Source organism: Hypanus sabinus (genome assembly GCF_030144855.1).
Source record: "Hypanus sabinus isolate sHypSab1 chromosome X1 unlocalized genomic scaffold, sHypSab1.hap1 SUPER_X1_unloc_6, whole genome shotgun sequence".
Taxonomy (NCBI): Eukaryota; Metazoa; Chordata; class Chondrichthyes; order Myliobatiformes; family Dasyatidae; genus Hypanus; species Hypanus sabinus.
Window position 1 is genome coordinate 872,788 of NW_026778975.1, and position 67,248 is coordinate 940,035.

General features: G+C 57.3%; 1 protein-coding gene across 2 annotated transcripts; it reads left to right on the plus strand.

Moving 5' to 3' along the window:
• Positions 1-23,529: 23,529 nt before the first annotated feature.
• cfap126 (cilia and flagella associated protein 126) lies at positions 23,530-49,701 on the plus strand. Of its 2 annotated transcripts, XM_059957840.1 has the most exons (5): positions 23,536-23,709; positions 23,819-23,890; positions 24,174-24,254; positions 48,966-49,139; positions 49,371-49,697. In XM_059957840.1, the coding sequence occupies exons 1-5, from the start codon at positions 23,683-23,685 to the stop codon at positions 49,650-49,652; spliced, it is 636 nt and encodes a 211-aa protein (XP_059813823.1). In that variant the 5' UTR covers positions 23,536-23,682; the 3' UTR covers positions 49,653-49,697. The 2 variants fall into 2 exon arrangements, with proteins under 2 accessions (XP_059813824.1, XP_059813823.1); XM_059957841.1 differs by lacking the exon at positions 24,174-24,254 and having other exon boundaries at positions 23,530-23,709; positions 49,371-49,701.
• The last annotated feature ends 17,547 nt before the right edge of the window (positions 49,702-67,248 follow it).

The following is a 67,248-nucleotide window of genomic DNA, read 5'->3' on the forward strand; positions in this document are numbered from 1 at the left end:
TCAAACAGTCCTTGGGTCAGACACCCAGAGAATCCCCCTCTGTAACATCCATCACACACTCCCTGGGTTAGCCACAGAGAGAATCTCTGTCGATCGTCTCCATCACACAGTATTGGCGTCAGACACAGAGAGAATCTCCTCTATAACGTCCGTCACACAGTCCTGGGGTCAGACACAGAGAGAATCTCCGTCTATAGTCTCCATCACAGAGTGCTGTTGAAAGACTCAGAGAGAATCTCCGTGTATAGTCTACATCACACAGTCCTGGGGTTAGACTCAAAGAGAATCCCCCTCTGTAACATCCATCACACACTCCCTGGGTTAGCCACAGAGAGAATCTCTGTCGATGATCTCCATCACACAGTCCTAGGGTCAGACACAGAGAGATTCTCCCTCTATAGACTCCATTACGCAGTCCTGGGATCAGACACAGAGAGAATCTCTGTCTGTAACGTTTGTCACACAGTCCTGGGGTCAGACACAGAGAGGATATCCGTCTATAGTCTCCATCGCACAGTCCTGGGGTCAGATACAAAGATATTCCTCATGTGGATTGTAAATCACACAGTCCTGGTGTCAGACTCAGAGGGAATCTCCCTCTGTAACGTCCATCACACAGTCCTGGGGTCTGACACAGATATAATCCCCCTCTGTACCGTCTGTCAAACAGTCCTTGGGTCAGACACGCAGAGAATCCCCCTCTATAACGTCCATCACCCAGGCCCTGGCTTAGCCACAGAGAGAATCCCTGTCGATCGTCTCCATCACACAGTCCAGGGGTCAGACTCAAAGAGAATCTCCCTCTGTAACGTCCATCTCAGAGTCCTGGGGTCAGACACAGAGAGAATCTCTGTCTGTAACGTTTGTCACACAGTCCTGGGGTCAGACACAGAGAGAATCTCCTCTATAACGTCCGTCACACAGTCCTGGGGTCTGACACAGAGAGAATCACCTCTATAACGTCCGTCACACAGTCCTGGGGTCAGACACAGAGAGAATCTCCTCTATAACGTCCGTCACACAGTCCTGGGGTCAGACACAGAGAGAATCTCCGTCTATAGTTTCCATCACAGAGTGCTGTTGAAAAACACAGAGAGAATCTCCGTCTGTAACATCCATCACACAGTCCTGGGGTCAGACACAGAGATAATCCCACTGTGTAACGTCTGTCAAACAGTCCTTGGGTCAGACACCCAGAGAATCCCCCTCTGTAATGTCCATCACACAGTCCTGGGGTCAGACACAGAGAGATTCTCCGTCTATAGACTCCATTACGCAGTCCTGGGATCAGACGCAGAGAGAATCTCTGTCTGTAACGTCTGTCACACAGTCCTGGGGTCAGACACAGAGAGGATATCCGTCTATAGTCTCCATCGCACAGTCCTGGGGTCAGATACAAAGATATTCCTCATGTGGATTGTAAATCACACAGTCCTGGTGTCAGACTCAGAGAGAATCTCCCTCTGTAACGTCCATCACACAGTCCTGGGGTCAGACACAGAGATAATCCCCCTCTGTAACGTCTGTCAAACAGTCCTTGGGTCAGACACCCAGAGAATCCCCCTCTATAACGTCCATCACCCAGGCCCTGGGTTAGCCACAGAGAGAATCCCTGTCGATCGTCTCCATCACACAGTCCTGGGGTCAGACTCAAAGAGAATCTCCCTCTGTAACGTCCATCTCAGAGTCCTGGGGTCAGACACACAGAGAATCACCGACTATACTATCCATCACACAGTCCTGGGGTCAAACTCAATGTGAATCTCCTTCTGTAACGTCCATCATTCAGTCCTGGGGTCAGAAACAGTGAGAATCACCGACTATTCTCTCCATCACATAGTCTTGGTGTCAGACACAGAGAGAATCTCCTCTATAACGTCCATCACACAGTCCTCGGGTCAGACACAGAGACAATTTCCGTCGGAAAACGCCCATCACACAGTATTGGCGTCAGACACAGAGAGAATCCCCTCTATAACGTCCGTCACACAGTCCTGGGGTCAGACACAGAGAGAATCTCCGTCTATAGTCTCCATCACAGAGTGCTGTTGAAAGACTCAGAGAGAATCTCCGTGTATAGTCTACATCACACAGTCCTGGGGTTAGACTCAAAGAGAATACCCCTCTGTAACGTCCATCACACAGTCCCTGGGTTAGCCACAGAGAGAATCTCTGTCGATCGTCTCCATCACACAGTCCTGGGGTCAGACTCAGAGAGAATCTCCCTCTGTAACGTCCATCACACAGTCCTGGGGTCAGACACAGAGATAATCCCCCTCTGTAACATCTGTCAAACATTCCTTGGGTCAGACACCCAGAGAATCCCCCTCTATAACGTCCATCACACAGGCCCTGGGTTAGCCAGAGAGAGAATCCCTGTCGATCGTCTCCATCACACAGTCCAGGGGTCAGACGCAGAGTGAAATTCCATCTATAGTCTCCATCACACAGTCTTGGCATCAGACACACAGAGAATCTCCTCTGTATCATCCGTCACTCTGTCCTGGGGTCAGACACAGAAAGAATCTCCCTCTGTAACATCCATTTCTCAGTCCTGGTGTCAGACACAGAGAGATCCTTCGTCTACTCTCTCCATCAGACAGTCCCGGGGTGAGACAAAGAGAGGATCTCTGTCAATAATGTCAATAACGCTGTCCAGGGGTCAGACACAGAGAGAATCTCCTCTGTAACATCCGTCACACAGTCCTGGGGTCAGACAGAGAGAGAATTTCCATCTATAGTCTCCATCACACAGTCCTGGGGTCAGACACAGAGAGAATCTCCGTCGGAAAACGTCCATCACACAGTATTGGCGTCAGACACAGAGAGAATCTCCTCTATAACGTCCGTCACACAGTCCTGGGGTCAGACACAGAGATAATCCCCCTCTGTAACATCTGTCAAACAGTCCTTGTGTTAGACACCCAGAGAATCCCCCTCTATAACGTCCATCACCCAGGCCCTGGGTTAGCCACAGAGAGAATACCTGTCGATCGTCTCCATCACACAGTCCTGGGGTCAGAGGCAGAGTGAAATTCCATCCATAGTCTCCATCACAGAATCCTGGGGTCAGACACAGTGAGAATCACCGACTATTCTCTCCATCACATAGTCTTGGTGTCAGACACAGAGAGAATCTCCTCTGTAACGTCCGTCACACAGTCCTGGGGTCAGACACAGAGAGAATCTCTTCTGTAACGTCCGTCACACAGTCCTGGGGTCAGACTCAAAGAGAATCTCCTGTAACGTCCATCGCACAGTCTTAGGGCAGACTCAGATAGAATCTCCGTCTATACTCTCCATCACAATCCTGGGGTCAGACACAGAGAGAATCTCCTCTATAACGTCCGTCACACAGTCCTGGGGTCAGACACAGAGAGAATCTCCTCTATAACGTCCGTCACACAGTCCTGGGGTCAGACACAGAGAGAATCTCCGTCTATAGTTTCCATCACAGAGTGCTGTTGAAAAACTCAGAGAGAATCTCCGTCTGTAGTCTACATCACACAGTCATGGGGTCAGACTCAAAGAGAATCCCCCTCTGTAACATCCATCACACAGTCCTGGGGTCAGACACAGAGATAATCCCCCTGTGTAACGTCTGTCAAACAGTCCTTGGGTCAGACACCCAGAGAATCCCCCTCTGTAACATCCATCATACACTCCCTGGGTTAGCCACAGAGAGAATCTCTGTCGATCGTCTCCATCACACAGTCCTGGGGTCAGACTCAAAGAGAATCTCCCTCTGTAACGTCCATCTCAGAGTCCTGGGGTCAGACACAGAGAGAATCTCCGTCTATAGTTTCCATCACAGAGTGCTGTTGAAAAACTCAGAGAGAATCTCCGTCTGTAGTCTACATCACACAGTCATGGGGTCAGACTCAAAGAGAATCCCCCTCTGTAACGTCCATCACACACTCCCTGGGTTAGCCACAGAGAGAATCTCTGTCGATCATCTCCATCACACAGTCCTGGGGTCAGACACAGAGAGAATCTCCTGTAACGTCCATCGCACAGTCTTAGGGCAGACTCAGATAGAATCTCCGTCTATATTCTCCATCACAATCCTGAGGTCAGACACAGAGAGAATCTCCTCTATAACGTCCGTCACACAGTCCTGGGGTCAGACACAGAGAGATTCTCCATCTATAGACTCCATTACGCAGTCCTGGGATCAGACACAGAGAGAATCTCTGTCTGTAACGTCTGTCACATAGGCCTGAGGACAGAGACATAAACAATCTCCATCTATAACGTCCATCATACAGTCCTGGGGTCAGACACGGAGAGAATCTCCATCTATAGTCTCCTGTGGTCAGACTCAGAGAGAATCTCCCTGTGTAACGTCTGTCACACAGTCCTGGGGTCAGACACAGAGAGAATCTCTTCTGTAACGTCCGTCACACAGTCCTGGGGTCAGACTCAAAGAGAATCTCCTGTAACGTCCATCGCACAGTCTTAGGGCAGACTCAGATAGAATCTCCGTCTATATTCTCCATCACAATCCTGGGGTTGGACACAGGGAGAATCTCCATCTATAGTCTCCATCGCACAGTCCTGGGGTCAGACACAGTGAGAATCTCCGTTAATAATGTCCGTCACACAGTCCTGGGGTCAGACACAGAGAGAATCTCCTCTATAACGTCCGTCACACAGTCCTGGGGTCAGACACAGAGAAAATCTCTTCTGTAACTTCAGTCACACTGTCCTGGGGTCAGACTCAAAGAGAATCTCCTGTAACGTCCATCGCACAGTCTTAGGGCAGACTCAGATAGAATCTCCGTCTATATTCTCCATCACAATCCTGGGGTCAGGCACAGAGAGAATCTCCTCTATAACGTCCGTCACACAGTCCTGGGGTCAGACACAGAGAGAATCTCCATCTGTAGTCTCCATCACACAGTCCTGGGGTCAGTCCCAGAGAAAATCTCCTTTGTAACGTCCGTCACACAGTCCTCGGATCAGACACAGAGAGAATCTCCGTTGGAAAACGTCCATCACACAGTATTGGCGTCAGACACAGAGAGAATCTCCTCTATAACGTCCGTCACACAGTCCTGGGGTCAGACACAGAGAGAATCTCCGTCTATAGTCTCCATCACAGAGTGCTGTTGAAAGACTCAGAGAGAATCTCCGTGTATAGTCTACATCACACAGTCCTGGGGTTAGACTCAAAGAGAATCCCCCTCTGTAACGTCCATCACACAGTCCCTGGGTTAGCCACAGAGAGAATCTCTGTCGATCGTCTCCATCACACAGTCATGGGATCAGACTCAAAGAGAATCTCCTGTAACGTCCATCGCACAGTCTTAGGGCAGACTCAGATAGAATCTCCGTCTATATTCTCCATCACAATCCTGGGGTCAGGCACAGAGAGAATCTCCTCTATAACGTCCGTCACACAGTCCTGGGGTCAGACACAGAGAGAATCTCCATCTGTAGTCTCCATCACACAGTCCTGGGGTCAGTCCCAGAGAAAATCTCCTTTGTAACGTCCGTCACACAGTCCTCGGATCAGACACAGAGAGAATCTCCGTTGGAAAACGTCCATCACACAGTATTGGCGTCAGACACAGAGAGAATCTCCTCTATAACGTCCGTCACACAGTCCTGGGGTCAGACACAGAGAGAATCTCCGTCTATAGTCTCCATCACAGAGTGCTGTTGAAAGACTCAGAGAGAATCTCCGTGTATAGTCTACATCACACAGTCCTGGGGTTAGACTCAAAGAGAATCCCCCTCTGTAACGTCCATCACACAGTCCCTGGGTTACCCACAGAGAGAATCTCTGTCGATCGTCTCCATCACACAGTCATGGGATCAGACTCAAAGAGAATCCCCCTCTGTAACGTCCATCACACAGTCCTGGGGTCAGACACAGAGATAATCCCCCTGTGTAACGTCTGTCAAACAGTCCTTGGGTCAGACACCCAGAGAATCCCCCTCTGTAACGTCCATCACACACTCCCTGGGTCATCTCCATCACACAGTCCTGGGGTCAGACACAGAGAGATTCTCCCTCTATAGACTCCATTACGCAGTCCTGGGATCAGACACAGAGAGAATCTCTGTCTGTAACGTCTGTCACACAGTCCTGGGGTCAGACACAGAGAGGATATCCGTCTATAGTCTCCATCGCACAGTCCTGGGGTCAGATACAAAGATATTCCTCATGTGGATTGTAATCACACAGTCCTGGTGTCAGACTCAGAGAGAATCTCCCTCTGTAACGTCCATCACACAGTCCTGGGGTCAGACACAGAGAGAATCTCCCTCTGTAACGTCTGTCAAACAGTCCTTGGGTCAGACACCCAGAGAATCCCCCTCTATAACGTCCATCACCCAGGCCCTGGGTTAGCCACAGAGAGAATCCCTGTCGATCGTCTCCATCACACAGTCCTGGGGTCAGACTCAAAGAGAATCTCCCTCTGTAACGTCCATCTCAGAGTCCTGGGGTCAGACACAGAGAGAATCACCGACTATACTATCCATCACACAGTCCTGGGGTCAAACTCAATGAGAATCTCCCTCTGTAACGTCCGTCACACTGTCCTGGGGTCAGACACACAGAGAATCATCGACTATACTCGCCATCACACAGTCCTGGGGTCAAACTCAATGAGAATCTCCTTCTGTAACGTCCATCATTCAGTCCTGGGGTCAGACACAGAGATAATACCCCTCTGTAACGTCCATCTCAGAGTCCTGGGGTGAGACACAGAGAGAATCACCGACTAATACTCTCCATCACACAGTCTTGGCGTCAGACACAGAGAGAATCTCCTCTGTAACGCCCGTCACACTGTCCTGGGGTCAGACACAGAGAGAATCTCCGTCTATAGTCTCCATCACAGAGTGCTGTTGAAAGACTCAGAGAGAATCTCCGTGTATAGTCTACATCACACAGTCCTGGGGTTAGACTCAAAGAGAATCCCCCTCTGTAACGTCCATCACACAGTCCCTGGGTTACCCACAGAGAGAATCTCTGTCGATCGTCTCCATCACACAGTCATGGGATCAGACTCAAAGAGAATCCCCCTCTGTAACGTCCATCACACAGTCCTGGGGTCAGACACAGAGATAATCTCCCTGTGTAACGTCTGTCAAACAGTCCTTGGGTCAGACACCCAGAGAATCCCCCTCTGTAACGTCCATCACACACTCCCTGGGTCATCTCCATCACACAGTCCTGGGGTCAGACACAGAGAGATTCTCCCTCTATAGACTCCATTACGCAGTCCTGGGATCAGACACAGAGAGAATCTCTGTCTGTAACGTCTGTCACACAGTCCTGGGGTCAGACACAGAGAGGATATCCGTCTATAGTCTCCATCGCACAGTCCTGGGGTCAGATACAAAGATATTCCTCATGTGGATTGTAAATCACACAGTCCTGGTGTCAGACTCAGAGAGAATCTCCCTCTGTAACGTCCATCACACAGTCCTGGGGTCAGACACAGAGAGAATCTCCCTCTGTAACGTCTGTCAAACAGTCCTTGGGTCAGACACCCAGAGAATCCCCCTCTATAACGTCCATCACCCAGGCCCTGGGTTAGCCACAGAGAGAATCCCTGTCGATCGTCTCCATCACACAGTCCTGGGGTCAGACTCAAAGAGAATCTCCCTCTGTAACGTCCATCTCAGAGTCCTGGGGTCAGACACAGAGAGAATCACCGACTATACTATCCATCACACAGTCCTGGGGTCAAACTCAATGAGAATCTCCCTCTGTAACGTCCGTCACACAGTCCTGGGGTCAGACACACAGAGAATCATCGACTATACTCGCCATCACACAGTCCTGGGGTCAAACTCAATGAGAATCTCCTTCTGTAACGTCCATCATTCAGTCCTGGGGTCAGACACAGAGATAATACCCCTCTGTAACGTCCATCTCAGAGTCCTGGGGTGAGACACAGAGAGAATCACCGACTAATACTCTCCATCACACAGTCTTGGCGTCAGACACAGAGAGAATCTCCTCTGTAACGCCCGTCACACTGTCCTGGGGTCAGACACAGAGAGAATCTCTATCTGAAAACGTCCATCACACCGTCCTGGGGTTAGACAAAGAGAGAATCACCATCTATAGTCTCCATCACACAGTCCTGGAGTCAAATACAGAGTGAATCTCCGTCAGTATTGTCCATCACACTGTCCTGAGGTCAGACACAGAGAGAATCTCCGTCTATCCTCTCCATCACACAGTCCTGGAGTCACTTACAGAGTGAATCTCCCTCAGTAACGTCCATCACACAGTCCTGGAGTCACTTACAGAGTGGATCTCCCTCAGTAACGTCCATCACACAGTCCTGGAGTCACTTACAGAGTGAATCTCCCTCAGTAACGTCCATCACACAGGCCTGGAGTCACCTACAGAGTGAATCTCCCTCAGTAACGTCCATCACACAGTCCTGGAGTCACTTACAGAGTGAATCTCCCTCAGTAACGTCCATCACACAGGCCTGGAGTCACCTACAGAGTGAATCTCCCTCAGTAACGTCCATCACACAGGCCTGGAGTTAGACACAGACAGAATCTCCATCTTCTTCGTGTTATCTTGTGTTACGTACTCGTGACACATGGCAGTTGTACCCTTTTCACGTGACTGGGTGTGAAGCTGTACTGGACTTGAGGTGATGGCCTTGTGATGGTGGAGTGACGTCATTTTTCCACCAGTAGATATCATGTGGCTGGTTATTTTTTACAGGTTATAAAAGGAAGACCCCACCCTGTGAGGAGGGGCAGTTCGTGGCTGGATTTACCAAGTTGACTTCATGCCACTGCGTGATTTAATGTGATGACGCAGTTTAGTTGAAAGATGAAGTTTTATCTAATGCCTAAATTTTAAAAGGTCACTGCCAGCAATTTCTTTACAATACTGCTAGTTTGAGAATCAGTGGAGAGTGAAGATCGGAGTTCGGGAGTTAAAGATCGAGGAGGATCGATTTACGACGGTGAAACTGGTTCGACCTTATTTAATCCTTATTTGGAAAGGAATTCGTTGACTGTTCTCTTGTTAATCTCTGCGGGATAGCAGAAAAGATTGAGGACAGTGTGATAAAGTAAAGGTCAGTGCCTTTAAGCCGTTTTGTTTCGTAAATTCTTCGTGGGAAAAGTTCGACGTCGGGGATCGCAGCAAAACAACGTGAAAGAGAATTTAAATCGTCTTATAAAGTCTCTCCTTTTAAATGGTCTGTGAGCATTTTTGAACTTTTGGCAATACTACTTTAAAGAACTGTTTTTGCAACATCGCTTTAAGAACTGTTTGAGCTATATCGCTTTAAGAACTCAACAACAGCAGCTGATTTCCGGTTACGGTAGTGTTTATTTACTTTTGGGGGGGTTTGTTTTCAGTGTTTAATAAAAGTGTTGTTTGTTATAAAATTCCCCTGCTGTACTCATATATTTATTGTTGCCTGAATACGTAACACATCAATCAGTCCATGGGTCAGAGACAGAAGCTCCCTTGAAAATGTCCATCAAACAGCCCTGCTGCCACACAGAGAGAATTTCCCTGTACAATCTCCATCTGACAGTTCTGGGATCAAACAGAGAGAGAATCTCTCTCGAAAGAAGTCTTCCACTCAGTCTGACAGAGATCAATGCAACGTTTATGATATTAACATCAGTGAGAAGCTCACTCATGAAAGACCATGATATCGTCGCAGGGTCGGACCCCGAGAGGGGCTCTGGGCAGGTAGTCATCCCAGGCCTGGGGAGACAAGTAAGTGTGCAGCAGTCAGGAGAGGGAAGGGCAGGAAGTAGGTGCTAGGGAGTACACCAGTGGCTGCCCCCCTTAACAATAAGTACCCCTGTTTGAGTACCGTTGGGGGAGATGGCCTACCTGGGGGGAAGCAACAGTGGCCGTGCCTCTGGCACAGAGTCTGGCCCTGTGGCTCAGTAGGGTAGGGAAAGGAGGAGGATGGCAGCAGTGATAGGGGACTCTATAGTCAGGGGGTCAGACAGGTGATTCTGTGGACGCAGGAAAGAAACTCGGATTGTAGTTTGCCTCCCAGGTGCCAGGGTCCGGGATGTTTCTGATCGCATCCACGATATCCTGAAGTGGGAGGGAGAACAGGCAGGGGTCGTGGTACATATTGGCACCAACGACATAGGTAGGAAAAGGGAAGAGGTCCTGAAAACAGACTACAGGGAGATATGAAGGAAGTTAAGAAGCAGGGCCGCCAAGGTAGTAATCTCGGGATTACTGCCTGTGCCACGCGACAGTGAGAATAGAAATAGGATGAGGTGGAGGGTAAATGCATGGCTGAGGGATTGGAGCAGGGGGCAGGGATTCAGATTTCTGAATCATTGGGACCTCTTTTGGGGCAGGTATGACCTGTACAAAAAGGACGGGTTGCACTTGAATCCCCGGGGGACCAATATCCTGGAGGGGAGGTTTGTTAAGGATATCAGGGAGAGTTTAAACTATAATTGCCGGGGGTTGGGAACTGAACTGATGAGATGGATGAAAAGGCAGTTGGTGCACAATTAGAGAAAGCTATGAGACAGTGCGAAAGGGAGGATAGGCAGGTGATAGAGAAGGGACATGCTCAGACCAATGGTTTGAAATGTGTGTATTTTAATGTGAAGAGTACTATGAACAAAATGGATGAGCTGAGAGCATGGATCAGCACAAGGAATTATGTTGTTGTAGCCATTACAGAGACTTGGATGGTGCAGGGGCAGGAATGGTTACTTTAATTTCCAGGCTTTAGATGATTTAGAAAGGACAGGGAGGGAGGTAAAAGAGGTGGGGGCGTGGCACCGTTGATCAGAGATAGTGCCACGGCTGCAGAAAAGGAGGAAGTCATGGAGGGGTTGTCTATGGAGTCTCTGTGGGTGAAAATTAGGAACAGGAAGCGGTCAATAACTCTACTGGGTGTTTTTTAAAGACCACCCAATAGTAACGGGGACATCGAGGCGCAGATAGGGAGACAGATTCTGGAAAGGAGTAATAATAACAGGGTTGTTGTGGTGGGAGATTTTAATTTCCCAAATATCGATTGGTATCTCCCTAGAGAGAGGGGTTTAGATGGGGTGGAGTTTGTTTGGTGTGTTCAGGAAGGTTTCCTGACACAATATGTAGATAATTCTACAAGAGGAGAGGCTGCACTTGATCTGGTATCGGGAAATGAACCTGGTCAGGTGTCAGGTCTCTCAGTGGGAGAGCATTTTGGAGATAGTGATCACAATTCTACCTCCTTTGCCATAGCACTGGAGAGGGATAGGAACAGACAAGTTAGGGAATCGTTTAATTGGAATAAGGAGAATATGAGGCTATCAAGCAGGAACTTGGAAGCATAAATTGGAAACAGATGTTCTCAGGGAAACATACAGAGGAAACGTGGCAAATGTTCAGGGGATATTTGTGTGGGGTTCTGAGTAGGTATGTTCCAATGAGACATGGAAAGGAGGGTAGGGTACAAGAGCGTGGTGTACAAAGGCTGTTGTAAATCTAGTCAAGAAGAAAAGCTTATGAAAGGTTCAAAAAACTAGGTAATGTTAGAGATCTAGAAGATTATAAGGCTAGCTGGAAGGAGCTTAAGAATTAAATTAGGAGAGCCAGAAGGGGCCATGAAAAGGCCTTGGTGGACAGGATTAAGGAAAACCCCAAGGCATTCTACAAGTATGTGAAGAGCAAGAGGATAAGACGTGAAAGAATAGGACCAATCAAGTGTGACAGTGGAAAAGTGTGTATGGAACCGGAGGAGATGGTAGAGGTACTTAATGAGTACTTTGCTTCAGTACCCCTTCACTACAGAAAAGGATCTTGGCGATTGTAGGGATGACTTGCAGCGGACTGAAGAGCTTGAGAATGTAGATATTAAGGAAGAGGATGGGCTGGAGCTTTTGGAAAGCATCAAGTTGGATAAGTCGCCGGGACTGGATGGGAAGCAAGGGAGGAGATTGCTGAACCTCTGGCGATGATCTTTGCAGCATCAATGAGGACAGGAGGGGTTCCAGAGGACTGGAGGTTATTCAAGAAAGGGAATAGAGATAGCCCAGGAAATTATAGACCAGTGAGACTTACTTCAGTAAGTTGATGGAGAAGATCCTGAGAGGTAGGATTTATGAACATTTGGAGAGGCATAATATGATTAGGGATAGTCAGCATGGCTTTGTCAAAGGCAGGTCGTGCCCTACGAGCCTGATTGAATTTTTTCAGGATCTGACTAAACAAATTGATGCAGAGCTGTAGATGGAATGTACATGGATTTTAGCAAGGCTTATTGAGAAATTAAGGTGGCATGGGATCCAAGGGGACATTGCTTTGTGGATCCAGAACTGGCTTGCCCACAGAAGGCAAAGAGTGGTTGTAGACGGGACATATTCTGCATGGAGGTTGGTGACCAGTGGAGTGCCTCAGGGATCTGTTCTGGGACCCCTTCTCTTCATGATTTTTATAAATGACCTGGATGAGGAAGTGGAGGGATGGGTTAGTAAGTTTGCTGATGACACAAAGGTTGGAGGTGTTGTGGATAGTGTGGAGGGCTGTCAGAGGTTACAGCTGGACATTGATAGGATGCAAAACTGGGCTGAGAAGTGGCAGATGGAGTTCAACCCAGTTAAGTGTGAGGTGGTTCATTTTGGTAGGTCAAATATGATGGTATTAATGGTAAGACTCTTGGCAGTGTGGAGGATCAGAGGGATCTTGGGGTCCGAGTCCATAGGACGCTCAAAGCAGCTGCGCAGGTTGACTCTGTGGTTAAGAAGGCATATGATGCATTGGCCGTCATCAACCGTGGGATTGAGTTTAGGAGCTGAGAGGTAATGTTGCAGCTATATAGGACCCTGGTCAGACCCCACTTGGAGTACTGTGCTCAGTTCTGGTCGCCTCACTACAGGAAGGATGTGGAAGCCATAGAAAGGGTGCAGAGGAGATTTATGAGGATGTTGCCTGGATTGGGGAGCATGCATTATGGGAATAGGTTCTGTAAGTATCACAGTATTTTTTGATGTGTTGGTAGTTTTGGTAGTAGGTATTATATTTATATATATATATTTAAAGCTCTGTGGGGTCGAACGCTATTATTAATTTTTCTCTTACATATTGTAATGGTTGGCCTGGAGATTTGTAGTGGGAGGGCGGGGAGGTTACTAACTTTATGTGATATTATTTTGGGTGCTTTTTCCTTATTGTTATGAATTATATATTAGACACCTTCGTTTTGAACTGTATGAATCTCCATTTTGCTGATGGTTTTTTTGTAGTTCTATTGGAGAAACTCATTAAAACCGTCACTGTCTCACCCCCACCCCGTCACTGTCTCACCACCCCCACCTCGTCACTGTCTCACCACCCCCACCTCGTCACTGTCTCACCCCCCACCCCGTCACTGTCTCAACCCCACCCCGTCACTGTCTCAACCCCCGTCACTGTCTCACACCCCCCACCTCGTCACTGTCTCACCCCCCACCCCGTCACTGTCTCACCCCCCCACCCCGTCACTGTCTCACCCCCCACCCCGTCACTGTCTCACCCCCCCACCCCGTCACTGTCTCTCTCACCCCCCACCCCGTCATTGTCTCTTTCACCCCCCCACCCCGTCACTGTCTCACCACCCCCACCTCGTCACTGTCTCACCCCCCACCCCGTCACTGTCTCACCCCCCACCCCGTCATTGTCTCTTTCACCCCCCACCCCGTCACTGTCTCTCTCACCCCCCACCCCGTCACTGTCTCACCTCCCCACCCCGTCACTGTCTCACCACCCCCCACCCTGTCACTGTCTCACCCCCACCTCGTCACTGTCTCACCCCCCACCCCGTCACTGTCTCACACCCCCCACCTCGTCACTGTCTCACCCCCCACCCCGTCACTGTCTCACCCCCCCACCCCGTCACTGTCTCACCCCCCACCCCGTCACTGTCTCACCCCCCCACCCCGTCACTGTCTCACACCCCACCCCGTCACTGTCTCACCCCCCCACCCCGTCACTGTCTCACCTCCCCCACCCCGTCACTGTCTCACCCCCCCCCCACCCCGTCACTGTCTCACCACCCCACCCCGTCACTGTCTCACCTCCCCCACCCCGTCACTGTCTCACCCCCCCCACCCCGTCACTGTCTCACCCCCCACACCCCGTCACTGTCTCACACCCCCACCTCGTCACTGTCTCACCCCCCACCCCGTCACTGTCTCACCCCCCACCCCGTCACTGTCTCAACCCCACCCCGTCACTGTCTCAACCCCCGTCACTGTCTCACACCCCCCACCTCGTCACTGTCTCACCCCCCACCTCGTCACTGTCTCACCCCCCACCTCGTCACTGTCTCACTCACACCCCGTCACTGTCTCACCCCCCACACCCCGTCACTGTCTCACCCCCCCCACCCCGTCACTGTCTCACTCACACCCCGTCACTGTCTCACACCCCCCACCCCGTCACTGTCTCACCCCCCCACCTCGTCACTGTCTCACACCCCCCACCCCGTCACTGTCTCACCCCCCCCACCTCGTCACTGTCTCACACCCCCCACCTCGTCACTGTCTCACACCCCCCAACCCATCACTGTCTCACCCCCCACCCCGTCACTGTCTCACACCCCCCACCCCGTCACTGTCTCACACCCCCCACCCTGTCACTGTCTCACACCCCCCACCCCGTCACTGTCTCACCCCCCACCCCGTCACTGTCTCACCCCCACCCTGTCACTGTCTCACACCCCCCACCTCGTCACTGTCTCACCCGCCAACCCATCACTGTCTCACCCCCCACCCCGTCACTGTCTCACACCCCCACCCCGTCACTGTCTCACACCCCCCACCTCGTCACTGTCTCACCCGCCAACCCATCACTGTCTCACACCCCCCACCCCGTCACTGTCTCACACCCCCACCCCGTCACTGTCTCACACCCCCCACCTCGTCACTGTCTCACACCCCCCACCTCGTCACTGTCTCACCTCCCCCACCTCGTCACTGTCTCACCTCACCCCGTCACTGTCTCACCCCACACCTCGTCACTGTCTCTCTCTCACCCCCCCACCCCGTCACTGTCTCACCCCCACCCTGTCACTGTCTCACCCCCCCATCACTGTCTCACACACCCCACCCCGTCACTGTCTCACACCCACCACCCCGTCACTGTCTCACCCCCCCACCCCGTCACTGTCTCACCTCCCCCACCCCGTCACTGTCTCACCCCCCACCCCGTCACTGTCTCACCCCCACCCCGTCACTGTCTCACCCCCCCACCCCGTCACTGTCTCACCCCCACCCCGTCACTGTCTCACCTCACCACCCCGTCACTGTCTCACCCCCCCGCCCCGTCACTGTCTCACCCCCACCCCGTCACTGTCTCACCCCCCCACCTCGTCACTGTCTCACCTCACCCCATCACTGTCTCACCCCCCCACCCCGTCACTGTCCCACCCCCCCACCCCGTCACTCTCTCACCCCCTCACCCCGTCACTGTCTCACCCCCCCCACCCCATCACTGTCTCACCCCCCCTCACCCCGTCACTGTCTCACACCCCCTCACTGTCTCACACCCCCTCACCCCGTCACTGTCTCACCCCCCCACCCCAATCACTGTCTCACCCCCCACCCCGTCACTGTCTCACCCCCCCACCCCGTCACTGTCTCACCCCCACCCCGTTACTGTCTCACCCCCACCCCGTCACTGTCTCACCCCCCACCCCGTCACTGTCTCACCCCCCCACCCCGTCACTGTCTCACCCCCACCCCGTCACTGTCTCACCCCCCACCCCGTCACTGTCTCACCCCCCACCCCGTCACTGTCTCACCCCCCACCCCGTCACTGTCTCACCTCACCCCGTCACTGTCTCACCCCCCCACCCCGTCACTGTCCCACCCCCCCACCCCGTCACTGTCTCACCCCCTCACCCCGTCACTGTCTCACCCCCCCACCCCGTCACTGTCTCACCCCCACCCCGTTACTGTCTCACCCCCACCCCGTCACTGTCTCACCCCCCACCCCGTCACTGTCTCACCCCCCACCCCGTCACTGTCTCACCCCCACCCCGTCACTGTCTCACACCCCACCTCGTCACTGTCCCACCCCCCCACCCTGTCACGGTCTCACCCCCCACCTCGTCACGGTCTCACCCCCCCACCCCGTCACTGTCTCACCCCCACCCCGTCACTGTCTCACCCCCCACCCCGTCACTGTCTCACACCCCCACCCCGTCACTGTCTCACCCCCACCCCGTTACTGTCTCACCCCCACCCCGTCACTGTCTCACCTCACCACCCCGTCACTGTCTCACCCCCCACCCCGTCACTGTCTCACCCCCCACCCCGTCACTGTCTCACCTCACCCCGTCACTGTCTCACCCCCCCACCCCGTCACTGTCTCACCCCCTCACCCCGTCACTGTCTCACCCCCACCCCGTCACTGTCTCACCCCCACCCCGTCACTGTCTCACACCCCACCTCATCACTGTCCCACCCCCCCACCCTGTCACGGTCTCACCCCCCACCTCGTCACTGTCTCACCCCCCCACCCCGTCACTGTCCCACCCCCCCACCCCGTCACTGTCTCACCCCCCAACCCGTCACTGTCTCACCCCCCACCCCGTCACTGTCTCACCCCCCACCTCGTCACTCTCACCTCACCACCCCGTCACTGTCTCACCCCCCACCTCGTCATTGTCTCACCTCCCCCACCCCGTCACTGTCTCACCCCACACCTCGTCACTGTCTCTCTCTCACCCCCCCACCCCGTCACTGTCTCACCCCCACCCTGTCACTGTCTCACCCCCCCATCACTGTCTCACACACCCCACCCCGTCACTGTCTCACACCCCCCACCCCGTCACTGTCTCACCCCCCCACCCCGTCACTGTCTCACCTCCCCCACCCCGTCACTGTCTCACCCCCCACCCCGTCACTGTCTCACCCCCACCCCGTCACTGTCTCACCCCCCCACCCCGTCACTGTCTCACCCCCACCCCGTCACTGTCTCACCTCACCACCCCGTCACTGTCTCACCCCCCGCCCCGTCACTGTCTCACCCCAACCCCGTCACTGTCTCACCCCCCCACCTCGTCACTGTCTCACCTCACCCCATCACTGTCTCAACCCCCACCCCGTCACTGTCCCACCCCCCCACCCCGTCACTCTCTCACCCCCTCACCCCGTCACTGTCTCACCCCCCCCACCCCATCACTGTCTCACCCCCCCTCACCCCGTCACTGTCTCACACCCCCTCACTGTCTCATACCCCCTCACCCCGTCACTGTCTCACCCCCCCACCCCAATCACTGTCTCACCCCCCACCCCGTCACTGTCTCACCCCCCCACCCCGTCACTGTCTCACCCCCACCCCGTTACTGTCTCACCCCCACCCCGTCACTGTCTCACCCCCCACCCCGTCACTGTCTCACCCCCCCACCCCGTCACTGTCTCACCCCCACCCCGTCACTGTCTCACCCCCCACCCCGTCACTGTCTCACCCCCCACCCCGTCACTGTCTCACCCCCCACCCCGTCACTGTCTCACCTCACCCCGTCACTGTCTCACCCCCCCACCCCGTCACTGTCCCACCCCCCCACCCCGTCACTGTCTCACCCCCTCACCCCGTCACTGTCTCACCCCCCCACCCCGTCACTGTCTCACCCCCACCCCGTTACTGTCTCACCCCCACCCCGTCACTGTCTCACCCCCCACCCCGTCACTGTCTCACCCCCCACCCCGTCACTGTCTCACCCCCACCCCGTCACTGTCTCACACCCCACCTCGTCACTGTCCCACCCCCCCACCCTGTCACGGTCTCACCCCCCACCTCGTCACGGTCTCACCCCCCCACCCCGTCACTGTCTCACCCCCACCCCGTCACTGTCTCACCCCCCACCCCGTCACTGTCTCACACCCCCACCCCGTCACTGTCTCACCCCCACCCCGTTACTGTCTCACCCCCACCCCGTCACTGTCTCACCTCACCACCCCGTCACTGTCTCACCCCCCACCCCGTCACTGTCTCACCCCCCACCCCGTCACTGTCTCACCTCACCCCGTCACTGTCTCACCCCCCCACCCCGTCACTGTCTCACCCCCTCACCCCGTCACTGTCTCACCCCCACCCCGTCACTGTCTCACCCCCACCCCGTCACTGTCTCACACCCCACCTCGTCACTGTCCCACCCCCCCACCCTGTCACGGTCTCACCCCCCACCTCGTCACTGTCTCACCCCCCCACCCCGTCACTGTCCCACCCCCCCACCCCGTCACTGTCTCACCCCCCAACCCGTCACTGTCTCACCCCCCACCCCGTCACTGTCTCACCCCCCACCTCGTCACTCTCACCTCACCACCCCGTCACTGTCTCACCCCCCACCTCGTCATTGTCTCACCTCCCCCACCTCGTCACTGTCTCACACCCCACCCTGTCACTGTCTCACCCCCCCACCCCGTCACTGTCTCACCCCCCACCCCGTCACTGTCTCACCCCCCACCTCGTCACTGTCTCACCCCCCACCCCATCACTGTCTCACCCCCCACCCCGTCACTGTCTCACCCCCCACCCTGTCACTGTCTCACCCCCCCACCCCGTCACTGTCTCACCCCCACCCCGTCACTGTCTCACCCCCCCGTCACTCTCACCCCCCCACCCCGTCACTGTCTCTCTTCACCCCCCCCCACCCCGTCACTGTCTCACCCCACCCCGTCACTGTCTCTCTTCACCCCCCCACCCCGTCACTGTCTCTCTTCACCCCCCCCACCCCGTCACTGTCTCACCCCCACCCCGTCACTGTCTCACCCCCCACCTCGTCACTCTCACCTCACCACCCCGTCACTGTCTCACCCCCCACCTCGTCATTGTCTCACCTCCCCCACCTCGTCACTGTCTCACACCCCACCCTGTCACTGTCTCACCCCCCCACCCCGTCACTGTCTCACCCCCCACCCCGTCACTGTCTCACCCCCCACCTCGTCACTGTCTCACCCCCCACCCCATCACTGTCTCACCCCCCACCCCGTCACTGTCTCACCCCCCACCCTGTCACTGTCTCACCCCCCCACCCCGTCACTGTCTCACCCCCACCCCGTCACTGTCTCATCCCCACCCCGTCACTGTCTCACCCCCCCGTCACTCTCACCCCCCCACCCCGTCACTGTCTCTCTTCACCCCCCCCACCCCGTCACTGTCTCACCCCACCCCGTCACTGTCTCTCTTCACCCCCCCCACCCCGTCACTGTCTCTCTTCACCCCCCCCACCCCGTCACTGTCTCACCCCCCCACCCCGTCACTGTCTCACCCCCCACCCCGTCACTGTCTCACCCCCCACCTCGTCACTCTCACCTCACCACCCCGTCACTGTCTCACCCCCCACCCCGTCACTGTCTCACCCCCCACCTCGTCATTGTCTCACCTCCCCCACCTCGTCACTGTCTCACCCCCACCCCGTCACTGTCCCACACCCCCCACCCCGTCACTGTCTCACACCCCCACCTCGTCACTGTCTCACCCCCCACCCCGTCACTGTCTCACCCCCCACCCCGTCACTGTCTCACACCCCACCTCGTCACTGTCTCACCCCCCCCACCCCGTCACTGTCTCACCCCCCACCTCGTCACTGTCTCACCCCCCACCCCGTCACTGTCTCACCCCCCACCCCGTCACTGTCTCACCCCCCACCCCGTCAGTGTCTCACACCCCCCCACCCCGTCACTGTCTCACCCCCCACCCCGTCACAGTCTCACCCCCCCACCCCGTCACTGTCTCACCCCCCACCCTGTCACTGTCTCACCCCCCACCCCGTCACTGTCTCACACCCCCCACCCCGTCACTGTCTCACCCCCCCCACCCTGTCACTGTCTCACCCCCCACCTCGTCACTGTCTCACACCCCGTCACTGTCTCTCTCACACCCCGTCACTGTCTCTCTCTCACCCCGTCACTGTCTCACCCCCCACCCCGTCACTGTCTCACCCCCCCACCCCGTCACTGTCTCACACCCCCACCCCGTCACTGTATCACACCCCACCCCGTCACTGTCTCACCCCCCCACCCCGTCACTGTCTCACCCCCCACCCCGTCACTGTCTCACACCCCCACCCCGTCACTGTCTCTCTTCACCCCGTCACTGTCTCACCCCCCACCCCGTCACTGTCTCACCCCCTCACCCCGTCACTGTCTCACCCCCCCACCCCGTCACTGTCTCACCCCCCACCCCGTCACTGTCTCACCCCCCCAGCCCGTCACTGTCTCACCCCCACCTCGTCACTGTCTCACCCCCACCCTGTCACTGTCTCACCCCCCCCACCCCGTCACTGTCTCACCCCCACCTCGTCACTGTCTCACCCCCCACCCCGTCACTGTCTCACCCCCACCTCGTCACTGTCTCACCCCCCACCTCGTCACTGTCTCACCCCCCCACCCCGTCACTGTCTCACCCCCCACCTCGTCACTGTCTCACCCCCCCACCCCGTCACTGTCTCACCCCCCACCTCGTCACTGTCTCACCCCCCACCCCGTCACTGTCTCACCCCCACCTCGTCACTGTCTCACCCCCCACCTCGTCACTGTCTCTCTTCACCCCCCCCCCCTCGTCACTGTCTCACCCCCCACCCCGTCACTGTCTCACCCCCCACCTCGTCACTGTCTCACCCCCCACCCCGTCACTGTCTCACCCCCACCTCGTCACTGTCTCACCCCCCACCTCGTCACTGTCTCTCTTCACCCCCCCCTCGTCACTGTCTCACCCCCCACCCCGTCACTGTCTCACCCCCACCTCGTCACTGTCTCACCCCCCACCTCGTCACTGTCTCTCTTCACCCCCCCCCTCGTCACTGTCTCACCCCCCACCCCGTCACTGTCTCACCCCCACCCCGTCACTGTCTCACCCCCCACCCCGTCACTGTCTCACCCCCCACCCCGTCACTGTCTCACCCCCACCTCGTCACTGTCTCACCCCCACCCCGTCACTGTCTCTCTTCACCCCGTCACTGTCTCTCTTCACTCCCCCCCACCCCGTCACTGTCTCACCCCCCCCACCCCGTCACTGTCTCTCTTCACTCCCCCCCACCCCGTCACTGTCTCTCTTCACCCCCCCACCCCGTCACTGTCTCTCTTCACCCCCCCACCCCGTCACTGTCTCTCTTCACTCCCCCCCACCCCATCACTGTCTCACCCCCCCCGTCACTGTCTCATCCCCCTCGTCACTGTCTCACCTCCCACCCCGTCACTGTCTCACCCCCCACCCCGTCACTGTCTCACCCCCCACCCCGTCACTGTCTCACCTCCCACCCCGTCACTGTCTCACCCCCCACCCCGTCACTGTCTCACCCCCCACCTCGTCACTGTCTCACCCCTCACCTCGTCACTGTCTCACCCCTCACCCCGTCACTGTCTCACCCCTCACCCCGTCACTGTCTCACCCCCCCCACCCCATCACTGTCTCACCCCTCCACCCCGTCACTGTCTCACACCTCCCACCCCGTCACTGTCTCACCCCCCACCCCGTCACTGTCTCACCCCACCCCGTCACTGTCTCATCCCCCACCCCGTCACTGTCTCACTCCCCCACCCCGTCACTGTCTCACCCCCCACCCCGTCACTGTCTCACCCCCCACCCCGTCACTGTCTCACCCCCCCGTCACTGTCTCACACCCCACCCCGTCACTGTCTCACCCCCCCACCCCGTCACTGTCTCACCCCCCCCGTCACTGTCTCACCTCCCACCCCGTCACTGTCTCACCCCCCACCCCGTCACTGTCTCACCCCCCACCCCGTCACTGTCTCACCTCCCACCCCGTCACTGTCTCACCCCCCACCCCGTCACTGTCTCACCCCCCACCTCGTCACTGTCTCACCCCTCACCTCGTCACTGTCTCACCCCTCACCCCGTCACTGTCTCACCCCTCACCCCGTCACTGTCTCACCCCCCCCACCCCGTCACTGTCTCACACCTCCCACCCCGTCACTGTCTCACCCCCCACCCCGTCACTGTCTCACCCCCCCACCCCGTCACTGTCTCACCCCCCACCCCGTCACTGTCTCACCCCCCACCCCGTCACTGTCTCACCCCCCCCGTCACTGTCTCACACCCCACCCCGTCACTGTCTCACCCCCCCCCGTCACTGTCTCACCCCCCCCCCACCCCGTCACTGTCTCACCCCCCACCCCGTCACTGTCTCACCCCCCACCCCGTCACTGTCTCACCCCCCCGTCACTGTCTCACCCCCCCCCACCCCGTCACTGTCTCACCCCCCACCCCGTCACTGTCTCACCCCCCACCCCGTCACTGTCTCACCCCCCACCCCGTCACTGTCTCACCTCCCACCCCGTCACTGTCTCAAACCCACCCCGTCACTGTCTCACACCCCCACCCCGTCACTGTCTCACCTCCCACCCCGTCACTGTCTCACACCCCCACCCCGTCACTGTCTCACCCCCCCACCCCGTCACTGTCTCAAACCCACCCCGTCACTGTCTCACACCCCACCTCGTCACTGTCTCACACCCCACCCCGTCACTGTCTCACCCCCCACCCCGTCACTGTCTCACCCCCCACCCCGTCACTGTCTCACCCCCCCCGTCACTGTCTCACCCCCCCCGTCACTGTCTCACCCCCCCCCGTCACTGTCTCAACCCCCCCCCACCCCATCCCTTTCTCGTCATTGTCCCTGGATGTCGGACATTTTCTATGTGAACTGCTCCATTGTTGCTAGGAGACGGCGTGGCGTTGCCGGGCGACGAGTTGTAAACATTTCCAAATAAGGGATCGCCGTCAATGGGAGAGGAGAGATAGAGCGAGAGAGAATCTGAGAGGGAGAGGGTTAGAGAGAGAGTGAATGCAGAAGGAGTGGGGCAGAGAGAGAGGGAGAGAAAATAAGAGAGAGTGACAGGAGGAGAGAGAAAGTGGGGTGAAAGGAGGAGAAATAGGGAGAGGGAGAGAGAGAGAGAGGGCCAGAAGGGCAGAGAGAGTGGGGAAGAGAAAGGGGGTAGAGAGAGGGGAGAGTGAGGGTGGGAGAGAGGGGGTAGAGAAAGAGAGGGGTAGAGAAAGAGAGGGAGAGAGAGAGAGAGAGAGAGAGAGAGAGGAGGGCCAGAAGGGCAGAGATTGGGGAAGAGAAAGGGGGTAGAGAGAGGGGAGAGTGAGGGTGGGAGAGAGGGGGTAGAGAAAGAGAGGGGTAGAGAAAGAGAGGGAGAGAGAGAGAGAGAGAGAGAGAGGGCCAGAAGGGCAGAGAGATTGGGGAAGAGAAAGGGGGTAGAGAGAGGGGAGAGTGAGGGTGGGAGAGAGGGGGTAGAGAAAGAGAGGGGTAGAGAGAGAGAGAGAGAGAGAGAGAGAGAGAGAGAGAGAGAGGAGGGCCAGAAGGGCAGAGATTGGGGAAGAGAAAGGGGGTAGAGAGAGGGGAGAGTGAGGGTGGGAGAGAGGGGGTAGAGAAAGAGAGGGAGAGAGAGAGAGAGAGAGAGAGAGAGAGAGGGCCAGAAGGGCAGAGAGAGTGGGGAAGAGAAAGGGGGTAGAGAGAGGGGAGAGTGAGGGTGGGAGAGAGGGGGTAGAGAAAGAGGGAGAGAGAGAGAGAGAGAGGAGGGCCAGAAGGGCAGTGAGATTGGGGAAGAGAAAGGGGGTAGAGAGAGGGGAGAGTGAGGGTGGGAAAGAGAGGGTAGAGAAAGAGAGCAGGGAAGAGAGTGAGGGAGGTGGGTTGACTCGGAGCAGAGGCTGGGATCGTTGCTGCAGGAACGGTCTGACCCACACATCGGCCTCTCACGATGGCATACAGCTACCACGCCAACCAGGTGAGTGTGGGGAGTGTGCCAGACCGGGAGGGAGGAGCGCGGAGAGTGTGTGTGTGGGTTGGAGGGCTTCACTGTCTCATTTCACCCACCAGCTCTCCCGTCTCCACAGTACGAGGGAGCCTTCAACAGCAGCCGGCTGAGCAGCTGGACCGTCCCCAAGACCCGCGATCAGACTTCGAAGGTAAGGGGGGGGGGAGGGGGAGGAAGGGACAGGGAGCGGCGAGGGGGGCAAGGAGGGGTAGGTGGTAGGTGACGGCTGGAGACAGCTCAGGGAAGCTGGATTGGCCCTTACACCAGGACCGGGGCTAAACCCCCGGGGAGAGACTTCCGAAGATGCCCAGAGGGGGCGGAGGCTGAGGGAGACGACGCAACGCCTGGAGTCCCAGGCCGGGGGGGTGGCTGATGCTGTGACGCTTGGGTTGGGTCTCCTGCCAGTGACCCACTCCCTCTGCTCTCCGCTTCAGAAGCCTAAATTTCGAGAAGGATCCAGCTTCTTCATCGCGAACGATAAAGGACATCTGAAGCCAGGCGTTCCCCGCTCAAAGGTGAGGAATGGGAGGGGACCGTGTAGATACAGGGAGCTTCACTCTGTGTCTGACCTGTACACCTGGGAGTGTGTGCTGGAACTGTGTAGAGGGAGCTTCACTTTGTGTCTATCCCATGCCCTGGGAGAGTGTGATGGGACAGTGTAGAGGGAGTTTCACTCTGTGTCTGACCTGTGCACTGGGAGTGTGTAGTGGGACAGTGTAGAGGGAGTTTCACTCTGTGTCTATCCCATGCCCTGGGAGTGTGTGCTGGGAGAGTGTAGAGGGAGCTTCACTCTGTGTCTATCCCATGCCCTGGGAGAGTGTGATGGGACAGTGTAGAGAGAGTTTCACTCTGTGTCTATCCCATGCCCTGGGAGTGTGTGCTGGAACTGTGTAGAGGGAGCTTCACTTTGTGTCTATCCCATGCCCTGGGAGAGTGTGATGGGACAGTGTAGAGGGAGCTTCACTCTGTGTCTATCCCATGCCCTGGGAGTGTGTGATGGGACAGTGTAGAGGGAGTTTCACTCTGTGTCTGACCTGTACACCTGGGAGTGTGTGATGGGACAGTGTAGAGGGAGTTTCACTCTGTGTCTGACCTGTGTCCCTGGGAGAGTGTGATGGGACAGTGTAGAGGGAGTTTCTCTCTGTGTCTGACCTGTGTCCCTGGGAGAGTGTGATGGGACAGTGTAGAGGGAGTTTCACTCTGTGTCTGACCTGTATATCTGGGAGTGTGTGATGGGACAGTGTAGAGGGAGCTTCACCACGTATCTAAACTGTGTCCTGGGAGAGTGTGATGGAACAGTGTAGAGGGAGCTTCACTTTGTGTCTATCCCATGCCCTGGGAGAGTGTGATGGGACAGTGTAGAGGGAGCTTCACTCTGTGTCTATCCCATGCCCTGGGAGAGTGTGATGGGACAGTGTAGAGGGAGTTTCACTCTGTGTCTGACCTGTACACCTGGGAGTGTGTGATGGGACAGTGTAGAGGGAGTTTCACTCTGTGTCTGACCTGTGTCCCTGGGAGAGTGTGATGGGACAGTGTAGAGGGAGTTTCACTCTGTGTCTGACCTGTATATCTGGGAGTGTGTGATGGGACAGTGTAGAGGGAGCTTCACCACGTATCTAAACTGTGTCCTGGGAGAGTGTGATGGAACAGTGTAGAGGGAGCTTCACTTTGTGTCTATCCCATGCCCTGGGAGAGTGTGATGGGACAGTGTAGAGGGAGTTTCTCTCTGTGTCTGACCTGTGCACTGGAGTGTGTGATGGGACAGTGTAGAGAGAGCTTCACTGTATCTAACCTGTACACCTGGGAGAGTGTGATGAGACAGTGTAGAGAGAGCTTCACTGTATCTAACCTGTACACCTGGGAGAGTGTGATGAGACAGTGTAGAGGGAGTTTCACACTGTGTCTGACCTGTACACTGGGAGAGTGTGCTGGGACAGTGTAGAGGGAGTTTCACTCTGTCTCTAACCCATGTCCTGCGAGTGTGTGATGGGAGAGTGTAGAGGGAGTTTCACTCTGTGTCTGACCTGTACACTGGGAGAGTGTGCTGGGACAGTGTAGAGGGAGTTTCACTCTGTCTCTAACCCATGTCCTGCGAGTGTGTGATGGGACAGTGTAGAGAGAGCTTCACTTTGTGTCTAAACTGTGCCGTGATTGTGTGATGGGACTGTGCAGAGGCCCCCTTGGGCAATGCATTCTCCCTCTGGTGGGGAAAGTTAAAATTCAGGTCCTTTTTAAACCTACACCCTCACCTGAAACCTTAACCTTCTAACCTTAGCTGTAATCATCAATGAAAAAAACTATTCCCCTAACAGCCCTAGCACCCATCGGGGAGGAGGTACAGGAGCCTGAAGACACACACTCAGCGATTCAGGAACAGCTGGTTCCCCTCTGCCATCAGGGAGGAGGTACAGGAGCCTGAAGACACACACTCAACGATTCAGGAACAGCCTCTTCCCGTCTGCCATCAGGGAGGAGGTACAGGAGCCTGAAGACACACACTCAGCGATTCAGGAACAGCTGGTTCCCCTCTGCCATCAGGGAGGAGGTACAGGAGCCTGAAGACACACACTCAACGATTCAGGAACAGCTTCTTCCCCTCTGCCATCAGGGAGGAGGTACAGGAGCCTGAAGACACACACTCAGTGATTCAGGAACAGCTTCTTCCCTTCTGCCATCAGGGAGGAGGTACAAGAGCCTGAAGAGACACACTCAACAATTCGGGAACAGCTTCTTCCCCTCTGCCATCAGGGAGGAGGTACAGGAGCCTGAAGACACACACTCAACGAATCAGGAACAGCTTCTTCCCCTCTGCCATCCGGGAGGAGGTACAGGAGCCTGAAGACACACACTCAGTGATTCAGGAACTGCTCCTTCCCCTCTGCCATCAGGGAGGAGGTACAGGAGCCTGAAGACACACACTCAACGATTCAGGAACAGCTTCTTCCCCTCTGCCCTTAGGGAGGAGGTACAGGAGCCTGAAGACACACACTCAACGATTCAGGAACAGCTTCTTCCCCTCTGCCATCAGGGAGGAGGTACAGGAGCCTGAAGACACACACTCAGTGATTCAGGAACAGCTTCTTCTCCTCTGCCATCCGATTCCTAAATGGACATTGAGCCCTTGGACACTAAATCACTTTTTGAATGCATATTATTTCTATTTTTGCTTGATTATTTAATCTGTTCAAAATACATTTACTGTAATTGATTTACTTGTTTATTTATTACTTTTTTTCCCCCTATATTGTGAATTGCATTGAACTGCTATTACTAAGTTAACAAATTTCACGTCACATGCCGGTGATAATGAACCTGATTCTGACAATGATTCTGATAATCATCTGTTCTGCACCAAGATACCAAAACCAGCCCCATCCAGCCTATCTTCATCCCCATAAGACGGCAATCCCAGGCAGCGTCCAGGGGAATCTCCTCTGCACCCTCTCCATGGGAAATCGTGCCATTCCCACCGCCCGGAGACCAGAACCAGTAGTCTGGCTGTAACTAGTGCGGAGCAAAGCTCGGTGAGCGCAGAAGAGATTCTTCAGCAACACACCTGAGATGGTGGGAGAACTTCTGTCAGAAACAGGATTAACATCACCGGCATGTGTCGTGAAATTTGTTGTCTTTGCGGCAGCAGTTCTATGCAATACTTAATAATAAAAACTAAAATAAAGCATGTGTAATATATATATATGTGTAAAAAGTTAAATCAGTCATGCAAAAAATAAATAATGAGGCAGTGTTCATGGCTTCAGTGCCCATTCAGAAATCTGATGGCAGAGGGGAAGAAGCTGTTCCTGAATTGTTGAGTGTGTGTCTTCAGGCTCCTGTACCTCCTCCCTGATGGCAGAGGGGAAGAAGCTGTTCCTGAATCGCTGAGTGTGTGTCTTCAGGCTCCTGTACCTCCTCCCTGATGGCAGAAGGGAAGAAGCTGTTCCTGAATTGCTGAGTGTGTGTCTTCAGGCTCCTGTACCTCCTCCCTGATGGCAGAGGGGAAGAAGCTGTTCCTGAATCGCTGAGTGTGTGTCTTCAGGCTCCTGTACCTCCTCCCTGATGGCAGAGGGGAAGAAGCTGTTCCTGAATCGCTGAGTGTGTGTCTTCAGGCTCCTGTACCTCCTCCCTGATGGCAGAGGGGAAGAAGCTATTCCTGAATCGTTGAATGTGTGTCTTCAGGCTCCTGTACCTCCTCCCTGATGGCAGAGGGGAAGATGCTATTCCTGAATCGTTGAGTGTGTGTCTTCAGGCTCCTGTACCTCCTCCCTGATGGCGGAGGGGAAGAAGCTGTTCCTGAATCGCTGTGTCTTCAGGCTCCTGTACCTCCTCCCTGATGGCAGAGGGGAAGAAGCTGTTCCTGAATCGTTGAGTGTGTGTCTTCAAGCTCCTGTACCTCCTCCCTGATGACAGAGGGGAAGAAGCTGTTACTGAATCGTTGAGTGTGCGTCTTCAGGCTCCTGTACCTCCTCCCTGATGGCAGAGGGGAAGAAGCTGTTCCTGAATCGTTGAGTGTGTGTCTTCAGGCTCCTGTACCTCGTCCCTGATGGCAGAGGGGAAGAAGCTGTTCCTGAATTGTTGAGTGTGTTTCTTCAGGCTCCTGTACCTCCTCCCGGATGGTATCAATGAGAAGAGGGCACGTCCTGGGTGATGGGGGTCCTTAATGATGGACATCTCCTTTCTGAGGCACCAGTTCTTGCAGATGTCCTGGATTTTATGGAATTCGGTGACCGTGACGGAGCTGACCGAGTTTACAACCTTCTGCTAGCCTATTCTGATCCTGTGCAGTACCCCTCCCCTCCCTCTCCCCACCCTGGCATGCAAAAAATAAATAATGAAATAGTGTTCATGGCTTCAGTGCCCATTCAGAAATCTGATGGCAGAATGCTCGAAACGTTACATCTGAAGAAAATTCCAAGTGTCTTTGGTGACAGAGCAAATCTGCTGAAACTCGGAGTGAAATATAGCCGCTGCCTTTGCAGCCGCATCAATATGTTGGGCGCAGGTTAAAAACCCTCCGAGATATTGACACTGCTCGCACGTTCCGCTGAGTTTGCCCACCATTTGCCGACTGTGATGTCTCTATCCACCAGCGGTTCCCGAACTTCTTCCTTCATGCCACGGACCTCTACCGTTAACTGGGGGGAATAGTCTGTGGGCGCCAGGTTGGGAACCCCTCATCTGATTTTCCTGAATTAACCCCGCGTCCCTCTTCCTCCTTCCCCGTACCTGTTCAACCGTTACAACTGTATCTGCCTTACCACTGTTCCAACCTGGCATCCTCAGGCCGCCTCCCCCTCCCCCCCTACACCCCCGCAGGGGTTAACGTGCTTATTCCAGGCGGCTTCCTCGTGGCGGATCCGTGAAGTCTCACTCAAAGTAGAAGTTTATCGTCGGGGCAGGTAGACGTCACCACATACCACCCTGAGATTCTTTTTCCTGCGAGCAGACGCTACAAATCTGTACGACGACGACTGTAAACAGGTTCTGAAACCCCTAAACATCAGGAACTGTAAACTGTAAACAAACTGTGCCAATCCAGACAATAGATAAATGAGCTTGAAATAACCCAGATAAAAGGGTCCTTAAATTAGTTTAGTTATCCCTTTTGTTCAAGAGCCTAATGGGTGAGGGGTTATAATTGTTCCTGAACCTGGTGGTGTGGGTCCTGAGGCTCCTGTACCTCCTTTCTGATGGTTGAGGGGTTATAACTGTCCCTGAACCTGGTGGTGTGGGTCCTGAGGCTCCTGTACCTCCGTTCTGATGGTTGAGGGGTAATAGCTGTTCCTGAACCTGGTGGTGTGGGTCCTGAGGCTCCTGTACCTCCTTTCTGATGGTTGAGGGGTTATAACTGTCCCTGAACCTGGTGGTGTGGGTCCTGAGGCTCCTGTACCTCCTTTCTGATGGTTGAGGGGTAATAGCTGTTCCTGAACCTGGTGGTGTGGGTCCTGAGGCTCCTGTACCTCCTTCCTGATGGTTGAGGGGTAATAGCTGTTCCTGAACCTGGTGGTGTGGGTCCTGAGGCTCCTGTACCTCCTTCCTGATGGTTGAGGGGTAATAGCTGTTCCTGAACCTGGTGGTGTGGGTCCTGAGGCTCCTGTACCTCCTTCCTGATGGTTGAGGGGTAATAGCTGTTCCTGAACCTGGTGGTGTGGGTCCTGAGGCTCCTGTACCTCCTCCTGATGGTTGAGGGGGTAATAACTGTTCCTGAACCTGGTGGTGTGGGTCCTGAGGCTCCTGTACCTCCTTCCTGATGGTTGAGGGGTTATAACTGTCCCTGAACCTGGTGGTGTGGGTCCTGAGTCTCCTGTACCTCCTTCCTGATGGTTGAGGGGGTAAGAACTGTTCCTGAACCTGGTGGTGTGGGTCCTGAGGCTCCTGTACCTCCTCCTGATGGTTGAGGGGGTAATAAATGTTCTTGAACCTGGTGGTGTGGGTCCTGAGGTTCCTGTACCTCCTTCCTGATGGTTGAGGGGTTATAACTGTCCCTGAACCTGGTGGTGTGGGTCCTGAGGCTCCTGTACCTCCTTCCTGATGGTTGAGGGGGTAAGAACTGTTCCTGAACCTGGTGGTGTGGGTCCTGAGGCTCCTGTACCTCCTTCCTGATGGTTGAAGCGTAATAACTGTTCCTGAACATGGTGGTGTGGGTCCTGAGGCTCCTGTGCCTTCTTCCTGATGGTTGAGGGGTAATAATTGTTCCTGAACCTGGTGGTGTGGGCCCTGAGGTTCCTGAACCTCCTTCCTGATGGTTGAGGGGGTAATAACTGTCCTGAACCTGGTGGTGTGTGTCCTGAGGCTCCTGTGCCTTCTTCCTGATGGTTGAGGGGTAATAATTGTTCCTGAACCTGGTGGTGTGGGCCCTGAGGTTCCTATACCTCCTTCCTGATGGTTGAGGGGGTAATAACTGTTCCTGAACCTGGTGGTGTGGGTCCTGAGGCTCCTGTACCTCCTCCTGATGGTTGAGGGGGTAATAAATGTTCCTGAACCTGGTGGTGTGGGTCCTGAGGCTCCTGTACCTCCTTCCTGATGGTTGAAGCGTAATAACTGTTCCTGAACATGGTGGTGTGGGACCTGAGGTTCCTGTACCTCCTTCCTGATGGTTGAGGGGGTAATAACTGTTCCTGAACCTCATGGTGTGGGTCCTGAGGCTCCTGTACCTCTTTCCTGATGGTTGAGGGGTAATAACTGTTCCTGAACCTGGTGGTGTGGGTCCTGAGGCTCCTGTACCTCCTCCTGATGGTTGAAGCGTAATAACTGTTCCTGAACCTGGTGGTGTGGGTCCTGAGGCTCCTGTACCTCCTTCCTGATGGTTGAGGGGTAATAGCTGTTCCTGAACCTGGTGGTGTGGGTCCTGAGGCTCCTGTGCCTTCTTCCTGATGGTTGAGGGGTAATAATTGTTCCTGAACCTGGTGGTGTGGGCCCTGAGGTTCCTGTACCTCCTTCCTGATGGTTGAGGGGGTAATAACTGTCCTGAACCTGGTGGTGTGTGTCCTGAGGCTCCTGTGCCTTCTTCCTGATGGTTGAGGGGTAATAATTGTTCCTGAACCTGGTGGTGTGGGCCCTGAGGTTCCTGTACCTCCTTCCTGATGGTTGAGGGGGTAATAACTGTTCCTGAACCTGGTGGTGTGGGTCCTGAGGCTCCTGTACCTCCTCCTGATGGTTGAGGGGGTAATAAATGTTCCTGAACCTGGTGGTGTGGGTCCTGAGGCTCCTGTACCTCCTTCCTGATGGTTGAAGCGTAATAACTGTTCCTGAACATGGTGGTGTGGGTCCTGAGGTTCCTGTACCTCCTTCCTGATGGTTGAGGGGGTAATAACTGTTCCTGAACCTCATGGTGTGGGTCCTGAGGCTCCTGTACCTCTTTCCTGATGGTTGAGGGGTAATAACTGTTCCTGAACCTGGTGGTGTGGGTCCTGAGGCTCCTGTACCTCCTTCCTGATGGTTGAGGGGTAATAGCTGTTCCTGAACCTGGTGGTGTGGGTCCTGAGGCTCCTGTACCTCCTTCCTGATGGTTGAGGGGTAATAGCTGTTCCTGAACCTGGTGGTGTGGGACCTGAGGCTCCTGTACCTCTTTCCTGATGGTTGAGGGGTAATAACTGTTCCTGAACCTGGTGGTGTGGGTCCTGAGGCTCCTGTACCTCCTCCTGATGGTTGAAGCGTAATAACTGTTCCTGAACCTGGTGGTGTGGGTCCTGAGGCTCCTGTACCTCCTTCCTGATGGTTGAGGGGTAATAGCTGTTCCTGAACCTGGTGGTGTGGGTCCTGAGGCTCCTGTGCCTTCTTCCTGATGGTTGAGGGGTAATAATTGTTCCTGAACCTGGTGGTGTGGGCCCTGAGGTTCCTGTACCTCCTTCCTGATGGTTGAGGGGGTAATAACTGTCCTGAACCTGGTGGTGTGTGTCCTGAGGCTCCTGTGCCTTCTTCCTGATGGTTGAGGGGTAATAATTGTTCCTGAACCTGGTGGTGTGGGCCCTGAGGTTCCTGTACCTCCTTCCTGATGGTTGAGGGGGTAATAACTGTTCCTGAACCTGGTGGTGTGGGTCCTGAGGCTCCTGTACCTCCTCCTGATGGTTGAGGGGGTAATAAATGTTCCTGAACCTGGTGGTGTGGGTCCTGAGGCTCCTGTACCTCCTTCCTGATGGTTGAAGCGTAATAACTGTTCCTGAACATGGTGGTGTGGGTCCTGAGGTTCCTGTACCTCCTTCCTGATGGTTGAGGGGGTAATAACTGTTCCTGAACCTCATGGTGTGGGTCCTGAGGCTCCTGTACCTCTTTCCTGATGGTTGAGGGGTAATAACTGTTCCTGAACCTGGTGGTGTGGGTCCTGAGGCTCCTGTACCTCCTTCCTGATGGTTGAGGGGTAATAGCTGTTCCTGAACCTGGTGGTGTGGGTCCTGAGACTCCTGTACCTCCTTCCTGATGGTTGAGGGGTAATAGCTGTTCCTGAACCTGGTGGTGTGGGTCCTGAGGCTCCTGTACCTCCTTCCTGATGGTTGAGGGGTAATAGCTGTTCCTGAACCTGGTGGTGTGGGTCCTGAGGCTCCTGTACCTCCTCCTGATGGTTGAGGGGGTAATAACTGTTCCTGAACCTGGTGGTGTGGGTCCTGAGGCTCCTGTACCTCCTTCCTGATGGTTGAGGGGTTATAACTATCCCTGAACCTGGTGGTGTGGGTCCTGAGTCTCCTGTACCTCCTTCCTGATGGTTGAGGGGGTAAGAACTGTTCCTGAACCTGGTGGTGTGGGTCCTGAGGCTCCTGTACCTCCTCCTGATGGTTGAGGGGTAATAACTGTTCCTGAACCTGGTGGTGTGGGTCCTGAGGTTCCTGTACCTCCTTCCTGATGGTTGAGGGGTTATAACTGTCCCTGAACCTGGTGGTGTGGGTCCTGAGGCTCCTGTACCTCCTTCCTGATGGTTGAGGGGTTATAACTGTCCCTGAACCTGGTGGTGTGGGTCCTGAGGCTCCTGTACCTCCTTCCTGATGGTTGAGGGGGTAAGAACTGTTCCTGAACCTGGTGGTGTGGGTCCTGAGGCTCCTGTACCTCCTTCCTGATGGTTGAAGCGTAATAACTGTTCCTGAACATGGTGGTATGGGTCCTGAGGTTCCTGTACCTCCTTCCTGATGGTTGAGGGGGTAATAACTGTTCCTGAACCTCATGGTGTGGGTCCTGAGGCTCCTGTACCTCCTTCCTGATAGTTGAGGGGGTAATAACTGTTCCTGAACCTGGTGGTGTGGGTCCTGAGGCTCCTGTGCCTTCTTCCTGATGGTTGAGGGGTAATAATTGTTCCTGAACCTGGTGGTGTGGGTCCTGAGGCTCCTGTACCTCCTTCCTGATGGTTGAAGCGTAATAACTGTTCCTGAACATGGTGGTGTGGGTCCTGAGGTTCCTGTACCTCCTTCCTGATGGTTGAGGGGGTAATAACTGTTCCTGAACCTCATGGTGTGGGTCCTGAGGCTCCTGTACCTCCTTCCTGATAGTTGAGGGGGTAATGACTGTTCCTGAACCTGGTGGTGTGGGTCCTGAGGCTCCTGTGCCTTCTTCCTGATGGTTGAGGGGTAATAATTGTTCCTGAACCTGGTGGTGTGGGCCCTGAGGTTCCTGTACCTCCTTCCTGATGGTTGAGGGGGTAATAACTGTCCTGAACCTGGTGGTGTGTGTCCTGAGGCTCCTGTACCTCCTCCTGATGGTTGAGGGGGTAATAAATGTTCCTGAACCTGGTGGTGTGGGTCCTGAGGCTCCTGTACCTCCTTCCTGATGGTTGAAGCGTAATAACTGTTCCTGAACATGGTGGTGTGGGTCCTGAGGTTCCTGTACCTCCTTCCTGATGGTTGAGGGGGTAATAACTGTTCCTGAACCTCATGGTGTGGGTCCTGAGGCTCCTGTACCTCTTTCCTGATGGTTGAGGGGTAATAACTGTTCCTGAACCTGGTGGTGTGGGTCCTGAGGCTCCTGTACCTCCTCCTGATGGTTGAAGCGTAATAACTGTTCCTGAACCTGGTGGTGTGGGTCCTGAGGCTCCTGTACCTCCTTCCTGATGGTTGAGGGGTAATAGCTGTTCCTGAACCTGGTGGTGTGGGTCCTGAGGCTCCTGTACCTCCTTCCTGATGGTTGAGGGGTAATAGCTGTTCCTGAACCTGGTGGTGTGGGACCTGAGGCTCCTGTACCTCTTTCCTGATGGTTGAGGGGTAATAACTGTTCCTGAACCTGGTGGTGTGGGTCCTGAGGCTCCTGTACCTCCTCCTGATGGTTGAAGCGTAATAACTGTTCCTGAACCTGGTGGTGTGGGTCCTGAGGCTCCTGTACCTCCTTCCTGATGGTTGAGGGGTAATAGCTGTTCCTGAACCTGGTGGTGTGGGTCCTGAGGCTCCTGTACCTCCTTCCTGATGGTTGAGGGGTAATAGCTGTTCCTGAACCTGGTGGTGTGGGTCCTGAGGCTCCTGTACCTCCTCCTGATGGTTGAGGGGGTAATAACTGTTCCTGAACCTGGTGGTGTGGGTCCTGAGGCTCCTGTACCTCCTCCTGATGGTTGAGGGGGTAAGAACTGTTCCTGAACCTGGTGGTGTGGGTCCTGAGGCTCCTGTACCTCCTTCCTGATAGTTGAGGGGGTAATAACTGTTCCTGAACCTGGTGGTGTGGGTCCTGAGGCTCCTGTGCCTTCTTCCTGATGGTTGAGGGGTAATAATTGTTCCTGAACCTGGTGGTGTGGGTCCTGAGGCTCCTGTACCTCCTTCCTGATGGTTGAAGCGTAATAACTGTTCCTGAACATGGTGGTGTGGGTCCTGATGTTCCTGTACCTCCTTCCTGATGGTTGAGGGGTAATAATTGTTCCTGAACCTGGTGGTGTGGGCCCTGAGGTTCCTGTACCTCCTTCCTGATGGTTGAGGGGGTAATAACTGTTCCTGAACCTGGTGGTGTGGGTCCTGAGGCTCCTGTACCTCCTCCTGATGGTTGAGGGGGTAATAAATGTTCCTGAACCTGGTGGTGTGGGTCCTGAGGCTCCTGTACCTCCTTCCTGATGGTTGAAGCGTAATAACTGTTCCTGAACATGGTGGTGTGGGTCCTGAGGTTCCTGTACCTCCTTCCTGATGGTTGAGGGGGTAATAACTGTTCCTGAACCTCATGGTGTGGGTCCTGAGGCTCCTGTACCTCCTTCCTGATAGTTGAGGGGGTAATAACTGTTCCTGAACCTGGTGGTGTGGGACCTGAGGCTCCTGTACCTCTTTCTTGATGGTTGAGGGGTAATAACTGTTCCTGAACCTGGTGGTGTGGGTCCTGAGGCTCCTGTACCTCCTCCTGATGGTTGAAGCGTAATAACTGTTCCTGAACCTGGTGGTGTGGGTCCTGAGGCTCCTGTACCTCCTTCCTGATGGTTGAGGGGTAATAGCTGTTCCTGAACCTGGTGGTGTGGGTCCTGAGGCTCCTGTACCTCCTTCCTGATGGTTGAGGGGTAATAGCTGTTCCTGAACCTGGTGGTGTGGGACCTGAGGCTCCTGTACCTCTTTCCTGATGGTTGAGGGGTAATAACTGTTCCTGAACCTGGTGGTGTGGGTCCTGAGGCTCCTGTACCTCCTTCCTGATGGTTGAGGGGTAATAGCTGTTCCTGAACCTGGTGGTGTGGGTCCTGAGGCTCCTGTACCTCCTTCCTGATGGTTGAGGGGTAATAGCTGTTCCTGAACCTGGTGGTGTGGGACCTGAGGCTCCTGTACCTCTTTCCTGATGGTTGAGGGGTAATAACTGTTCCTGAACCTGGTGGTGTGGGTCCTGAGGCTCCTGTACCTCCTTCCTGATGGTTGAGGGGTAATAGCTGTTCCTGAACCTGGTGGTGTGGGTCCTGAGGCTCCTGTACCTCCTTCCTGATGGTTGAGGGGTAATAGCTGTTCCTGAACCTGGTGGTGTGGGTCCTGAGGCTCCTGTACCTCCTCCTGATGGTTGAGGGGGTAATAACTGTTCCTGAACCTGGTGGTGTGGGTCCTGAGGCTCCTGTACCTCCTTCCTGATGGTTGAGGGGTTATAACTGTCCCTGAACCTGGTGGTGTGTGTCCTGAGTCTCCTGTACCTCCTTCCTGATGGTTGAGGGGGTAAGAACTGTTCCTGAACCTGGTGGTGTGGGTCCTGAGGCTCCTGTACCTCCTCCTGATGGTTGAGGGGTAATAACTGTTCCTGAACCTGGTGGTGTGGGTCCTGAGGCTCCTGTACCTCCTTCCTGATGGTTGAGGGGTTATAACTGTCCCTGAACCTGGTGGTGTGTGTCCTGAGTCTCCTGTACCTCCTTCCTGATGGTTGAGGGGGTTATAACTGTCCCTGAACCTGGTGGTGTGGGTCCTGAGGCTCCTGTACCTCCTTCCTGATGGTTGAGGGGTTATAACTGTCCCTGAACCTGGTGGTGTGGGTCCTGAGGCTCCTGTACCTCCTTCCTGATGGTTGAGGGGTTATAACTGTCCCTGAACCTGGTGGTGTGGGTCCTGAGGCTCCTGTACCTCCTTCCTGATGGTTGAGGGGGTAAGAACTGTTCCTGAACCTGGTGGTGTGGGTCCTGAGGCTCCTGTACCTCCTTCCTGATGGTTGAAGCGTAATAACTGTTCCTGAACATGGTGGTATGGGTCCTGAGGTTCCTGTACCTCCTTCCTGATGGTTGAGGGGGTAATAACTGTTCCTGAACCTCATGGTGTGGGTCCTGAGGCTCCTGTACCTCCTTCCTGATAGTTGAGGGGGTAATAACTGTTCCTGAACCTGGTGGTGTGGGTCCTGAGGCTCCTGTGCCTTCTTCCTGATGGTTGAGGGGTAATAATTGTTCCTGAACCTGGTGGTGTGGGTCCTGAGGCTCCTGTACCTCCTTCCTGATGGTTGAAGCGTAATAACTGTTCCTGAACATGGTGGTGTGGGTCCTGAGGTTCCTGTACCTCCTTCCTGATGGTTGAGGGGGTAATAACTGTTCCTGAACCTCATGGTGTGGGTCCTGAGGCTCCTGTACCTCCTTCCTGATAGTTGAGGGGGTAATGACTGTTCCTGAACCTGGTGGTGTGGGTCCTGAGGCTCCTGTGCCTTCTTCCTGATGGTTGAGGGGTAATAATTGTTCCTGAACCTGGTGGTGTGGGCCCTGAGGTTCCTGTACCTCCTTCCTGATGGTTGAGGGGGTAATAACTGTCCTGAACCTGGTGGTGTGTGTCCTGAGGCTCCTGTACCTCCTCCTGATGGTTGAGGGGGTAATAAATGTTCCTGAACCTGGTGGTGTGGGTCCTGAGGCTCCTGTACCTCCTTCCTGATGGTTGAAGCGTAATAACTGTTCCTGAACATGGTGGTGTGGGTCCTGAGGTTCCTGTACCTCCTTCCTGATGGTTGAGGGGGTAATAACTGTTCCTGAACCTCATGGTGTGGGTCCTGAGGCTCCTGTACCTCTTTCCTGATGGTTGAGGGGTAATAACTGTTCCTGAACCTGGTGGTGTGGGTCCTGAGGCTCCTGTACCTCCTCCTGATGGTTGAAGCGTAATAACTGTTCCTGAACCTGGTGGTGTGGGTCCTGAGGCTCCTGTACCTCCTTCCTGATGGTTGAGGGGTAATAGCTGTTCCTGAACCTGGTGGTGTGGGTCCTGAGGCTCCTGTACCTCCTTCCTGATGGTTGAGGGGTAATAGCTGTTCCTGAACCTGGTGGTGTGGGACCTGAGGCTCCTGTACCTCTTTCCTGATGGTTGAGGGGTAATAACTGTTCCTGAACCTGGTGGTGTGGGTCCTGAGGCTCCTGTACCTCCTCCTGATGGTTGAAGCGTAATAACTGTTCCTGAACCTGGTGGTGTGGGTCCTGAGGCTCCTGTACCTCCTTCCTGATGGTTGAGGGGTAATAGCTGTTCCTGAACCTGGTGGTGTGGGTCCTGAGGCTCCTGTACCTCCTTCCTGATGGTTGAGGGGTAATAGCTGTTCCTGAACCTGGTGGTGTGGGTCCTGAGGCTCCTGTACCTCCTCCTGATGGTTGAGGGGGTAATAACTGTTCCTGAACCTGGTGGTGTGGGTCCTGAGGCTCCTGTACCTCCTCCTGATGGTTGAGGGGGTAAGAACTGTTCCTGAACCTGGTGGTGTGGGTCCTGAGGCTCCTGTACCTCCTTCCTGATAGTTGAGGGGGTAATAACTGTTCCTGAACCTGGTGGTGTGGGTCCTGAGGCTCCTGTGCCTTCTTCCTGATGGTTGAGGGGTAATAATTGTTCCTGAACCTGGTGGTGTGGGTCCTGAGGCTCCTGTACCTCCTTCCTGATGGTTGAAGCGTAATAACTGTTCCTGAACATGGTGGTGTGGGTCCTGATGTTCCTGTACCTCCTTCCTGATGGTTGAGGGGTAATAATTGTTCCTGAACCTGGTGGTGTGGGCCCTGAGGTTCCTGTACCTCCTTCCTGATGGTTGAGGGGGTAATAACTGTTCCTGAACCTGGTGGTGTGGGTCCTGAGGCTCCTGTACCTCCTCCTGATGGTTGAGGGGGTAATAAATGTTCCTGAACCTGGTGGTGTGGGTCCTGAGGCTCCTGTACCTCCTTCCTGATGGTTGAAGCGTAATAACTGTTCCTGAACATGGTGGTGTGGGTCCTGAGGTTCCTGTACCTCCTTCCTGATGGTTGAGGGGGTAATAACTGTTCCTGAACCTCATGGTGTGGGTCCTGAGGCTCCTGTACCTCCTTCCTGATAGTTGAGGGGGTAATAACTGTTCCTGAACCTGGTGGTGTGGGACCTGAGGCTCCTGTACCTCTTTCTTGATGGTTGAGGGGTAATAACTGTTCCTGAACCTGGTGGTGTGGGTCCTGAGGCTCCTGTACCTCCTCCTGATGGTTGAAGCGTAATAACTGTTCCTGAACCTGGTGGTGTGGGTCCTGAGGCTCCTGTACCTCCTTCCTGATGGTTGAGGGGTAATAGCTGTTCCTGAACCTGGTGGTGTGGGTCCTGAGGCTCCTGTACCTCCTTCCTGATGGTTGAGGGGTAATAGCTGTTCCTGAACCTGGTGGTGTGGGACCTGAGGCTCCTGTACCTCTTTCCTGATGGTTGAGGGGTAATAACTGTTCCTGAACCTGGTGGTGTGGGTCCTGAGGCTCCTGTACCTCCTTCCTGATGGTTGAGGGGTAATAGCTGTTCCTGAACCTGGTGGTGTGGGTCCTGAGGCTCCTGTACCTCCTTCCTGATGGTTGAGGGGTAATAGCTGTTCCTGAACCTGGTGGTGTGGGACCTGAGGCTCCTGTACCTCTTTCCTGATGGTTGAGGGGTAATAACTGTTCCTGAACCTGGTGGTGTGGGTCCTGAGGCTCCTGTACCTCCTTCCTGATGGTTGAGGGGTAATAGCTGTTCCTGAACCTGGTGGTGTGGGTCCTGAGGCTCCTGTACCTCCTTCCTGATGGTTGAGGGGTAATAGCTGTTCCTGAACCTGGTGGTGTGGGTCCTGAGGCTCCTGTACCTCCTCCTGATGGTTGAGGGGGTAATAACTGTTCCTGAACCTGGTGGTGTGGGTCCTGAGGCTCCTGTACCTCCTTCCTGATGGTTGAGGGGTTATAACTGTCCCTGAACCTGGTGGTGTGTGTCCTGAGTCTCCTGTACCTCCTTCCTGATGGTTGAGGGGGTAAGAACTGTTCCTGAACCTGGTGGTGTGGGTCCTGAGGCTCCTGTACCTCCTCCTGATGGTTGAGGGGTAATAACTGTTCCTGAACCTGGTGGTGTGGGTCCTGAGGTTCCTGTACCTCCTTCCTGATGGTTGAGGGGTTATAACTGTCCCTGAACCTGGTGGTGTGGGTCCTGAGGCTCCTGTACCTCCTTCCTGATGGTTGAGGGGTTATAACTGTCCCTGAACCTGGTGGTGTGGGTCCTGAGGCTCCGGTACCTCCTTCCTGATGGTTGAGGGGGTAAGAACTGTTCCTGAACCTGGTGGTGTGGGTCCTGAGGCTCCTGTACCTCCTTCCTGATGGTTGAAGCGTAATAACTGTTCCTGAACATGGTGGTATGGGTCCTGAGGTTCCTGTACCTCCTTCCTGATAGTTGAGGGGGTAATAACTGTTCCTGAACCTCATGGTGTGGGTCCTGAGGCTCCTGTACCTCCTTCCTGATAGTTGAGGGGGTAATAACTGTTCCTGAACCTGGTGGTGTGGGTCCTGAGGCTCCTGTGCCTTCTTCCTGATGGTTGAGGGGTAATAATTGTTCCTGAACCTGGTGGTGTGGGCCCTGAGGTTCCTGTACCTCCTTCCTGATGGTTGAGGGGGTAATAACTGTCCTGAACCTGGTGGTGTGTGTCCTGAGGCTCCTGTGCCTTCTTCCTGATGGTTGAGGGGTAATAATTGTTGCTGAACCTGGTGGTGTGGCCCCTGAGGTTCCTGATGGTTGAGGGGGTAATAAATGTTCCTGAACCTGGTGGTGTGGGTCCTGAGGCTCCTGTACCTCCTCCTGATGGTTGAGGGGGTAATAAATGTTCCTGAACCTGGTGGTGTGGGTCCTGAGGCTCCTGTACCTCCTTCCTGATGGTTGAAGCGTAATAACTGTTCCTGAACATGGTGGTGTGGGTCCTGAGGTTCCTGTACCTCCTTCCTGATGGTTGAGGGGGTAATAACTGTTCCTGAACCTCATGGTGTGGGTCCTGAGGCTCCTGTACCTCCTTCCTGATAGTTGAGGGGGTAATAACTGTTCCTGAACCTGGTGGTGTGGGACCTGAGGCTCCTGTACCTCTTTCCTGATGGTTGAGGGGTAATAACTGTTCCTGAACCTGGTGGTGTGGGTCCTGAGGCTCCTGTACCTCCTCCTGATGGTTGAAGCGTAATAACTGTTCCTGAACCTGGTGGTGTGGGTCCTGAGGCTCCTGTACCTCCTTCCTGATGGTTGAGGGGTAATAGCTGTTCCTGAACCTGGTGGTGTGGGTCCTGAGGCTCCTGTACCTCCTTCCTGATGGTTGAGGGGTAATAGCTGTTCCTGAACCTGGTGGTGTGGGACCTGAGGCTCCTGTACCTCTTTCCTGATGGTTGAGGGGTAATAACTGTTCCTGAACCTGGTGGTGTGGGTCCTGAGGCTCCTGTACCTCCTTCCTGATGGTTGAGGGGTAATAGCTGTTCCTGAACCTGGTGGTGTGGGTCCTGAGGCTCCTGTACCTCCTTCCTGATGGTTGAGGGGTAATAGCTGTTCCTGAACCTGGTGGTGTGGGTCCTGAGGCTCCTGTACCTCCTCCTGATGGTTGAGGGGGTAATAACTGTTCCTGAACCTGGTGGTGTGGGTCCTGAGGCTCCTGTACCTCCTTCCTGATGGTTGAGGGGTTATAACTGTCCCTGAACCTGGTGGTGTGTGTCCTGAGTCTCCTGTACCTCCTACCTGATGGTTGAGGGGGTAAGAACTGTTCCTGAACCTGGTGGTGTGGGTCCTGAGGCTCCTGTACCTCCTCCTGATGGTTGAGGGGTAATAACTGTTCCTGAACCTGGTGGTGTGGGTCCTGAGGTTCCTGTACCTCCTTCCTGATGGTTGAGGGGTTATAACTGTCCCTGAACCTGGTGGTGTGGGTCCTGAGGCTCCTGTACCTCCTTCCTGATGGTTGAGGGGTTATAACTGTCCCTGAACCTGGTGGTGTGGGTCCTGAGGCTCCGGTACCTCCTTCCTGATGGTTGAGGGGGTAAGAACTGTTCCTGAACCTGGTGGTGTGGGTCCTGAGGCTCCTGTACCTCCTTCCTGATGGTTGAAGCGTAATAACTGTTCCTGAACATGGTGGTATGGGTCCTGAGGTTCCTGTACCTCCTTCCTGATGGTTGAGGGGGTAATAACTGTTCCTGAACCTCATGGTGTGGGTCCTGAGGCTCCTGTACCTCCTTCCTGATAGTTGAGGGGGTAATAACTGTTCCTGAACCTGGTGGTGTGGGTCCTGAGGCTCCTGTGCCTTCTTCCTGATGGTTGAGGGGTAATAATTGTTCCTGAACCTGGTGGTGTGGGCCCTGAGGTTCCTGTACCTCCTTCCTGATGGTTGAGGGGGTAATAACTGTCCTGAACCTGGTGGTGTGTGTCCTGAGGCTCCTGTGCCTTCTTCCTGATGGTTGAGGGGTAATAATTGTTCCTGAACCTGGTGGTGTGGGCCCTGAGGTTCCTGATGGTTGAGGGGGTAATAAATGTTCCTGAACCTGGTGGTGTGGGTCCTGAGGCTCCTGTACCTCCTTCCTGATGGTTGAAGCGTAATAACTGTTCCTGAACATGGTGGTGTGGGTCCTGAGGTTCCTGTACCTCCTTCCTGATGGTTGAGGGGGTAATAACTGTTCCTGAACCTCATGGTGTGGGTCCTGAGGCTCCTGTACCTCCTTCCTGATAGTTGAGGGGGTAATGACTGTTCCTGAACCTGGTGGTGTGGGTCCTGAGGCTCCTGTGCCTTCTTCCTGATGGTTGAGGGGTAATAAATGTTCCTGAACCTGGTGGTGTGGGTCCTGAGGCTCCTGTACCTCCTTCCTGATGGTTGAAGCGTAATAACTGTTCCTGAACATGGTGGTGTGGGTCCTGAGGTTCCTGTACCTCCTTCCTGATGGTTGAGGGGGTAATAACTGTTCCTGAACCTCATGGTGTGGGTCCTGAGGCTCCTGTACCTCCTTCCTGATAGTTGAGGGGGTAATAACTGTTCCTGAACCTGGTGGTGTGGGACCTGAGGCTCCTGTACCTCTTTCCTGATGGTTGAGGGGTAATAACTGTTCCTGAACCTGGTGGTGTGGGTCCTGAGGCTCCTGTACCTCCTTCCTGATGGTTGAGGGGTAATAGCTGTTCCTGAACCTGGTGGTGTGGGTCCTGAGGCTCCTGTACCTCCTTCCTGATGGTTGAGGGGTAATAGCTGTTCCTGAACCTGGTGGTGTGGGACCTGAGGCTCCTGTACCTCTTTCCTGATGGTTGAGGGGTAATAACTGTTCCTGAACCTGGTGGTGTGGGTCCTGAGGCTCCTGTACCTCCTTCCTGATGGTTGAGGGGTAATAGCTGTTCCTGAACCTGGTGGTGTGGGTCCTGAGGCTCCTGTACCTCCTTCCTGATGGTTGAGGGGTAATAGCTGTTCCTGAACCTGGTGGTGTGGGTCCTGAGGCTCCTGTACCTCCTCCTGATGGTTGAGGGGGTAATAACTGTTCCTGAACCTGGTGGTGTGGGTCCTGAGGCTCCTGTACCTCCTTCCTGATGGTTGAGGGGTTATAACTGTCCCTGAACCTGGTGGTGTGTGTCCTGAGTCTCCTGTACCTCCTTCCTGATGGTTGAGGGGGTAAGAACTGTTCCTGAACCTGGTGGTGTGGGTCCTGAGGCTCCTGTACCTCCTCCTGATGGTTGAGGGGTATTAACTGTTCCTGAACCTGGTGGTGTGGGTCCTGAGGTTCCTGTACCTCCTTCCTGATGGTTGAGGGGTTATAACTGTCCCTGAACCTGGTGGTGTGGGTCCTGAGGCTCCTGTACCTCCTTCCTGATGGTTGAGGGGTTATAACTGTCCCTGAACCTGGTGGTGTGGGTCCTGAGGCTCCGGTACCTCCTTCCTGATGGTTGAGGGGGTAAGAACTGTTCCTGAACCTGGTGGTGTGGGTCCTGAGGCTCCTGTACCTCCTTTCTGATGGTTGAAGCGTAATAACTGTTCCTGAACATGGTGGTATGGGTCCTGAGGTTCCTGTACCTCCTTCCTGATGGTTGAGGGGGTAATAACTGTTCCTGAACCTCATGGTGTGGGTCCTGAGGCTCCTGTACCTCCTTCCTGATAGTTGAGGGGGTAATAACTGTTCCTGAACCTGGTGGTGTGGGTCCTGAGGCTCCTGTGCCTTCTTCCTGATGTTTGAGGGGTAATAATTGTTCCTGAACCTGGTGGTGTGGGCCCTGAGGTTCCTGTACCTCCTTCCTGATGGTTGAGGGGGTAATAACTGTCCTGAACCTGGTGGTGTGTGTCCTGAGGCTCCTGTGCCTTCTTCCTGATGGTTGAGGGGTAATAATTGTTCCTGAACCTGGTGGTGTGGGCCCTGAGGTTCCTGATGGTTGAGGGGGTAATAAATGTTCCTGAACCTGGTGGTGTGGGTCCTGAGGCTCCTGTACCTCCTTCCTGATGGTTGAAGCGTAATAACTGTTCCTGAACATGGTGGTGTGGGTCCTGAGGTTCCTGTACCTCCTTCCTGATGGTTGAGGGGGTAATAACTGTTCCTGAACCTCATGGTGTGGGTCCTGAGGCTCCTGTACCTCCTTCCTGATAGTTGAGGGGGTAATGACTGTTCCTGAACCTGGTGGTGTGGGTCCTGAGGCTCCTGTGCCTTCTTCCTGATGGTTGAGGGGTAATAATTGTTCCTGAACCTGGTGGTGTGGGCCCTGAGGTTCCTGTACCTCCTTCCTGATGGTTGAGGGGGTAATAACTGTCCTGAACCTGGTGGTGTGTGTCCTGAGGCTCCTGTGCCTTCTTCCTGATGGTTGAGGGGTAATAATTGTTCCTGAACCTGGTGGTGTGGGCCCTGAGGTTCCTGAACCTCCTTCCTGATGGTTGAGGGGGTAATAACTGTCCTGAACCTGGTGGTGTGGGTCCTGAGGCTCCTGTACCTCCTCCTGATGGTTGAGGGGGTAATAAATGTTCCTGAACCTGGTGGTGTGGGTCCTGAGGCTCCTGTACCTCCTTCCTGATGGTTGAAGCGTAATAACTGTTCCTGAACATGGTGGTGTGGGTCCTGAGGTTCCTGTACCTCCTTCCTGATGGTTGAGGGGGTAATAACTGTTCCTGAACCTCATGGTGTGGGTCCTGAGGCTCCTGTACCTCCTTCCTGATAGTTGAGGGGGTAATAACTGTTCCTGAACCTGGTGGTGTGGGACCTGAGGCTCCTGTACCTCTTTCCTGATGGTTGAGGGGTAATAACTGTTCCTGAACCTGGTGGTGTGGGTCCTGAGGCTCCTGTACCTCCTCCTGATGGTTGAAGCGTAATAACTGTTCCTGAACCTGGTGGTGTGGGTCCTGAGGCTCCTGTACCTCCTTCCTGATGGTTGAGGGGTAATAGCTGTTCCTGAACCTGGTGGTGTGGGTCCTGAGGCTCCTGTACCTCCTTCCTGATGGTTGAGGGGTAATAGCTGTTCCTGAACCTGGTGGTGTGGGACCTGAGGCTCCTGTACCTCTTTCCTGATGCTTGAGGGGTAATAACTGTTCCTGAACCTGGTGGTGTGGGTCCTGAGGCTCCTGTACCTCCTTCCTGATGGTTGAGGGGTAATAGCTGTTCCTGAACCTGGTGGTGTGGGTCCTGAGGCTCCTGTACCTCCTTCCTGATGGTTGAGGGGTAATAGCTGTTCCTGAACCTGGTGGTGTGGGTCCTGAGGCTCCTGTACCTCCTCCTGATGGTTGAGGGGGTAATAACTGTTCCTGAACCTGGTGGTGTGGGTCCTGAGGCTCCTGTACCTCCTTCCTGATGGTTGAGGGGTTATAACTGTCCCTGAACCTGGTGGTGTGTGTCCTGAGTCTCCTGTACCTCCTTCCTGATGGTTGAGGGGGTAAGAACTGTTCCTGAACCTGGTGGTGTGGGTCCTGAGGCTCCTGTACCTCCTCCTGATGGTTGAGGGGTAATAACTGTTCCTGAACCTGGTGGTGTGGGTCCTGAGGTTCCTGTACCTCCTTCCTGATGGTTGAGGGGTTATAACTGTCCCTGAACCTGGTGGTGTGGGTCCTGAGGCTCCTGTACCTCCTTCCTGATGGTTGAGGGGTTATAACTGTCCCTGAACCTGGTGGTGTGGGTCCTGAGGCTCCGGTACCTCCTTCCTGATGGTTGAGGGGGTAAGAACTGTTCCTGAACCTGGTGGTGTGGGTCCTGAGGCTCCTGTACCTCCTTCCTGATGGTTGAAGCGTAATAACTGTTCCTGAACATGGTGGTATGGGTCCTGAGGTTCCTGTACCTCCTTCCTGATGGTTGAGGGGGTAATAACTGTTCCTGAACCTCATGGTGTGGGTCCTGAGGCTCCTGTACCTCCTTCCTGATAGTTGAGGGGGTAATAACTGTTCCTGAACCTGGTGGTGTGGGTCCTGAGGCTCCTGTGCCTTCTTCCTGATGGTTGAGGGGTAATAATTGTTCCTGAACCTGGTGGTGTGGGCCCTGAGGTTCCTGTACCTCCTTCCTGATGGTTGAGGGGGTAATAACTGTCCTGAACCTGGTGGTGTGTGTCCTGAGGCTCCTGTGCCTTCTTCCTGATGGTTGAGGGGTAATAATTGTTCCTGAACCTGGTGGTGTGGGCCCTGAGGTTCCTGATGGTTGAGGGGGTAATAAATGTTCCTGAACCTGGTGGTGTGGGTCCTGAGGCTCCTGTACCTCCTTCCTGATGGTTGAAGCGTAATAACTGTTCCTGAACATGGTGGTGTGGGTCCTGAGGTTACTGTACCTCCTTCCTGATGGTTGAGGGGGGTAATAACTGTTCCTGAACCTCATGGTGTGGGTCCTGAGGCTCCTGTACCTCCTTCCTGATAGTTGAGGGGGTAATAACTGTTCCTGAACCTGGTGGTGTGGGTCCTGAGGCTCCTGTACCTCCTTCCTGATGGTTGAGGGGTAATAGCTGTTCCTGAACCTGGTGGTGTGGGTCCTGAGGCTCCTGTACCTCCTTCCTGATGGTTGAGGGGTAATAGCTGTTCCTGAACCTGGTGGTGTGGGTCCTGAGGCTCCTGTACCTCCTCCTGATGGTTGAGGGGGTAATAACTGTTCCTGAACCTGGTGGTGTGGGTCCTGAGGCTCCTGTACCTCCTTCCTGATGGTTGAGGGGTTATAACTGTCCCTGAACCTGGTGGTGTGTGTCCTGAGTCTCCTGTACCTCCTTCCTGATGGTTGAGGGGGTAAGAACTGTTCCTGAACCTGGTGGTGTGGGTCCTGAGGCTCCTGTACCTCCTCCTGATGGTTGAGGGGTAATAACTGTTCCTGAACCTGGTGGTGTGGGTCCTGAGGTTCCTGTACCTCCTTCCTGATGGTTGAGGGGTTATAACTGTCCCTGAACCTGGTGGTGTGGGTCCTGAGGCTCCTGTACCTCCTTCCTGATGGTTGAGGGGTTATAACTGTCCCTGAACCTGGTGGTGTGGGTCCTGAGGCTCCGGTACCTCCTTCCTGATGGTTGAGGGGGTAAGAACTGTTCCTGAACCTGGTGGTGTGGGTCCTGAGGCTCCTGTACCTCCTTCCTGATGGTTGAAGCGTAATAACTGTTCCTGAACATGGTGGTATGGGTCCTGAGGTTCCTGTACCTCCTTCCTGATGGTTGAGGGGGTAATAACTGTTCCTGAACCTCATGGTGTGGGTCCTGAGGCTCCTGTACCTCCTTCCTGATGGTTGAGGGGTAATAATTGTTCCTGAACCTGGTGGTGTGGGCCCTGAGGTTCCTGTACCTCCTTCCTGATGGTTGAGGGGGTAATAACTGTCCTGAACCTGGTGGTGTGTGTCCTGAGGCTCCTGTGCCTTCTTCCTGATGGTTGAGGGGTAATAATTGTTCCTGAACCTGGTGGTGTGGGCCCTGAGGTTCCTGATGGTTGAGGGGGTAATAAATGTTCCTGAACCTGGTGGTGTGGGTCCTGAGGCTCCTGTACCTCCTTCCTGATGGTTGAAGCGTAATAACTGTTCCTGAACATGGTGGTGTGGGTCCTGAGGTTACTGTACCTCCTTCCTGATGGTTGAGGGGGTAATAACTGTTCCTGAACCTCATGGTGTGGGTCCTGAGGCTCCTGTACCTCCTTCCTGATAGTTGAGGGGGTAATAACTGTTCCTGAACCTGGTGGTGTGGGACCTGAGGCTCCTGTACCTCTTTCCTGATGGTTGAGGGGTAATAACTGTTCCTGAACCTGGAGGTGTGGGTCCTGAGGCTCCTGTACCTCCTCCTGATGGTTGAAGCGTAATAACTGTTCCTGAACCTGGTGGTGTGGGTCCTGAGGCTCCTGTACCTCCTTCCTGATGGTTGAGGGGTAATAACTGTTCCTGAACCTGGTGGTGTGGGTCCTGAGGCTCCTGTACCTTCTTCCTGATGGTTATGGGGTAATAACTGTCCCTGAACCTGGTGGTGTGGGACCTGAGGCTCCTGTACCTTCTTCCTGATGGTTATGGGGTAATAACTGTCCCTGAACCTGGTGGTGTGGGTCCTGAGGCTCCTGTACCTTCTTCCTGATGGTTATGGGGTAATAACTGTCCCTGAACCTGGTGGTGTGGGTCCTGAGGCTCCTGTACCTTCTTCCTGATGGTTATGGGGTAATAACTGTCCCTGAACCTGGTGGTGTGGGTCCTGAGGCTCCTGTACCTTCTTCCTGATGGTTATGGGGTAATAACTGTCCCTGAACCTGGTGTTGTGGGACCTGAGGCTCCTGTACCTCCTTCCTGATGGCAGCAGTGAGAAGAGCGCGGCCTGGGTAGTGAGGATCTCTGACGATGGACGCTGCTTTTCTATGGCGATGTTTTACGTAGATGTGCTCAGTGGTTGGGAGGTTTTTACCCATGATGTACTGGGCCGAGTCCACTTCCTTTTTGTAGGATTTTCCTCTCAAAGGCATTGGTGTTCCCGTAGCAGTCGGCCCACATTCTGCCACGCATCTGTAGAAACGTGCCAAGCTCTTCAGTGACCTGGCCAATCCTCTGAGACTGCCGTGCTTTCTGCTCCATCACCATGGGGCCAGGGCAGGCGGAGAACTTAAACGTCACTGCTCCCCTTCACAGTCGCCTCCCCGATCTCGTCCCCAACCCCTTTCCGTGCAGAGTTCGTGCCTGGGCGAGCGGGGCAGGTCTTTCTGAGAGACTCACCCTCCCCGTCTCCCCCCACCTTCAGGAGAACCCCTGGGGAACCTTCCTCGGAACGTGGCAGATGCCTCGCCGCATCCCGCAGCCCCGGCCCAACCTGACGGCCCGGAACAGCGCCGGCGCGGCCCGGCTCATCAGCCAGGTGGAGTCCTCTCCGCTGTACAAAGCCAGCAACGGATTCGGACTGCAGGCGGCCTTCCCGGTAGGAGCCGACGGCGGGGTGGGGGGGGGGGGGCGGTGCGCCGCGCTGTGGGACGGGCGGACCAGGGGGACGCTGTGCGGTGTGTGTGTCTGTGGGGGGGGGTGCAACTAGAGAAGGTCTGTGAGCGAGCGCAGCACCGGTGGGGGGGAGTGCAGGGGGTGGGAGGGGTGGGAGCGCTGTCTGTTCACTTTCCTACCCTCACTCTGATTCTCTACCCCCCCCCCCCCGCAGCACTGTGTGGAGCAGGTCCCGGAGGAGACATTCGAGGAACATTGCGCCCGGACCCAGGACACCCCCGCCCTCCCCTCCCGGCTCAGTGACCAGGAGGAAGGGACGGGCGACCCCACGCCCACAGGGACCCCTCCCGCCCAGGTCCTCCCCTCTCCCCCCGGGACACGGGGCATTGGGAGGGTCGCGACCCCTGGTGCCACCGGACGGGCGTTGGCCAGCCCAGAGGCCCCCCAGGGGAGCCCTGACCCTGCCCTCCAGTGCCGGAGCCCTCTGATTGGATGACCCAGCAGAGGTCAGGGTGGGGTCGCGGGGGGGGGAACTTGGCGAACTGTGGGGAAATCTTTAACCAAATAAAATTGTCGAATCGAAACCCTGGCTCCCGTCTCTGATTGTTCACACCATAACCCCCGTAGTTCAAAGGCCATCTGTGGACTGGCCATTCACCTGCAGTGGGGGTCAGTGGGGGCCTTGCATTGGCACCACCACTGAACCTCATCATACCCTTCCCTGCCAACGGGGGGTCACTCCCTCATCCACATGGCCACCAGACTGCACAGACGAAAGAGCCAATAACCAAAAGCCAGGGGGCCACAGTGGAAAAATGGACCTCAGCAACATGGCAGTTGCAGTGTGACATTGGAAGAACCGATCGCATCAAAATAACTGCTGGACAGTGACCGCAGAAGAACTGCCCTCACCAACATGGCTATTAGAGACCGTGGAAGAATCGACCTCACCACCATGGCTGCTGGAAAACCACAGTGGAAGAACTGCCCTCACCAACATGGCTAATAGCGAAATTTCAAAAACTGCCCTCACCAACATGGCTATCAGACACAGGCATAATCGACCTCACCACCATGGCTGCTGGAAAACCACAGTGGAAGAACTGCCCTCACCAACATGGCTAATAGCGAAATTTCAAAAACTGCCCTCACCAACATGGCTATCAGACACCGGAAGAATCGACCTCACCACCATGGCTGCTGGAAAACCACAGTGGAAGAACTGCCCTCACCAACATGGCTATCAGACACAGGAATAATTGACCTCACCACCATGGCTGCTGGAAAACCACAGTGGAAGAACTGCCCTCACCAACATGGCTATCAGACACAGGAATAATCGACCTCACCACCATGGCTGCTGGAAAACCACAGTGGAAGAACTGCCCTCACCAACATGCCATATAATGGTTAGTATTCCAATGTGGATTTATGCAGTATGCCCACAAGAAAATGAATCTCTGGGCAGGAGATGGCGACGTATAAGTAGTTTTTGATAATAAATTTACTTTTAAGATTGAAAGCCAGAGAGTTGGGAAGTGATGTTGCCATTAATGACGCCTCGGGCCCAGATGCAGAGGATGGGAAGGAATGGAAGGAGAAGGGAAGGGGACAGGGACCCAGATAGGCTAAGGACAAAGCTTTATTGGAGATAAAGTACTGAGTTCGACATCCTCATCCATTTACACACTGATTTCCACTCACACCACGGCCAATGTCAGGCAGGTGGACCACCTGTGGCGCAGAGTACCCGGCCCATCGAGAGGATTAATGAAGGGGTGCCGGACTGTTCTCCACAGCACACCCTGTCCTTTACTTTTTGCTTTAGCTATAGAACCCTTAGCAATAGCACTTGGAGAATCTAAGGACATTTCTGGTGTGCTAAGGAAAGGTATGTCTCATAAAATTTCATTATACGCTGATGATATTTTACTTTTTATCTCTAACACTGAAACTTCTTTACCTTTGGTTCTTTCTTTAGTCTCCCAGTTTAGTTCTTTTTCAGGATATAAAGCTGAAACTACATAAAAGTGAGCTATTTCCTTTGAATGACCTAATTTCATCAAATGCCAAATTTCCGTTCAAAGTTGTTACAAGTCAATTTACATATCTAGGTGTAACAATTACTAAAACCTTCAAGAATTTATTTAAAGAAAACTTAAACCCTTTATTGAATTATGTGAAAAAGACACTTTCTAAATGGTCCCCTCTTTCTTTATCCCTAATTGGCCGAATTAATTCGATTAAAATGAAGATTCTTCCTAAATTTTTATATCTTTTTCAGGCCTTACCTATTTTTATTCCTAAGACGTACTTTGATTCTTTAGATTCAATTTTAACCTCTTATATTTGGAATAATAAACAAGCTTGTTTAAGTAAAGTTTACTTACAAAGAAATAAAGAGATGGATGGACTAGCCCTACCCAATTTTAGGTTTTACTATTGGGCTGCCAATATAAGGAATATTACTATTTGGTCCTATTATATTTATCATAAAGATTGCTCATCATGGGTCTCCTTAGAAGTCAATTCTGTAAAAAATTCCTCTATTGTCTCTCTTCTTGGATCATACTCTTCTTTTTCAGCAAATAAAACAACAGATAATATAATTGTTAAGCAAACTTTAAGGATCTGGTCTCAATTTAGAAAATTTTTTGGATTAGCAAATTTTTCATTATCATCTCCCATTCTCCTTAATTATTTTTTTATCCCTTCCATGACTGACAAAGTCTTTAAAGATTGGGACGAACTAGGTATTAAGTGTTTTTGGGACCTGTTTACCTCAGGATCTCTTGCTTCATTTGACCAATTGTCAAATAAATTTGCACTCCCAAATCACATTTTTACAGATATCTTCAAATGAGAGATTTTCTACGTTTCCAATTAGCTACTTTTCCTATAGGTCCTGATAAAAATTTACTAGATCATCTTTTAAATTTAAAACCTTTTGTTTATGGTTCTATTACCAGTATCTATAACTTGTTGATTTATTCTAGACAAGACTTTTTTTGTGGGTCTCTGGGGGTGAGGTGTGAGGTCTCAGGGGATGAGGTGTGGGGGGTCTCGGGGGGGTGAGCTGTGGGGGTCTCTGGGGGGTGAGGTGTGGGGTCTCTGGGGGTGAGGTGTGGGGTCTCTGGGGGTGAGGTGTGGGGTCTCAGGGGGTGAGCTGTGGGGGGTGAGGTGTGGGGTCTCGGGGGGTGGGGTCTCTGGGGGTGTGTGGGATCTCGGGGGGAGGTGTCGGGGGTCTCTGGGGGGTGAGGAGTGGGGTCTCTGGGGAGTGTGTGGGGGTCTCGGGGGGTGAGGTGTGGGGGTCACTGGGGGGTGAGGTGTGGGGTCTCAGGGGGGGAGCTGTGGGGTCTCGGGGGTGAGGTGTGGGGTCTCTGGGGGTGAGGTGTGAGGTCGGGGGGTGAGGTGTGGGGGTCGGGGGAGTGAGGTGAGGGGTCTCAGGGGGGTGAGGAGGGGTCTCGGGCGGGTGAGATGAGGGGTCGCGGGGGGTGAGGTGTGGGGGGTCTTGGGGAGAGCTGTGGGGTCTCGGGGGGGGGGAGTGAGGTGTGGGGACCCAGTGATGTGAAGTGTAGGTGTCAGGGGGGCGGGGGGGGGTGTTAGTTGTGCGGTCACAGGAAGGTGAGGGGTGGGGACGGGGAGGTGTGTGGGGGTCTCTGGGGGGTGAGCTGCGGGGTCTCGGGGGGGAGGTGTGGGGGATCTTGGGGAGAGCTGTGGGGTCTCGGGGGGGAGGTGAGGGGTCTCGGGGGGGGGAGTGAGGTGAGGGGACCCAGTGGGGTGAAGTGTAGGTGTCAGGGGGGCGGGGGGGGTGTTAGTTGTGTGGCCACAGGAAGGTGAGGGGTGGGGACCCAGTGAGGTGAGCGGTCTCAGGCAAGTGAGTTGTGGGGGTCTCGGGGGGGGGAGAGGTGTTGGGGTCTCCGGGGGGTGAGGTGTGAGGTCTCAGGGTGTGTGGGGGGTCTCCGGGGGGTGAGGTGTGGGGTCTCTGGGGGTGAGGTGTGGGGTCTTGGGGAGTGAGGTGTGGTGGGTTTTGGTGAGATGTGGGGGGTCTCCGGGGGGTGAGGTGTGGGGTCTCTGGGGGGTGTGTGGGGGTCACTGGGGGGGTGTGTGGGGTCTCAGGGGATGAGCTGTGGGGTCTCGGGGGGTGAGGTGTGGGGTCTCTGGGGGTGAGGTGTGAGGTCTCGGGGGTGAGGTGTGGGGGTCTCGGGGGAGTGAGGTGAGGGTTCTCGGGGGGGTGAGGTGAGGGGTCTCAGGGGGTGAGGTGTGGGGGTCTCGGGGGTGAGGTGTGGGGGTCTCGGGGGAGTGAGGTGAGGGTTCTCAGGGGGGTGAGGTGAGGGGTCTCAGGGGGTGAGGTGTGGGGGTCTCGGGGTGAGGTGTGGGGTCTCGGAGGGTGAGGTGTGGGGTCTCGGGGTTGTGTGGGGGTCTCGGGGGTTGAGGTGTGGGGTCTCGGGGTTGTGTGGGGGTATCGGGGGTGAGGTGTGGGGTCTTGGGGAGTGAGGTGTGGTGGGTTTTGGTGAGGTGTGGGGGGTTTTGGGGGGTGTCTGGGGGTCTCTTGGGGTAAGGTGTGGGGTCTCGGGGGGTGTGTGGGGGTCTCGGGGGGTGAGGTGTGGTGGGTTTTGATGAGGTGTGGGGGGCCTCGGGGGGTGAGGTGTGGGGTCTCGGGGTGAGGTGTGGGGCCTCGGGGGGTGAGGTGTGGAGGTCTCGGGGTGAGGTGTGGGGTCTCAGGGGGAATGAGGTGAGGGGTGTCGGGCAGGTGAATTGTGGGGGTCTTGGGGGGGGGGGAGTGAGGTGAGGGGACCCAGTGGGGTGAAGTGTAGGTGTCAGGGGGGTGGGGGGGTGTTAGTTGTGCGGTGACAGGAAGGTGAGGGGTGGGGTCTCAGGGAGGTGAGCGGTGGGGGTCTCGGGGGGTGAGATGTGGGGTCTTGGGGAGTGAGGTGTGGTGGGTTTTGGTGAGGTGTGGGGGGTCTCGGGGTGAGGTGTGGGGTCTCTTGGGGTAAGGTGTGGGGTCTCGGGGGGTGTGTGGGGGTCTCGGTGGGTGAGGTGTGGTGGGTTTTGATGAGGTGTGGGGGGCCTCGGGGGGTGAGGTGTGGGGGTCTCAGGGGAGGTGTGGGGGGTCTCGGGGGGTGAGGTGTGGTGGGTTTTGGTGAGGTGTAGGGGGTCTTGCTGGGAGGTGTGGGGGTCTCATGGGGGTGTGTGGTCTTGGGGAGAGCTGTGGAGTCTCGGGGGGGTGAGGTGAGTGGTCTCGGGGGGGGGGAGTGAGGTGAGGGGACCAGTGATGTGTAGTGTAGGTCTCAGGGGGGCGGGGGGTGTTAGATGTGCGGTCACAGGAAGGTGAGCTGTGGGGTCTGGGGGGGGTGAGGTGAGGTGTGGGGACCCAGTGAGGTGGTGTAGGTGTCAGGGGGGCAGGGGGGTGTTAGTTGTCCGGTGACAGGAAGGTGAGGGGTGGTGACTTGGGGAGGTGAGGTGGGGTGGGGTCTGGGGGAGGTGTGTGGGGGTCTCAGGGGGGAGTGAGGTGAGGGGTGGGGTCTCGGGGGGGAGTGAGGTGAGGGGACCCAGTGAGGTGGTGTAGGTGTCAGGGGGCGGGGGGGTGTTAGTTGTGCGGTGACAGGAAGGTGAGGGGTGGTGTCTGGGGGGGGTGAGGTGAGGTGTGGGGACTGGGGGAGGTGAATTGTAGGGGTCTCGGGGGGGAGTGAGGTGAGGGGTGGGGTCTCGGGGGGGAGTGAGGTGAGGGGTGTCGGGCAGGTGAGCTGTGGGGTCTCGGGGGGGGAGTGAGGTGTGGGGACCCAGTGGGGTGAAGTGTAGGTGTCAGGGGGGCGGGGGGTGTTAGCTGTGCGGTGACAGGAAGGTGAGGGGTGGGGTCTGGGGGGAGTGAGGTGGGGTGGGGTCTGGGGGAGGTGTGTGGGGGTCTCAGGGGGGGGTGTGAGGGGGGTCTTGGGGAGAGCTGCGGGGGTCTCGGGGGGGAGTGAGGTGAGGGGACCCAGTTGGGTGAAGTGTAGGTGTCAGGGGGGCGGGGGGGGTGTTAGTTGTGCGGTGACAGGAAGGTGAGGGGTGGGGGTCTCGGGGGGTGAGATGTGGGGGTCTCGGGGGGGGAGTGAGGTGAGGGGTGTCGGGCAGGTGAATTGTGGGGGTCTCGGGGGGGAGTGAGGTGAGGGGTGTCGGGCAGGTGAGGGGTGGGGACTCGGGGGGGGGGAGTGAGGTGAGGGGACCCGGGCAGGTGAATTGTGGGGGTCTCGGGGGGGGAGTGAGGTGAGGGGACCCAGTGGGGTGAAGGGTAGTTGTCAGGGGTTGTCAGGTGTTAGTTGTGCGGTGATAGGAAGGTGAGGGGTGGGGACTCGGGGGGAGTGAGGTGAGGGGTGTCGGGCAGGTGAATTGTGGGGGTCTCGGGGGGTGAGGGGACCCAGTGGGGTGAAGGGTAGTTGTCAGGTAGTTGTCAGGTGTTAGTTGTGCGGTGATAGGAAGGTGAGGGGTGGGGACTCGGGGGGAGTGAGGTGAGGGGTGTCGGGCAGGTGAATTGTGGGGGTCTCGGGGGGGAGCTGCGGGGTCTCGGGGGGGAGGTGTGGGGGATCTTGGGGAGAGCTGTGGGGTCTCGGGGGGGAGGTGAGGGGTCTCGGGGGGGGAGTGAGGTGAGGGGACCCAGTGGGGTGAAGTGTAGGTGTCAGGGGGGCGGGGGGGTGTTAGTTGTGTGGCCACAGGAAGGTGAGGGGTGGGGACCCAGTGAGGTGAGCGGTCTCAGGCAGGTGAGTTGTGGGGGTCTCGGGGGGGGAGAGGTGTTGGGGTCTCCGGGGGGTGAGGTGTGAGGTCTCAGGGTGTGTGGGGGGTCTCCGGGGGGTGAGGTGTGGGGTCTCTGGGGGTGAGGTGTGGGGTCTTGGGGAGTGTGGTGGGTTTTGGTGAGATGTGGGGGGTCTCCGGGGGGTGAGGTGTGGGGTCTCTGTGGGGTGTGTGGGGGTCACTGGGGGGTGTGTGGGGTCTCAGGGGGTGAGCTGTGGGGTCTCGGGGGGTGAGGTGTGGGGTCTCTGGGGGTGAGGTGTGAGGTCTCGGGGGTGAGGTGTGGGGGTCTCGGGGGAGTGAGGTGAGGGTTCTCGGGGGGGGGTGAGGTGAGGGGTCTCAGGGGGTGAGGTGTGGGGGTCTCGGGGGTGAGGTGTGGGGGTCTCGGGGGAGTGAGGTGAGGGTTCTCGGGGGGTGAGGTGAGGGGTCTCAGGGGGTGAGGTGTGGGGTCTCGGGGTTGTGTGGGGGTCTCGGGGGTTGAGGTGTGGGGTCTCGGGGTTGTGTGGGGGTATCGGGGGTGAGGTGTGGGGTCTTGGGGAGTGAGGTGTGGTGGGTTTTGGTGAGGTGTGGGGGGTCTTGGGGGGTGTCTGGGGGTCTCTTGGGGTAAGGTGTGGGGTCTCGGGGGGTGTGTGGGGGTCTCGGGGGGTGAGGTGTGGTGGGTTTTGATGAGGTGTGGGGGGCCTCGGGGGGTGAGGTGTGGGGTCTCGGGGTGAGGTGTGGGGCCTCGGGGGGTGAGGTGTGGAGGTCTCGGGGTGAGGTGTGGGGTCTCAGGGGGAGTGAGGTGAGGGGTGTCGGGCAGGTGAATTGTGGGGGTCTCGGGGGGGGGGAGTGAGGTGAGGGGACCCAGTGGGGTGAAGTGTAGGTGTCAGGGGGGTGGGGGGGTGTTAGTTGTGCGGTGACAGGAAGGTGAGGGGTGGGGTCTCAGGGAGGTGAGCGGTGGGGGTCTCGGGGGGTGAGATGTGGGGTCTTGGGGAGTGAGGTGTGGTGGGTTTTGGTGAGGTGTGGGGGGTCTCGGGGTGAGGTGTGGGGTCTCTTGGGGTAAGGTGTGGGGTCTCGGGGGGTGTGTGGGGGTCTCGGTGGGTGAGGTGTGGTGGGTTTTGATGAGGTGTGGGGGGCCTCGGGGGGTGAGGTGTGGGGGTCTCAGGGGAGGTGTGGGGGGTCTCGGGGGGTGAGGTGTGGTGGGTTTTGGTGAGGTGTAGGGGGTCTTGCTGGGAGGTGTGGGGGTCTCGTGGGGGTGTGTGGTCTTGGGGAGAGCTGTGGAGTCTCGGGGGGGTGAGGTGAGTGGTCTTGGGGGGGGGGAGTGAGGTGAGGGGACCCAGTGATGTGTAGTGTAGGTCTCAGGGGGGCGGGGGGTGTTAGATGTGCGGTCACAGGAAGGTGAGCTGTGGGGTCTGGGGGGGGTGAGGTGAGGTGTGGGGACCCAGTGAGGTGGTGTAGGTGTCAGGGGGGCAGGGGGGTGTTAGTTGTCCGGTGACAGGAAGGTGAGGGGTGGTGACTTGGGGAGGTGAGGTGGGGTGGGGTCTGGGGGAGGTGTGTGGTGGTCTCAGGGGGGAGTGAGGTGAGGGGTGGGGTCTCGGGGGGGAGTGAGGTGAGGGGACCCAGTGAGGTGGTGTAGGTGTCAGGGGGCGGGGGGGTGTTAGTTGTGCGGTGACAGGAAGGTGAGGGGTGGTGTCTGGGGGGGGTGAGGTGAGGTGTGGGGACTGGGGGAGGTGAATTGTAGGGGTCTCGGGGGGGGAGTGAGGTGTGGGCACCCAGTGGGGTGAAGTGTAGGTGTCAGGGGGGCGGGAGGTGTTAGCTGTGCGGTGACAGGAAGGTGAGGGGTGGGGTCTGGGGGGAGTGAGGTGGGGTGGGGTCTGGGGGAGGTGTGTGGGGGTCTCAGGGGGGGGTGTGAGGGGGGTCTTGGGGAGAGCTGCGGGGGTCTCGGGGGGGAGTGAGGTGAGGGGACCCAGTGAGGTGGTGTAGGTGTCAGGGGGCGGGGGGGTGTTAGTTGTGCGGTGACAGGAAGGTGAGGGGTGGTGTCTGGGGGGGGTGAGGTGAGGTGTGGGGACTGGGGGAGGTGTGTGGGGGTCTCTGGGGGGTGAGGTGTGGGGTCTCAGGGGGGTGAGGTGAGGGGGGTCTTGGGGAGAGCTGTGGGGGTCTCGGGGAGTGAGGTGAGGGGTGTCGGGCAGGTGAATTGTGGGGGTCTCGGGGGGGAGTGAGGTGAGGGGACCCAGTGGGGTGAAGTGTAGGTGTCACGGGGGCGGGGGGAGTGAGGTGAGGGGTGTCGGGCAGGTGAGGGGTGGGGACTCGGGGGGGGGGGAGTGAGGTGAGGGGACCCGGGCAGGTGAATTGTGGGGGTCTCGGGGGGGGAGTGAGGTGAAGGGACCCAGTGGGGTGAAGGGTAGGTGTCAGGGGGGCGGGGGGGGGGGTGTTAGTTGTGCGGTGACAGGAAGGTGAGGGGTGGGGACTCGGGGGAAGTGAGGTGAGGGGTGTCGGGCAGGTGAATTGTGGGGGTCTCGGGGGGGGAGTGAGGTGAGGGGTGTCGGGCAGGTGAGGTGAGGGGACACAGTGGGGTGAAGTGTAGGTGTCAGGGGAGTGGGGGGGGTGTTAGTTGTGCGGTGACAGGAAGGTGAGGGGTGGGGTCTGGGGGGGGTGAGGTGAGGGGGGTCTTGGGGAGAGCGGTGGGGGTCTCGGGGGGAGAGAGGTGAGGGGACCCGGGCAGGTGAATTGTGGGGGTATCGGGGGGGGGGGAGTGAGGTGAGGGGACCCAGTGAGGTGAAGTGTAGGTGTCAGGGTGGCGGGGGGGGGGTGTTAGTTGTGCGGTGACAGGAAGGTGAGGGGTGGGGTCTCGGGGGGAGTGAGGTGAGGGGTGTCGGGCAGGTGAATTGTGGGGGTCTCGGGGGGGGGAAGTGAGGTGAGGGGACCCAGTGGGGTGAAGTGTAGGTGTCACGGGGCGGGGAGGGTGTTAGTTGTGCGGTGACAGGAAGGTGAGGGGTGGGGTCTGGGGGAGAGCTGTGGGGGTCTCGGGGGGGGTGAGGTGAGGGGTGTCGGGCAGGTGAATTGTGGGGGTCTCGGGGGGGGGAGTGAGGTGAGGGGACCCAGTGGGGTGGTGTAGGTGTCACGGGGGCGGGGGGGGGTGTTAGTTGTGCGGTGACAGGAAGGTGAGGGGTGGGGGTCTCGGGGGGGGGGGAGTGAGGTGAGGGGACCCGGGCAGGTGAATTGTGGGGGTCTCGGGGGGGGGGGAGTGAGGTGAGGGGGACCCAGTGGGGTGAAGTGTAGGTGTCAGGGGGGCGGGGGGGGGTGTTAGTTGTGCGGTGACAGGAAGGTTAGGGGGTGGGGGTCTTGGGGGGTGAGATGTGGGGGTCTCGGGGGGGGAGTGAGGTGAGGGGTGTCGGGCAGGTGAGGTGAGGGGACCCAGTGGGGTGAAGTGTAGGTGTCAGGGGAGTGGGGGGGGTGTTAGTTGTGCGGTGACAGGAAGGTGAGGGGTGGGGTCTGGGGGGGGTGAGGTGAGGGGGGTCTTGGGGAGAGCGGTGGGGGTCTCGGGGGGAGAGAGGTGAGGGGACCCGGGCAGGTGAATTGTGGGGGTATCGGGGGGGGGGAGTGAAGTGAGGGGACCCAGTGAGGTGAAGTGTAGGTGTCAGGGTGGCGGGGGGGGGTGTTAGTTGTGCGGTGACAGGAAGGTGAGGGGTGCGGTCTCGGGGGGGAGTGAGGTGAGGGGTGTCGGGCAGGTGAATTGTGGGGGTCTCGGGGGGGGGAAGTGAGGTGAGGGGACCCAGTGGGGTGAAGTGTAGGTGTCACGGGGGCGGGGAGGTGTTAGTTGTGCGGTGACAGGAAGGTGAGGGGTGGGGTCTGGGGGAGAGCTGTGGGGGTCTCGGGGGGGGTGAGGTGAGGGGTGTCGGGCAGGTGAATTGTGGGGGTCTCGGGGGGGGGAGTGAGGTGAGGGGACCCAGTGGGGTGAAGTGTAGGTGTCACGGGGGCGGGGGGGGGTGTTAGTTGTGCTGTGACAGGAAGGTGAGGGGTGGGGGTCTCGGGGGGGGGAGTTGAGGTGAGGGGACCCGGGCAGGTGAATATTGTGGGGGTCTCGGGGGGGGGGGGGAGTGAGGTGAGGGGACCCAGTGGGGTGAAGTGTAGGTGTCAGGGGGGCGGGGGGGGTGTTAGTTGTGCGGTGACAGGAAGGTGAGGGGTGGGGACTCGGGGGGGGGGAGTGAGGTGAGGGGACCCAGTGGGGTGAAGTGTAGGTGTCTCGGGGGGGGGGGGGAGTGAGGTGAGGGGTGTCGGGCAGGTGAGGGGTGGGGACTCGGGGGGGGGAGTGAGGTGAGGGGACCCAGTGGGGTGAAGTGTAGGTGTCAGGGGGGCGGGGGGGGGGTCTTAGTTGTGCGGTGACAGGAAGGTGAGGGGTGGGGTCTCGGGGGGGAGTGAGGTGAGGGGTGTCGGGCAGGTGAATTGTGGGGGTCTCGGGGGGGGGAGTGAGGTGAGGGGACCCAGTGGGGTGAAGTGTAGGTGTCAGGGGGGCGGGGGGGGTGTTAGTTGTGCGGTGACAGGAAGGTGAGGGGTGGGGACTCGGGGGGGGGGTGAGGTGTGGGGACCCAGTGGGGTGAAGTGTAGGTGTCAGGGGGGCGGGGGGTGTTAGTTGTGCGGTGACAGGAAGGTGAGGGGTGGGGACTCGGGGGGGGGAGTGAGGTGAGGGGACCCAGTGAGGTGGTGTAGGTGTCTGGAGGGCGGGGGGGTGTTAGTTGTGCGGTGACAGGAAGGTGAGGGGTGGGGACTCGGGGGGGGGAGTGAGGTGAGGGGACCCAGTGAGGTGGTGTAGGTGTCTGGAGGGCGGGGGGGTGTTAGTTGTGCGGTGACAGGAAGGTGAGGGGTGGGGACTCGGGTCGGGGAGTGAGGTGAGGGGACCCAGTGGGGTGAAGTGTAGGTGTCAGGGGGGCGGGGGGGTGTTAGTTGTGCGGTGACAGGAAGGTGAGGGGTGGGGACTCGGGGGGGAGTGAGGTGTGGGGACCCAGTGGCGTGAAGTGTAGGTGTCAGGGGGGCGGGAGGGTGTTAGTTGTGCGGTGACAGGAAGGTGAGGGGTGGGGACTCGGGGGGGGAGTGAGGTGAGGGGTGTCGGGCAGGTGAATTGTGGGGGTCTCGGGGGGGGGAGTGAGGTGAGGGGACCCAGTGGGGTGAAGTGTAGGTGTCAGGGGGGCGGGGGGGTGTTAGTTGTGCGGTGACAGGAAGGTGAGGGGTGGGGACTCCGGGGGGGGGAGTGAGGTGAGGGGTGGGGACTCGGGGGGGAGTGTGGTGAGGGGACCCAGTGGGGTGTAGTGTAGGTGTCACGGGGGCGGGGGGGTGTTAGTTGTGCGGTGACAGGAAGGTGAGGGGTGGGGACTCGGGGGGGGGGGTGAGGTGAGGGGACCCAGTGGGGTGTAGTGTAGGTGTCAGGGGGGCGGGGGGGTGTTAGTTGTGCGGTGACAGGAAGGTGAGGGGTGGGGGGAGTGAGGTGAGGGGTGGGGACTCGGGGGGGAGTGAGGTGTGGGGACCCAGTGGGGTGAAGTGTAGGTGTCAGGGGGGCGGGGGGGTGTTAGTTGTGCGGTGACAGGAAGGTGAGGGGTGGGGACTCCGGGGGGGGGAGTGAGGTGAGGGGTGGGGACTCGGGGGGGAGTGTGGTGAGGGGACCCAGTGGGGTGAAGTGTAGGTGTCAGGGGGGCGGGGGGGGGTGTTAGTTGTGCGGTGACAGGAAGGTGAGGGGTGGGGACTCCGGGGGGGGGAGTGAGGTGAGGGGTGGGGACTCGGGGGGGAGTGTGGTGAGGGGACCCAGTGGGGTGTAGTGTAGGTGTCACGGGGGCGGGGGGGTGTTAGTTGTGCGGTGACAGGAAGGTGAGGGGTGGGGACTCGGGGGGGGTGAGGTGAGGGGACCCAGTGGGGTGAAGTGTAGGTGTCAGGGGGGCGGGGGGGTGTTAGTTGTGCGGTGACAGGAAGGTGAGGGGTGGGGTCTCGGGGGGAGTGAGGTGATGTGTGTCGGGCAGGTGAATTGTGGGGGACTCGGGGGGGGGGTGATGTGAGGGGACCCAGTGAGGTGGTGTAGGTGTCAGGGGGCGGGGGGGTGTTAGTTGTGCGGTGACAGGAAGGTGAGGGGTGGGGTCTCGGGGGGGAGTGAGGTGATGTGTGTCGGGCAGGTGAATTGTGGGGGACTCGGGGGGGGGTGATGTGAGGGGACCCAGTGAGGTGGTGTAGGTGTCAGGGGGCAGGGGGGTGTTAGTTGTGCGGTGACAGGAAGGTGAGGGGTGGGGTCTCGGGGGGGAGTGAGGTGATGTGTGTCGGGCAGGTGAATTGTGGGGGACTCGGGGGGGAGTGAGGTGAGGGGTGTCGGGCAGGTGAGGGGTGGGGACTCGGGGGGGAGTGAGGTGAGGGGTGTCGGGCAGGTGAGGGGTGGGGTCTCGGGGGGGAGTGAGGTGAGGGGACCCAGTGAGGTGGTGTAGGTGTCAGGGGGCGGGGGGGTGTTAGTTGTGCGGTGACAGGAAGGTGAGGGGTGGTGTCTGGGGGGGGTGAGGTGAGGTGTGGGGACTGGGGGAGGTGTGTGGGGTTCTCTGGGGGTGAGGTGTGGGGTCTCAGGGGGGTGAGGTGAGGGGGGTCTTGGGGAGAGCTGTGGGGGTCTCGGGGAGTGAGGTGAGGGGTGTTGGGCAGGTGAATTGTGGGGGTCTCGGGGGGGGAGTGAGGTGAGGGGACCCAGTGGGGTGAAGTGTAGGTGTCAGGGGGGCAGGGGGGTGTTAGTTGTCCGGTGACAGGAAGGTGAGGGGTGGTGACTTGGGGAGGTGAGGTGGGGTGGGGTCTGGGGGAGGTGTGTGGGGGTCTCAGGGGGGAGTGAGGTGAGGGGTGGGGTCTCGGGGGGGAGTGAGGTGAGGGGACCCAGTGAGGTGGTGTAGGTGTCAGGGGGCGGGGGGGGTGTTAGTTGTGCGGTGACAGGAAGGTGAGGGGTGGTGTCTGGGGGGGGTGAGGTGAGGTGTGGGGACTGGGGGAGGTGAATTGTAGGGGTCTCGGGGGGGAGTGAGGTGAGGGGTGGGGTCTCGGGGGGGAGTGAGTTGAGGGGTGTCGGGCAGGTGAGCTGTGGGGTCTCGGGGGGGGAGTGAGGTGTGGGGACCCAGTGGGGTGAAGTGTAGTGTCAGGGGGGCGGGGGGTGTTAGCTGTGCGGTGACAGGAAGGTGAGGGGTGGGGTCTGGGGGGAGTGAGGTGGGGTGGGGTCTGGGGGAGGTGTGTGGGGGTCTCAGGGGGGGTGTGAGGGGGGTCTTGGGGAGAGCTGCGGGGGTCTCGGGGGGGAGTGAGGTGAGGGGGACCCAGTGAGGTGGTGTAGGTGTCAGGGGGCGGGGGGGTGTTAGTTGTGCGGTGACAGGAAGGTGAGGGGTGGTGTCTGGGGGGGGTGAGGTGAGGTGTGGGGACTGGGGGAGGTGTGTGGGGGTCTCTGGGGGGTGAGGTGTGGGGTCTCAGGGGGGTGAGGTGAGGGGGGTCTTGGGGAGAGCTGTGGGGGTCTCGGGGAGTGAGGTGAGGGGTGTCGGGCAGGTGAATTGTGGGGGTCTCGGGGGGGAGTGAGGTGAGGGGACCCAGTGGGGTGAAGTGTAGGTGTCAGGGGGGCGGGGGGGGTGTTAGTTGTGCGGTGACAGGAAGGTGAGGGGTGGGGGTCTCGGGGGGTGAGATGTGGGGGTCTCGGGGGGGAGTGAGGTGAGGGGTGTCGGGCAGGTGAATTGTGGGGGTCTCGGGGGGGAGTGAGGTGAGGGGTGTCGGGCAGGTGAGGGGTGGGGACTCGGGGGGGGGGAGTGAGGTGAGGGGACCCGGGCAGGTGAATTGTGGGGGTCTCGGGGGGGGAGTGAGGTGAGGGGACCCAGTGGGGTGAAGGGTAGTTGTCAGGGGGGCGGGGGGGGTGTTAGTTGTGCGGTGATAGGAAGGTGAGGGGTGGGGACTCGGGGGGAGTGAGGTGAGGGTGTCGGGCAGGTGAATTGTGGGGGTCTCGGGGGGGGAGCTGCGGGGTCTCGGGGGGAGGTGTGGGGGATCTTGGGGAGAGCTGTGGGGTCTCGGGGGGGAGGTGAGGGGTCTCGGGGGGGGAGTGAGGTGAGGGGACCCAGTGGCGTGAAGTGTAGGTGTCAGGGGGGCGGGGGGGTGTTAGTTGTGTGGCCACAGGAAGGTGAGGGGTGGGGACCCAGTGAGGTGAGCGGTCTCTGGCAGGTGAGTTGTGGGGGACTCGGGGGGGGAGAGGTGTTGGGGTCTCCGGGGGGTGAGGTGTGAGGTCTCAGGGTGTGTGGGGGGTCTCCGGGGGGTGAGGTGTGGGGTCTCTGGGGGTGAGGTGTGGGGTCTTGGGGAGTGTGGTGGGTTTTGGTGAGATGTGGGGGGTCTCCGGGGGGTGAGGTGTGGGGTCTCTGGGGGGTGTGTGGGGGTCACTGGGGGGTGTGTGGGGTCTCAGGGGGTGAGCTGTGGGGGTCACTGGGGGTGTGTGGGGTCTCAGGGGGTGAGCTGTGGGGTCTCGGGGGGTGAGGTGTGGGGTCTCTGGGGGTGAGGTGTGAGGTCTCGGGGGTGAGGTGTGGGGGTCTCGGGGGAGTGAGGTGAGGGTTCTCGGGGGGGGTGAGGTGAGGGGTCTCAGGGGGTGAGGTGTGGGGGTCTCGGGGGTGAGGTGTGGGGGTCTCGGGGGAGTGAGGTGAGGGTTCTCGGGGGGGTGAGGTGAGGGGTCTCAGGGGGTGAGGTGTGGAGTCTCGGGGTTGTGTGGGGGTCTCGGGGGTTGAGGTGTGGGGTCTCGGGGTTGTGTGGGGTATCGGGGGTGAGGTGTGGGGTCTTGGGGAGTGAGGTGTGGTGGGTTTTGGTGAGGTGTGGGGGGTCTTGGGGGGTGTCTGGGGGTCTCTTGGGGTAAGGTGTGGGGTCTCGGGGGGTGTGTGGGGGTCTCGGGGGGTGAGGTGTGGGTGGGTTTTGATGAGGTGTGGAGGGCCTCGGGGGGTGAGGTGTGGGGTCTCGGGTGAGGTGTGGGGCCTCGGGGGGTGAGGTGTGGAGGTCTCGGGGTGAGGTGTGGGGTCTCAGGGGGAGTGAGGTGAGGGGTGTCGGGCAGGTGAATTGTGGGGGTCTCGGGGGGGGGGAGTGAGGTGAGGGGACCCAGTGGGGTGAAGTGTAGGTGTCAGGGGGGTGGGGGGGTGTTAGTTGTGCGGTGACAGGAAGGTGAGGGGTGGGGTCTCAGGGAGGTGAGCGGTGGGGGTCTCGGGGGGTGAGATGTGGGGTCTTGGGGAGTGAGGTGTGGTGGGTTTTGGTGAGGTGTGGGGGGTCTCGGGGTGAGGTGTGGGGTCTCTTGGGGTAAGGTGTGGGGTCTCGGGGGTGTGTGGGGGTCTCGGTGGGTGAGGTGTGGTGGGTTTTGATGAGGTGTGGGGGGCCTCGGGGGGTGAGGTGTGGGGGTCTCAGGGGAGGTGTGGGGGGTCTCGGGGGGTGAGGTGTGGTGGGTTTTGGTGAGGTGTAGGGGGTCTTGCTGGGAGGTGTGGGGGTCTCGTGGGGGTGTGTGGTCTTGGGGAGAGCTGTGGAGTCTCGGGGGGGTGAGGTGAGTGGTCTTGGGGGGGGGGGAGTGAGGTGAGGGGACCCAGTGATGTGTAGTGTAGGTCTCAGGGGGGCGGGGGGTGTTAGATGTGCGGTCACAGGAAGGTGAGCTGTGGGGTCTGGGGGGGGGTGAGGTGAGGTGTGGGGACCCAGTGAGGTGGTGTAGGTGTCAGGGGGGCAGGGGGGTGTTAGTTGTCCGGTGACAGGAAGGTGAGGGGTGGTGACTTGGGGAGGTGAGGTGGGGTGGGGTCTGGGGGAGGTGTGTGGTGGTCTCAGGGGGGAGTGAGGTGAGGGGTGGGGTCTCGGGGGGGAGTGAGGTGAGGGGACCCAGTGAGGTGGTGTAGGTGTCAGGGGGCGGGGGGGTGTTAGTTGTGCGGTGACAGGAAGGTGAGGGGTGGTGTCTGGGGGGGGTGAGGTGAGGTGTGGGGACTGGGGGAGGTGAATTGTAGGGGTCTCGGGGGGGATTGAGGTGAGGGGTGGGGTCTCGGGGGGGAGTAAGGTGAGGGGTGTCGGGCAGGTGAGCTGTGGGTCTCGGGGGGGGAGTGAGGTGTGGGGACCCAGTGGGGTGAAGTGTAGGTGTCAGGGGGGCGGGGGGTGTTAGCTGTGCGGTGACAGGAAGGTGAGGGGTGGGGTCTGGGGGGAGTGAGGTGGGGTGGGGTCTGGGGGAGGTGTGTGGGGGTCTCAGGGGGGGTGTGAGGGGGGTCTTGGGGAGAGCTGCGGGGGTCTCGGGGGGGGAGTGAGGTGAGGGGACCCAGTGAGGTGGTGTAGGTGTCAGGGGGCGGGGGGGTGTTAGTTGTGCGGTGACAGGAAGGTGAGGGGTGGTGTCTGGGGGGGGTGAGGTGAGGTGTGGGGACTGGGGGAGGTGTGTGGGGGTCTCTGGGGGGTGAGGTGTGGGGTCTCAGGGGGGGTGAGGTGAGGGGGGTCTTGGGGAGAGCTGTGGGGGTCTCGGGGAGTGAGGTGAGGGGTGTCGGGCAGGTGAATTGTGGGGGTCTCGGGGGGGAGTGAGGTGAGGGGACCCAGTGGGGTGAAGTGTAGGTGTCACGGGGGCGGGGGAGTGAGGTGAGGGGTGTCGGGCAGGTGAGGGGTGGGGACTCGGGGGGGGGGGGAGTGAGGTGAGGGGACCCGGGCAGGTGAATTGTGGGGGTCTCGGGGGGGGAGTGAGGTGAAGGGACCCAGTGGGGTGAAGGGTAGGTGTCAGGGGGGCGGGGGGGGGGGTGTTAGTTGTGCGGTGACAGGAAGGTGAGGGGTGGGGACTCGGGGGAAGTGAGGTGAGGGGTGTCGGGCAGGTGAATTGTGGGGGTCTCGGGGGGGGAGTGAGGTGAGGGGTGTCGGGCAGGTGAGGTGAGGGGACCCAGTGGGGTGAAGTGTAGGTGTCAGGGGAGTGGGGGGGGTGTTAGTTGTGCGGTGACAGGAAGGTGAGGGGTGGGGTCTGGGGGGGGTGAGGTGAGGGGGGTCTTGGGGAGAGCGGTGGGGGTCTCGGGGGGAGAGAGGTGAGGGGACCCGGGCAGGTGAATTGTGGGGGTATCGGGGGGGGGAGTGAGGTGAGGGGACCCAGTGAGGTGAAGTGTAGGTGTCAGGGTGGCGGGGGGGGGTGTTAGTTGTGCGGTGACAGGAAGGTGAGGGGTGGGGTCTCGGGGGGGAGTGAGGTGAGGGGTGTCGGGCAGGTGAATTGTGGGGTCTCGGGGGGGGGAAGTGAGGTGAGGGGACCCAGTGGGGTGAAGTGTAGGTGTCACGGGGCCGGGGAGGTGTTAGTTGTGCGGTGACAGGAAGGTGAGGGGTGGGGTCTGGGGGAGAGCTGTGGGGGTCTCGGGGGG

Coding starts and splice junctions, on each gene's coding strand:
- cfap126 (XM_059957840.1), top strand. CDS start 23,683: ATGGCATACAGCTACCACGCCAACCAG. Junction 23,710..23,818: donor ACAGCTACCACGCCAACCAG/GTGAGTGTGGGG, acceptor CCGTCTCCACAG/TACGAGGGAGCCTTCAACAG. Junction 24,255..48,965: donor CAGGCGTTCCCCGCTCAAAG/GTGAGGAATGGG, acceptor CCCCACCTTCAG/GAGAACCCCTGGGGAACCTT.